The 72,089-nt window shown below is 41.1% G+C and overlaps 4 protein-coding genes across 4 annotated transcripts; 1 reads left to right on the forward strand and 3 right to left on the reverse strand.

The window, feature by feature from the left end:
* Positions 1 to 10,357: 10,357 nt before the first annotated feature.
* On the reverse strand, positions 10,358 to 12,687 carry c10h3orf38 (chromosome 10 C3orf38 homolog). Its single transcript, XM_070838480.1, has 4 exons — positions 12,519 to 12,687; positions 12,078 to 12,253; positions 11,355 to 11,572; positions 10,358 to 11,027 (listed from the first exon to the last, which is right to left on the reverse strand). Exons 1-4 carry the CDS (start codon positions 12,643 to 12,645, stop codon positions 10,661 to 10,663), a joined length of 888 nt encoding a protein of 295 aa, XP_070694581.1. The 5' UTR covers positions 12,646 to 12,687; the 3' UTR covers positions 10,358 to 10,660.
* Positions 12,688 to 13,302: 615 nt separating this feature from the next.
* On the forward strand, positions 13,303 to 20,918 carry LOC139208512 (uncharacterized). The gene is made up of 12 exons (XM_070838216.1): positions 13,303 to 13,361; positions 13,440 to 13,488; positions 15,103 to 15,342; positions 15,499 to 15,616; positions 16,786 to 16,938; positions 17,104 to 17,298; positions 18,620 to 18,693; positions 18,829 to 19,026; positions 19,184 to 19,321; positions 19,427 to 19,516; positions 19,779 to 19,922; positions 20,075 to 20,918. Exons 3-12 carry the CDS (start codon positions 15,103 to 15,105, stop codon positions 20,201 to 20,203), a joined length of 1,479 nt encoding a protein of 492 aa, XP_070694317.1. The 5' UTR covers positions 13,303 to 13,361; positions 13,440 to 13,488; the 3' UTR covers positions 20,204 to 20,918.
* Positions 20,919 to 25,796: 4,878 nt separating this feature from the next.
* On the reverse strand, positions 25,797 to 34,811 carry LOC139208410 (zinc finger protein 654-like). The gene is made up of 12 exons (XM_070838082.1): positions 34,686 to 34,811; positions 33,007 to 33,152; positions 32,756 to 32,837; positions 32,343 to 32,478; positions 31,738 to 31,940; positions 31,192 to 31,328; positions 30,769 to 30,910; positions 30,119 to 30,403; positions 28,846 to 30,021; positions 27,702 to 28,492; positions 26,128 to 27,203; positions 25,797 to 26,023 (listed from the first exon to the last, which is right to left on the reverse strand). The coding sequence occupies exons 1-12, from the start codon at positions 34,809 to 34,811 to the stop codon at positions 26,019 to 26,021; spliced, it is 4,305 nt and encodes a 1,434-aa protein (XP_070694183.1). The 3' UTR covers positions 25,797 to 26,018.
* Positions 34,812 to 38,171: 3,360 nt separating this feature from the next.
* On the reverse strand, positions 38,172 to 39,487 carry htr1fa (5-hydroxytryptamine (serotonin) receptor 1Fa). The gene has a single exon (XM_070838445.1). It carries the CDS (start codon positions 39,485 to 39,487, stop codon positions 38,291 to 38,293), a length of 1,197 nt encoding a protein of 398 aa, XP_070694546.1. The 3' UTR covers positions 38,172 to 38,290.
* Between the last annotated feature and the right edge of the window lie 32,602 nt (positions 39,488 to 72,089).

The raw sequence follows: 72,089 nt of genomic DNA on the forward strand, positions 1-72,089 counted from the left end.
CTTCAATGTTTTTAGGCCTGAAACTGAAGGGAAAAAGGTCATGAAGCACGAGAAAGAGGAAAAAGTAAATACTTGAAGGCCAAGCAGAGCATCACCAGGGACGATACCATGTGTCTGGTGATGTCTGTTGGTTCCAGGCGTTAGCCAGGACTTTCTTGTTTGAAATGGATGTACATCAGCTATCTTTCAGTTAGGTAAATTATATCAATTTCATCTGACACAGATACAGCCTCCTCAAATACAGTACACACTTTAACCTCCTAGTCATTGTTTCTTCACACATCTAATATCCTGGAGTACAGAGCCAAATAATAAAAATGTGTCACTGTCTGAATACAGTGTTTACTCAGCCTAGCCAAAAAAAAGGCAGGATCTTAAAATAATTGCTTTAGAGAAAGCACACCACTTAATTCTGACCTTCTTTGTGCCTCCCTCCCCTTCTCTGCAACTCACTGTCTCTTAAAGAGCACTTTGAAAGCACCAGGCATCTGGCAGCACCCTTATTAAAAGAATATACAGTTAAATTGAGTGCCATCAATACCACTAAACTGCAGGCGCTGTATAAAATGTCAATCAGCGTCCTTGAGAGGATGGCAATCGACTGCTGCTGGAACGAGCTGATTTGAATGCTCCTTCACTTTGTTAGTGTCTCAGGATTTATAGAGGCTGGTGGGAGAGTTGACTTGATATCAGGCAAAATGAAAGAAAAAAACACAGCAAACAATGGCTCGCTCCTTCTACCGACAGAGTTCCATTTATACAGGTGTCATTTTTCCAAAAACCCAGTGCAGGTCGGAGATCTTTTCATTTAATAACTGCCAGCGCAATTCACAACGTCGTGTTTGTTATTCGTAGCTGGCCTTGCTAATGCAGACGGCAAAATCACTCATGAAATTATAGCTGTAAAATGAAACTTTTAGAAAAGATAGATCATTTCTCAGCTAGCATGGCTGCTCTGTTCTCCTGTAAGTATATCAGAATGAAACTAAATGTTGTCCTGGGACTTTTTTGGCAATTGCATAATAAAAACAAGTGATTTATCCACCCTATTAGTTTGATTCCAGCCTCAAGGAAAGTCCCAGCAAGATTGCTTCAGTCAAATCGAAATTTCCTTCATGTACATGACAACTAAATTCCCTTTTTCGCTGAAGTATATTTCTCTGTTATGACTTTTAATCAAGAAAAAAAAGAACTTGAGTGTTTTCTATAATTGCTCCGGCATCATTCCTGAAAAGCCTTTTTCCATATTTTACGTAGCTGAAGAATGTGATCCCAGAGAGTTCAGTTACAGTAAGTGATAACATGAAGTTTAACCTGATCCTTTATTGAAACAAAGTTTGACTGATGGATGTCATTTCAGACAGTTTGGGTGTGTTTAGTCCAATGGAACGAGCTATCCAAACACCTCAAGCTGTTTAAATGAATGCTCTACAGCACAGTAACCACCAGCAGAAAATGAAGATGAATGACCCAGCTATGAAAAACATTCCTGGGTCAAAGTTCACACATCATCTCATATGCAGCCACTGACTCTCTCAGCCTGTAATCCACTGTGCTAGACTCAATACAAACACAATCCTATACGGGTCAAGTGTAGTTTTGAAGCAATAATACAGCACAGTATCGGCCACAAGGCAAACATGCACATATGCGATGCACTGTTAAAGCTTCCTGCTTGGCCCAAAGCCAGAGGAAAGCTTTATTTATTGACATCTGAGGCAGAGAAAACAAAATATCTCAAATGTTTTAAATCCAATTGGATGCAATGCAGTCATGATCATCATATCTGCCATTACCGCTGCTGCTCCAGAAATGAAATCTCAGACTCATCTTGTACCCTATTAGCTGAGCATTACATTACAGTCTAGGGAAGGTCAAGGTGACGTGTAGACTTGTTCTGCTCTCCTCCTTGACACGCAGAATTAATTCACAGCAATAGCTGCAAAGTTGCAATTTCCTTTAATTTGCTGGGAAGGCACATGCTGCCGGGGTCTCGGCGGGGAGAAGTCAGCCTTTCACTTGTTCTCCCTCTGCCTCCCCCGCTTCTTTATTTGTCCCCCTTTGTCCCCTGCCACTTTCTCTATGACCCTCACTAAATGCACCATAGACAACAAGCCTGACGATATGAAGCCTAGAAATGTTCCACTGAGAATGATTCTGTTTTCCAAATGGCCGTGGTATTGTTTTGATTTCCTGGCTTTTAGCAAAGTGCTTCATATTTACAGTGCACTTACTGGTCTCAATGAATAAATATTGGGCAATTCTGAATGATGTTACTGTTGTGGACTATTAGTGTAAATCGCGGTAGCTTGCTGGGCCGGATTGGATGCTGACATTAAAAAAGAAAAACAGCTATTGTATAGTAAGGAGCACTTGTTTTTGTGCTCGGTATGAGCTAAATATTACATCTAGACACGCTTTTCTTCAGGCTTTTTTTTTTTTTTTTTTATGAACACCATCTTTTATGTAGCAAAGAGGAGATTTATAAAGTAGCCTATTTTTTTGTAGTCGTAGCCTAACATTTCCCTTTGCAGCTCAATACACAAAAGATAAAACTAAATAATTCATATGCAAAACTTGTACTTAACGTGTATCATCCTATAAAATGGTTGGTTTGTTCTCCAAACCGGCTAAAATTGTGTTGTCAGCACAGGCAGGTTGGACCATAAGTGCTTACGTCTGCTTATACAGCTCCACCCGGCTAAGAGCTGCCCCCCAGCACCACCCTTACACAAAACAAACGCTCCCTCATGTGTCTGTTCATCATCACAAATACCTCTCCATCACAGGAATGGGAAGCACATCATGGGCTGCCTGAGTTATGACCCTTCCTGTGAATACAGAGAAGAAGGTTGTATCCCACAATGAATATATAGTGGGAAAAAAATAGAATAAAATGGAGACTGTTTTGCTGACACATCTGCAGCGGGTTAGTACGCTGCCAACTGGCAGCTATGACGATGATGACATATTGACAGAGGCTCCACGGGGATACTCCCAGCTCCATCGCTTTGCTGGGCTTGGAGCAGGAGATTTCTGCTTTGGGGTCTCGTCAGGGGAAATCTAGACGGGGTTGATGACGCCTGCGGGCCTCTTGGATGAGGATGGATGAGGACATTTGGCTGTCAGCGGTGAGAAGGCCTATCTGGCTCTGTCAGAAGTCCTCAAGGGAGAGAGAAGACACTTGGGGCCTGGTCTCAACTGGCAAATGTGGACTTCCTCACATGCATTCCTCATCATCTTCATCTTTCACAGGTTGGAATTTGAGATATTTTGTCTCTGAGTTGCTTTATAAATGTCAGAATGCCTTCATTTTGGAGAGAAATTGTCTTTTTTTCGATGATCGATTGCTGTATTAGTGCAGAATGCACTTGCTATTCTTCCCTGAGCTCTAGTGTCTAAAAATCATGCTATTTTCATGGAGGTAGGTGCACATAGTGTAGATGTGCCAAGGGAGCCACTTTAGGTGATTGGGAAGAACCTACAGTCATTGATTTCACTGTCTCTTTTCTGTCTGTGTTGTTAAGGGCCTTCAGGGCAGCAGTCTGGTATCACCACAACAAACACACTGTGGGGGGTGAGCAATCCACAGGCCAGTCTACAGGGTGCTTTATCAATCAATACGACCTTCTGCTACAGCACTGATTTTTGACTTCGTCTTTGCCTTCACCCTCCAGCATCTCTTCCCCACAGCTGCCCACTGGGTAATGTAGGCTTTTAACACCCACAGAGCTGAAGCAGTCTGTGCTCATTATATTATATTAGTGTGTGTCCTTTAAAAAAGATAGCAGTGGGTTAACATAATGATGTGAGGTACGATTCAGCGCAGCCAGCACAGTATATTTGCAACCTACTGGCATGACACTGAATTGTTGAGTCAGTCCTTGGTGAGCCATTAAAATCAGTCCTAGAAAATCTCAGGAAGACGCTGAAACAAGAAATGGGTTTAATAAACGACTACAGCCATCTTGGGAATTGGAGTCTGGAATGTTTTCATTTTCTAATTGGGTTACGTGGGCTCAGCGAGGAAGTTGTCAAGCTTCAGGGGTTTTTATTTGTGCCTGGCCGTCATATCACAACCCACAGCGGTGACCCTCGGCGTGACGCCCCCATGAGGCCCTTTAAGGTACAGCTGTCTGATGAGTCAGTCCAGAAGCCCGGTTTTCCCAGAAAATCCCAGGTTCTGAGGTGATAGGGTGACAGAAGGCAAGGGGCCACACAGTTTGGTATTATGGGAAGGTTTTACTGCTCCTGAGGTCGGCTTAGTGACTGCCGAGGAAAAGTAGCAGCCACACTCGGCACGTCACTCTCAACTGTGAAGGATAAAAATCACAAGCTGATGATTGTACTGTGGATGGTGCATCCTGTGGACGCCGACATATACAGAAACCCACCTGCGCACATTTTGAAACTGTATGTGACTGTAATGTTATCCTTAATCAAGTGTCCCAGTTTAAAATACTTTAACTGCCCAAAGTTTTCATGTGTTTTAGATAAACACACACACAGGTACTTCCATGTTTGTTCATTAGGGACAGGTTTTAAAATCTGATTATCTCATCAGTATTGCCACTAAGCTGCTGCACTTTAGCTGATTATGCTGCATTTGCTCTGAGAAAAGTGTTTGCGCATGAGCTTGAAAATTTAATGAGTCAAAGGTAATAATATGGTCTGACATTGAATTTTCCTATAGCAATCTTGTGTATAGTCCGCAACACTGCTATAATTACAAGGCCACCCTGTCGGCCCAGATGTTGGGATTTTACCAGATGTGCTCCACCTGCTGGGATAAGGACACTGACTTATGACCAGGAGGCCAGAACAACTTTCTTCTTGTCCCCTGCTTTACAGAGACAGAGAGAGCACACACAGCTCACAGCCGCTAATGACATACAAATGGCCAGCCGCTGATGACACAGAGTGTGTTTGCATCTGTGCATATGATCACAGGAAACTGGCTACATGGAACTAATGGTAGTCAACATTTGTACATAATGACTCTCCTGCACAGACTCACAGATGTAGTGTGTGTCTGAAAATCCCATCGTACATACAATGATGTAAATCAATAATCTATCAGTAATGCAGTTTTAGTTATTCAAAATACTACAGAATAATATGATGATGGATATGGAGTGTAATGTTTAGAGTGCTGCCAAAGCACACTTCACCCACCCTTTTGTAGTAATTCTATAGCTGCGCCCCTCCTTATTTTGAACCATAATTGCAGCATTGTGCCGATGTGTCAAATAAGAACACGGTGTGGCAAGCAAATCAATATGAAGAATGTTGAATATTTCACACCGTACACGAAATGAAAGGTTGCGTCCACACAAAAATGCCTGCCCATGCATGACTGCAGGAACGAGTGCGTGTCTGTGTGTATGTGTATGTGTGTGTGTTTGTGTGTGTGTGTGTGAGCCGGTCTAAAGGCAGCTTTGGTGGTGGTGGCTTCCTGGGGAATTGAAATTAATGAGTGTAATCAGAAGCAAACAGCGAGCCAGGCAAGGGCAATTAATACAAGCAAGGCGAGCAGAGCTGCTGGTTTGCTCGGCCAGGCATGGCTGGAGCCGAAGAGATGGAGGATTAAGATGCAACCACAGACGAACTCCACAGCTTTTCCACACGCAGCAGATGTCCACGGAGGGAAGGCGCTGGGAGCCTGGCATCGACACGCATCCACCAACCGGCCACTTGGTCAGCCCAGCCCAATACGAGCTGACAACCTCCTGGCAACATTCTGATAACACCATCTTCTCTGTTTAGTTCGAGGGCCAAGGGAAGGCCCTCACACTGAGGACCCTGCACTGCATACGAAAGGGACCCTGTGCGAAGCTGCACAGTGGAGCTACTATGTGTGAGAGAGGGTGAGAGACAGAGGAACACAAAGAGATAAAGAGAGAGAGAGAGAGAAGGGGGGGGGCACTGTGTGTAAGCTCAACTCAAGTACATCTCAATGTGAGGGACATTTTGGTTACCCCAGTGTCCCCTTCATGCTTTTCTGATTGAAACATCCTTGGCTGCACGCAGTCCTTCAATCATACATATTTGCTTCAGCATAAATAAACACATTGGACCCAGCTGCCTTCAGAAACAGCTCTGCTTGTTGTTCTCTTTAATTGACGTTAAACGAGAGCGTCACCGCCCAGGATCTTTTCACTCAGGCCTTGCTTTGTTGCCTCGAATGGCGTTCGTTCCCCCGGCGGTCTCGCATTTCCACTGTTTACGTGAGATAATGATGCATGTGTAAGGATACACCGCCAGGCCAAGAGAGGGGCTGATATGAACTGTGACGACTGCCTCGTCGGTCCAAACCAATTTGCGTTGAAACGGAACAATGATGTCAGCTCAGACATCGGGGAATGTAATGAAGAGAGACGCTGTAGGGGCAGTGTGGGATGCGCACAGAAAATAAAGGCTCGAACGCGCTCACAACAAGGGCTTAAAGGTCACGTAAGGTCAAACAAACACAAGGCCAAACCTGATTCAACAGATGCCGCAATGTTGTTGAACTCCTTCCCTCTTTGTGTAATGTCTTTAAAATGTAAATGTTATTACTTTGCTTGCATCTTGAGTCTGAGTGGACCTTTCCAGGAAATTACCACTGCTTTGTGGCAGGGAGTGACTGGACAAGATGTTGTGATGTAAGGTCTGTTTCTTTGGGTATTAACAAGAGAGATGTGGGGACTCTCCAAACATCACTATTACTGTTAAGATCAGCTTAAAATGGAAGGATCATATATCTGTGAGGGACAGCTGTATTAGAATTCAAATCTTAATTGAAATAAAAAACAAAATAGCAATATGCCACAGCTGTCTATCAGCTTCATAACCCAAACAAAAAGTAAACATGCAAACCCCTACTCTGCAACAGATAAAACATAAGTTTGTGGATGTGGATTTAACACCGGTGCCAAACACTGTTGACCTCATTCCTTCCTGCTCGAGTTATGTGGTTGATTCTGTGCAGTTTTAGTGTGTACCGGTTTATGAAACACTGCTGGGTTGGAGGGCAAGTCCAACAAAACGACAAAACAACTCCGTCAAACTTTAATTGAATTCTCCTCTAACATGTTTTGTCAGCAGGAGAAATATCATTGCCTATTGACTGATTCTCTTCCCATTCATAAATCCTGTTCTTTATTGTCCAGAGAGCACAGACTGCAGAGAGTATTGTGTCAAAGCCGTCTCTGACACCTTCACGGGTACCGATAAATTACTGACACTTCAATAACTTTTGAAATACGTGCTCTTGTGCCTATGAAAGGCAACAGTTTAACGTGTCGCTCCTTTAGAAGCCCATTACTTTAATGGAGGACAATTCAAACTTGAGAAATTTACAGTTTTCCTCGTGGCTGTGGCCAGATAGAAATTGCCCGGTAACATCAGCTCACTCAGCTTGCTCTCAGGAATTGATGAGAATCCACACGCAATAGTGTTAAAAGCATTTTTTCCCCCCCACGCTTGTGTTGGCCAGGGATCAAAGTCTTTCTTCTCTCTGGTGTAGCTTGTCTGCCCTCTTCTGGACTCACGTTGTCATGAGGTCAAGTCATACCGTCTTTAAACCAAAGGAAAAGAAATATTTATATGGTTTTTGTATAAATGTGTCATTCCAAATCACATTGTAAAATAATACATAAGGACACTACCTCCCTAAAACAAACCCCCATGGAGAAAATGAATAATGAATGAATTAATTAAATTAATAAACACTATTAAGATGAGGCTGATTCCTCATTCTGTATAAAATGCTCGGAAACACTTTAAGGACTCCTTGAACTCCCTGAGAAAACCCTGGTTGTCTCCAGGCCCCTCTTTCAAGAATTACTGCTTTAGGCACATTAAAAATATACACTTTGGCATTAATGGATCTGTAAAGCCATCAGAATGTCAGGGACTGAAAAATGGCTGTATGAAGCCTTTAATAAAGTAATCTTTGATAACTAATGAGGAACAAACCTAACATCCAATCAGAAACTAACAAAGTGAAAGGTGGAAAAAACTGGATTGACAATTAAAGCAGCAGTCTCCATGGTTCACCACCCATAAGCTATTTCAAAGGGCCATGGATCTAAGTTTTAGCATGTTCCTTTATGAGAAACACACTTCCCTATTAGAGGAGGAGGGAAAAAAAAAACTCTTAGAGTCAAAACCCTCACCAGACGCCACTGCAGCGGTATTTTTGAGCGTGTACGTCAGAGTTGCACCCGTGGCCAAACCGCTTATTAAAACGCAGAGAAAGCCAAGTGCCATAAAGACAGAAGGCGAGCAGCTTGTTATTATTCTTTCTGAGAGGTGAACAGGCTGAGATCAATGGCTGCAGTGGTTTCCCCTTACCACAACTATGGCCCAGTAAAGCACAAAGGGCCATGCGGCTCAGACCCATACAGTCACAGATATTAACTATTCCAGGGGCCTTTGAAAACAGCTGCCAAGAATAATTTCCCACATGTAACATTTCCCACCAAAGCCACAGAGTCATACTGGCATATTCTTTACCCCACCAGACATTATATGACTAGGATGACAGAGTAGAATCAATGGAAAACCAGATCCACTTCATAAATGAGAAGTCAATTTTGGAGCTTGTTAAATGTGCTGTAGATTAATCATTTAGTTTTGTCCAATTAATGGTGCATATACAGTACCGTATAGTAGAACAGTCAAAATGCTGTATTCTTCAGCTAAAATGTGGTTAAAAATGAAAAATAAATAAAACAATTATAAAATATGAGTCATCCAGCAATGAAAAGCTGCTATGGAGATAAATCATGTGGTTGCAAAGCCGATGGAGTCTCATCTGTTGCCGCTCAGATGTTTTATAGCACGCAGAGGTCTTGTGCTAATTTTGGAGACGCTGGACCCTCTGACCTTCACCACCCTGATCCCCCTGATGTTTGTCCCGTAGAGCAGGTGAGCCTGAGCCTCCAGTGCGCTGCGATTAGAGACCTGTTGTTTGGCTGAATTTTAACTGTTTTGAGGGGGGGGGGGCTGGACCAGTACATCTGCCTTCCATGTGCCATTTTGGCCAGTACAAAATAAGTGTCAGAAATGATGGTGTTCTCTTCCTGACCACAGCTGGCGAATTTATTTATTTTTACACCCACAGGAACCAGTGTGCAGTGTGAGTCTGAATTGACAGCAGCAATCTAACCTGTGGAAAGGGCATGGCTGTGGCACACTTACACCAAATATTAACACTGCCAACCCAAAAATTAATTAATTGAATTGTTGTTCATTTATTCAATAATTAATTTCAGTTTGGGAAACTATGTCTTCATACATTTTGAGAGCCACCGACAGATCTGCCAGCTACATTTACTGGTGAATGAAGATTGGAAGTCCCAAAAATTAAACAAGAAACCGACGTAAATAAATTACTCTCATCCTTTCTGTTAATGATATAAAACTACATTTCTCTTTGCAGTGAAATACCATGGCAAACATAGAGCTTCACATCTGTGAGAAAAGCTTGTGAGAAATCTCTTTGTGAGAGAGAAAAAAAAGCTTCCGTTCCTCTTTCCAATACTTGAAGCGACTGTACAGGTTTTTCCATGGCCGTCACGACTGTGAGCCATGGGACTGCACAGCATGTGGATTCTGCATCAACAGGTAACAGTAATTCAGGTAAAGCGAGTGTCTGTTCTGTTTTTAACTGAGGCCGAATGAGACTTACATCCATCACACATATTTTGTGCCAAATTACACTGCGCCCCCGGATAAATACATCACACAGAAAACAAACACTAACAGCTTCTCCCTCGAGCTTGTGTGCTGCGCTGTCAAAATGTAAATTATAAGACCGAAACTTCACTTTGAAGCAGCTATTCCACACTACTGCTGGCTATTACAAGATAACTCGCTAAGCATTTATGTCATGACGCTGGCGGACGCCCAGATGGGCTCCGTCTCTGTGGATGGTCCCAGCTACCAGGCCACGGGGCTCGGGGGCGAGGCTGAGCAGGGGGCGCTCTTCCCTGTTCAAGGTCAAGAGACGAAGGCTAACCATAGCAGCACCCAGAAACTCCTCCATCTGTTCACTGCCAGAATATCAGGCATTTACAGACCTTTACATGATGACACTCACTTTGCTGGCTTGTTTGACTTAATACTAATAGGATACATCTGTAAACATAATGGACTGACCTTTATATGAAAGCACAGTGATCTTATGCTCAAAATCAAGTTTAGTTGACTTTGTGTTGTCATATGAACACAGACAATATTTCTTTTCTGCACGAAAGTAATTTGACTGACTTGTGGTGACTGACTTGTCATTATAGATCACAGAAGTGCACACAAATGTTAATATAACCTTTATATTTGATATGATACATATTTACAAAGGCAAACCCATGTCTGTATTCATATTTCATCTTACATAAGGCACAGGATACTATAGCATAACTTGCTTATAGCAAAACAACACAGACATTTTCTGGAAAGCAGAAGGCAATAAAGGAACCTTTTCTCAAATTTTGTCACTCTTAGATGTTACCTCAATGATGTGTCCACCTACCTGTACTCCTGACATGACTGCTGAACCTAAGCTAAGAGAAGGGATTGTGCCAAGTGTTTGGGCGAGTCAGATGAGTGACGAGTAAAGACAGAGCATGCTCAGTCAAATCATCACCGGGTAAAAATGCAGCGAGAAAGTGCGTCATCGACCGCAGAGAAGCTGCAGTTCAACTAAGTTGTAAGTCAAGGCGGGCGCTGCCATCTCTGCCCCGCCCAAAGCTTCCTGTCCTCTGATCTTCAGGTTGACAAACTTGATCTTCCAGCTGTTGTTCTCCAGCGGGGAGCGGATGAGGCCAAATGTTTGCTCAAAGATGCCCAGACAGGCTGCGTCTCTGTGGATGGTCCCAGCTACGGCCACCAGTACCAGGCCATGGGGGGAGGCCAGGCCCCTGAGGCCAGGAGGCTCCAGATTGGGGCTGAGGAGGAGGCGCTCTTCCTTGGTTAAGGCCAGGAGACGAAGGCTGACCAGTTCAGCACCCAGGAACTCCTCCGTCTGTTCGCTGCTGGTTCTGAGAAAGTGAGACACAACTCCATCAGTTTAGATTGAGGTTATTTTGGGCTACTGATGTATGCCACTGTTTTTCTTTGTTCTACTCTAATATTAATGTCAGAAAAAAATCTGTTTTTACTTGAGCTGTAATGACACTGAGAATGGAAAGTGATATTCCTAAATTAAACTTTTTTTTATAGAAATTCTTAACACACTTTCCAAGGAGAGGCCAAACATGACAAACGTGCTGCCTCTGTGTTGTCCTGGCAAAAATACGTAACTGCTGCAAACACTAAGGAGCTAACAAACCACACGTCAATTCCCTCATTGTTAGTGCCGTTCTTACCTAGAGAGGAGGCATAGCTTCACATCTGGCCAGAAGTGTTGTGGTCCCCAGTCCTGAGGCTGCTGGCCCAGCGAGGGGTTCTGACTGTTTAAGAGTTGGAAGAACCACTGGCAGAACTGCTGGCCAAGCACCAGCGGGTCAAAGCCCACCTCAGCCTTCGTGCTTGTGGAATCCGTGGTCTCACTCGTCTCGTCCAGATGGCTGTTGTCATCCACAGCCTTAAAAGGAGATGAGATGTTAATGGTACTCACTTAGAGGACATGTTCCAGTAACACAACAACTGCTAATAACAACAACATTACGGCACATCTGAAACACTTCTGTGACTTGTCCTTATTATGCCAAATGGCGACAGACTTCAGAGAAAGTAAAGCAGGAAAAATCACTTTATGGTAAACAAAACAAAAAGGCCCTGCACACTGTCTGAAGCTTACAACTAGAACACTTTATTCCTCAGACAAATGCTGCCAACGAGGATTTTTAGTGGTTCACAAAGTCAAAAGGGTCTCTCCTCCTTATACAGAGGGCCGGTAATCGTGCATGTCCGTCCATTCTGATTCAGTTTTTTTTTAATTATTCAAACACTAAAAACATCTTAGCATTGGTATTGAGTCATTTAAATCCTCTGAATGGTTGCCATCAGCGATCAGACCTTCATATTATGCCACCTAAAGCGCATCACAGCTGATTTTAGGACTTGTTGACCTGACCTCCTCTCCCTACCTTCCCAGACGACCAAAGCTCCAGAGTCCTTTTCACCAGCTGGTGTTTCTCGGTGCTCGGGAGCATCGCCACACCCTCTTTGGTCAGGTACTTGAATATGAGGTCGCGATGTACTTTCTTCCTTCTCAGGAGCTCCTCGGCATTTTTAGTGAAGGAGATGATCGTTTCCATGGCCTCTGTGTGAACAGATGAACATAAGCTGACATGTGAAAACATTATCAACTAACGTTAAATATCTTAACGTAGTTTATGACTAAGGAGAGAAGACCAGAGCGCATTAACAAGCTAATTATTTTCGGCGGTGGGTATTTTAACAACCGCTCACGCAAACTTTAAATGTATGTAATACTGAATTGATGCGTTTTATATGCTGTGCGTAACTAATGATATCCTAGCTAACGTCCTCTTTGCTATCCGGTGACTCACAGTTTGAAAACATACCAGTAACATTTTCCACAACAATCATCTTGCTCGTGACTGTGTCACTAAGTGACAGTAAGTCGTCTTTTGACATGAACTTCAGTATCTTTGTACATCCTGCGCGCTCCGTTTCTGACAGCCCGGACATTTTCGACACCGCAAAACAATAATTCAAGCTCCTCTTCGTCCATTCGTGTCCTATTGCTAAACTGTCCGTGTAGGAACAAGTTTCAGTCGGAAATTCGTTCCGCACATTGCGCGGCCAGGAAAGACAGGAAGTATCTGTGCTGCATTCAGGACTGTAGGAGTTATTGGCGTCTCAGGCATTGATTACAAAGTAAGTCTCAAGTTGAAACATGTCCAACTGTCTGACTAAACTATCATTATAGCAGATAACAATTTTAAATTAATTCAAGTTCTTTGATTTTCTACATCTGTTTAACAAACCTGATGCGGGGGGGGGGGGGGGGGGGGATTCAATTCATTTCATTTCAATTCAATTCAATTCAACTGTTTTATTGTCATATGTACAGATAAAAACAAGTTTCACCACAATGAAATTCTTGCTTTGCCCTTTCGCCTTCCGTGCTGCTTCAGGATAAAAAAAAATAGATCGTTAAATAGGCCCTCACACTCAAGTACCTCCTGCCAGAGGGCAGAAGAGGTGTGTGCTGGGGGTGGGAGGGGTCCTTGATGATGCTGCAGGCTCTCCTGTGGACTCAGCGGTGGTGGATGATAGTTGACCCTCAACCTGCTCTAGAAGCGTTAGTTTACGAGGACCCCCTGAAGGCACCATAAGACTAGATAGCTAGCTAATATGAGCTGGCCTGCGCAGTGATGATGTGCTACTGTCAGTGCAGCTGGGTAATTTACCTGCCAGACAAGCGACCTCTCAGCTGGCCTTACCCACAAATATATTAACGAATGTGTTTTAATTAACAGGACTAAGGGGATCAGCTGAAGCGATTTAAAACGGAACTCCCGAGCGAAGGTAAAGTGACGTACTGTTATTATATTCGCTAATATGTCCACATTAGCTTGTTAACGCCATTTCAATATTTAGCTAGAGTACGATTAATGCTACATCCAGCCGTAAATAGAGTTACTTATGTCCAGAAAGAAACTGTGTTATGACTTATTTAACCATTGTTGCTAGTTTTGTCTGTTACAATGCCGTTCTGTTATAGAAATAAACATGTGTGTCTCTATACCGAACTCCATTTAAAAGTTGGAGAAATTAATATAGCCCTGCTTGTTTGAAAACATTCACTCCCCTTAAAATTAGACTAGACATTTTTTTCTAAAACAATAAATGCCATTCTACAATTCGGGATTCTCATGCAACCTTACATTGGCTTTTAACTTCTAAATCTAAAATCTAACTACTACTACTACTACTACTTACTAATTGGTTTATCTGCAATCATCTTCCAACAAAACGTGGAAGAAATTGTTATTTCTATCAAATATAACCAACTTACAAGGATTGGGGTAATATAATTTCATGGGGAAAACCTACACAAATTTTAAAATGAGAAAGTTTTGTTGAAAAGTCACTGGTCCGGGGCTATTTAAATGCATATTTTAAGTCTCAATTCCATATTTGATATGTAAATGCTGGTACAACTGGTATCTTCAATAAAGAAGGCAAACCTGTTGAGAAATCAGGACAAAACTTTGACCTATTCTTATGATCTGATATAAACATGGTCATGGTTTCATCCAGCACTTGATAAGCCAAGACTAATATTGACAGACTGCTGACCAAAACTTGTGCCAGGATGAATGAGGAACTCTGCCATTGGCCAACCTCATGTTAAATCTGTAACTAACATTTCACAAAGCTGAAATACACGTCACACTGGCCTGTTTTCATCACAAGAGGAAAGAGGAAATTGCAACAAAAGTTTCACAAATAAAGAGTTTCTTATCTCCTCATAATCACCTCACTAGAAGTTAGTTACAGCAAGATAGCTGATTCAAATGACTAACCAGGAGATACCACTGAAACTGAGGAGTTGATTCCTTCAATATTAAGCTGTTATAAGTATTATAATTACAATTAGAAAGAGAAAACACTTCCTGGTACACACTTCCTAGGACATAGAGGCAGACCGGTTTTGTAAACATCAGCATTCGTCAGATCTCGTAAAACAAGGGGGTTGAAAGTCAAAAACAATCTTGCGTGTTTAACCGTAAATGTAGATATGCATGCTTAAATAGGCAATACAATGTATGCACCTCCACATCTATACACATGCACATGAAGAATAAAGCTTTATAATGCTCTCTCTTAGAGATCAACATATCACACGTAGAACCACCTGCTAACCCAAAAAACGACGATAGTTTCAGGCTTCATTTAGGCCAAAGGGTGTATCTAATATGCTCCACATTTAAATAGAGACTTAACATAGTTATTAGATGCTAGAAAAAGCAATCGTTGTGTAATCCCCACTTACTCAGTAGCCCAGAGGCAAAGATTTGGAAATTTGTACACATGTAAAACAGAATATTATTGGAAAAGCATGGAGCTCAGCCTATTTTCTCTGGACAGCCAAAACTTTAAGCTATTCGCTCTCTTGTCTTTCTATTATTGCTGCAGATGGGGGAGTTTGACAGCAATGCTCTGGGCCGGGTGACGGTGTACTCCATCCAGGGCTGCCCACACTGTGTGCAGGCTAAGGCCACCCTGGGGCGTCTGGGAGTACCAGTATGTGACGTGGACGTGGGGAGGCATCCAGAGCTAAGAGCCCGGGTGAAGGAGCTGACAGGACGCAGCTCAGTCCCTCAGATCTTCTTTAACAGCGTTCATGTTGGGGGCAACGATGACCTACAGAAACTGGTGAGGAGCAGTGGAAACGCCTAAAGACACTATTTCCCCATTTGACTAATGAACATGTGTTATCTACAGTGTCAGGAAATCCATATTGCATCTATTATTAATCAGAATTGTGTGTTTAAACTTATGTTTGTGTTTGTATCCGTTTCGCTTCCTCAGGCTCCTGAGGAGCTTCAGAGGTTGGTGAATCTGGTGAAGGAAGAGCCTCTTCCAGCAGATGCTCCACCGCTGCCAGAAGAGAATCAAACAGAGGAGACGACTGCAGAGACTGATGAGGGTGAGGGATTTACTGCTCCGACAAAAAGTACAGAGTTTTAGTTTTTTTTCCCAGAACGCTGTGTTGCCTCTACATGTGAGAACTGCCAATTATACCACATGAGGAATTAGGTGCAGGAAAAGACTTAATCCTGCAGCCCTTAATGCCTTAACCTGTCCTTAATGAACAGTTCATGGTGTGTTGAACTATTGTTGTACAGGGTTTTCTGTCATGTGGGTGGATTAATTGCTTAATGTTGAAGGCTTTGTTTCAGACTGGTTTGGTCTGCTCGATGGTGTAATCAACCACACTGAGGGGAAAACTTCCTTAATGTGACGTATTGACTCTGATGAACCATGATTAGAGCCATAGGTGACAGTTAGTGCTGGCATATATCGACATGGTGTTATGTTTGGGTAACAGCAGGTGTGTGTGTGTGTGTGTGTGTGTGTGTGTGTGTGTGTGTGTATGCATGCGCTCATCTTGTGTCACTCATGCCAACACAGACAGTTGATACAGGAAACATGACACTGTGGATGAGCTCAGCAGCACCAGGCTGCCTCACAGCACCTCGTTATATGTGATTATTACTCTCCCCACACCATGTAAACAAAGTCTTTCCAAAGGGACGCTCACGCAACCTTTTGCGACGAAATATTTGAATTCAGTCAGTGTTTGCTTTGATGCAGTGGTCGCTGCAGTGAGCAGCATGCTAGCAGCTATGTTTTGGTAGAGAGGTGCCTAGACAGTGTTAACCTCTGCACCACGGCTGCTTTCGTCCTCGTTTCTGGAAAAAAAAGTACAACATGCTAGATTAGGAGAAGCTACGACCTGTTGTGACCTAAATTATATGCGTCCTTTCACACAAAGCATGTTTTTTTTGCTGTTTTTTGCACACATGCTGGATTGTGTAATTGCACCTATGCTTTAATACAATGTTTCCCAACCCTTGTCCTGGGGGCTCATTGCCCTTCATGCTTTGGTTGTTTCCCTGCTCCAACCTGATTCAAATGAATGGGTCATTATCAGGCTCCTGCAGAGCTTGATGATGAGCCCGTCATTTGAATCTGGAGGGCAGTGGGCCTACACATCTAGGATTGGAAAACACTGCTTTAATGCATATGGGTGTGCACATGTGTATTTTGTGTGTGTTTATACATTTGTGGCTTGGCATATTCCTGCTCTCACAGAGTTTAAGTGTGAGAGAGATGAGTTGGCGGACCTGGTAGAGGACTTCAAACATGGCAGTGTGATTGCCAATCATAGGAGGGGACTGACATTATACAAAAAGAGCTTCACGGGTGATCAACTGGTTGACTGGCTGCAGAAAGAGAAGGGCATGGGTAAGTAACACTGCAGACGTGCAGTAAAACGGGCTTTCAGTGTTGTGTCAGTTTGGTTTTGTGGAAGTGATCAGAACAATATGGAAACTATCTCAAATTGCCCTGAGTCATGCATAGTCAAATCCAGACGCGCCAACCCTGTGACTGTGGCCATGTGTGTGCTAGTCAGGGCTCAGGCCTGTAATGCTGGCCAAGAAATGTTGCAGAAGAAGTACATGGTCAGTGTGCGCAGCTGTGGGAAGCAAGATGGCAGTTTTGGAGAAGGGAAAGACACCATGGACACACTGTACAGGCTGCTGGAGGATGACCCTCATTCAGCCCTCAACGCAGGACAGACGGCAGCCTGCAGTCCCATCCAGGGTAGGTGGGGACTGGAGCAGGCTTTGGGGGTTTACACACATCGCATCCCAGGTTCACGCTTACCGGCGTCCTCCACTGCTGCCTAACTCCTGTTATTTCTTTGCTGCTGGCTTGATATGTGATCCTTTTGGGTTCGCTTGGGTTTGTGTATGATGTCAGTGAGCTTCGTGGTGGTGAGAGCTGAAGTAAGGGTTAATGATATATCTGGTAATGGCTTCATTCCATCAGTGACTTCGACCTCCTGTATGAAGGCTACGGTGTAGTACGAGTACTTCCAGTAGATAAAAGAAAAACCAAATAACGTTATAGCACAACTCAAGGTCCACTTGCTACCTATTTGCAGAGCTTTCAACTGCAATTCCCAGCCCTCATCAGTAGATGGAGCTGAGTCGTCATCACTCGCTGATGGCAGAGAGATACAGTTGAAAGCTCCAGAAAAAGCAAATAAGTTGAACTTACGTTTTTTTGTTTTTTGGTCAGAAATGTTGCTGTATGTGTGATAATATATCGTATAAGAAATGTTTTGGTAAGTTCAGTTTTTTTTTAGTTTGAGAATAGATTCCGACAGAACTGGGCAACTGAAAAATGTCCTGAAAATATATATCACAAATATATCATTAAAGCCTTATTTCAAAACTATGTTCTGCTTCTCTGTGGGGTTGGTGTCAGCTTTTGACGGAATAATACAAAAGTTTTCTGTTCTGTGGTGGTGGTGGTGGTGAGACACAGTGCCTGGCTCTGACCTGTCGTACTTATAACTGAATGTTGCACACCTCCAGAGGCTAACTAACAAGCTAACCTGTGCTGCACAACACACAGGTGACTGTAATCACTGCTTTTCCAAGTGTTAAGTGTTATTATGCTTGGCTGTCTTCTTTCCTTGAATTTATCTGCAATGCACTCTTTTCTCACAGGTAATGTTTCCTAATAATCCTTTATTTTGTACAACGTCGAGGCCTGATCTGTCTGCAGTTTGTTCATTTCACAGTTCTAATGTGACGTCCACTTATGTTACAGCGCCCCGTAACACCCTCCAAATTCCGTCAGTTCTGTTCAGTTGGCTTTCTTGGCATGAAAGTTTCAGAAGCCAAACTAATCCCAGGTCTTTGTTAATGCTTTGAAATGTATTGTTAATATTGTGAAATGCATTTTTTTTTTACATCACCGCAAAACACACAAACCATGTCTTTTTAAAATTGTCAAGGTTCTGGAGCTAGTTGCTCTTAGCGTAGCAACACTCTTATGCAGCATATTGTGTCCAACATTAACTCTCTCTTCCTCTCTCTTTCTCCCTCTCTTTCTCCGTCTCTCTCTCTCCCAGCTTCTGAGCTGTCTTTGCTTTTACGGGAGTTGATTCTGAAATTGTTCTCCGAGCATCTCTCTGCTGATGGCAAGGTAATGTCCTCATTAAGTCTGTGCTCCTGACACTCAGGGTAATCATCCGCACGCGTGATTATTATTCTGTAGTTACCCCCCCCTCCTGTGTTTATGTGGACAAAATGAATGTATTTGCTGTCCTCTCTCCCACAGTGTGTGGACTACAAAGCCATGTCGGTCAACCCTGCCTTCGAGCGTTACTGTGAGCTGGCCATTCAGCTGCAGAGGGTGGAGCTGCTTTCGTTGAATCGAGAGGAGAAGCTGGCCTTCTTCATTAACATCTACAATGCCTTGGTCATCCACGGCTCCCTACGCCTCGGGGCCCCCACCAACATGTGGCAAAGATACAGAGTAGGACCACACAGCTGCATTTAACAGCGTTTCCCCAAAAACACTCTTATTCCTTGTCCTTGTTACATTCCACTATTCATTTTGGGATTTAATCCGCATGTACTGAAGCAGGAATGGACAGTGTTGCATTAAAAATATTTATGTCCAATTTTTGCAGTTCTTCAACTACGTGAGCTACCTGATCGGAGGAGAAGTGTTCACGTTACAGGACATCGAGAATGGTGTTCTGAGAGGGAACAGAAAAGGCATCGCCCAGCTTCTGAAGCCCTTCTCCAAAACAGACCCACGACTACAAGTATTCAGAACGTCCCGTCCAAACTGCAGCTCGACATTTCACTGACTCGCCACGTGGGAGAACTGATCACTAATCTTGAGTTTGACTTGCCATGTTGTCCTCTAGGTGGCCCTACCAGACGCTGAGCCCCTCATTCACTTTGCCTTGAACTGTGGCGCAAAGGGCTGCCCGCCAATTAAAACGTACACTCCACAGGTAAGCAGAGTTCAGAAGTACTTCTCTATATTTGGTCGGTGTTTTTTGATAGTTATGTGTGCCAGTGCTGCTGTCTTTTTTTCACTGTGTCTCAGCTGTGTAGTGATCTTTCATTGATCCCACTGCTGAATCTATGGAACAATTGCATTTAACCACAAGAACTGATGTGTAAATGTTGCCTACGTCCATTGTACAACATGTGTGGCCAATACTAAGAGACTGAATTGTTTGAAATTAGTTCTGATCTGCTCAACCCTATCAGGACATTGACAGGCAGCTTCGCACAGCAGCGGAGGCCTTCCTGGAGAACGACGACGCCTGTGTGGTGGATTCTGGGAAAAAAGAAGTGCGACTGAGTCAGATATTCAAGTGGTACAAAGCTGACTTTGGAGGCACAGATGAGAAGGTAGATTTGACTCCAAACTGCAGTACATGTGCACATATCGAGACGCTGAATCAACATTTAAAAAAACCACTGATATCGTCCTGATAACCTTCCACACAGCCATGAACCTCACTGTGTGTTTACCCCCCCCCCCGTCCTTGTCTCTCATGTAGCTGCTGAAGTGGGTGGTGGAGCACATGGGCGACTCTCCGAAGAAGACCAGCCTGCAGGGCGTCCTCTCCGCTGGGAAGACCAAAGTCAGCTTCCTCCCTTACGACTGGAGCACCAACAGTACCCACTGAGCACGCGCACACAAATGCATACATGTCCAGCTCGTAGGCTGTTAATAAAGATGGACGACGCGTCACCGCTCACAAAAACGAAGCCAAAGTATCCCGAATACGGTAGGCTGCCATTTTGCACTGGCGAGATCATTTGGAGCCAGAGTGATGGAGCAGTATTGACAAGGGCTTGAACACACTGACTGTGGCTCCAAATACACCAGTCCGATCCAATCACAGGTTAGAGTTGGTTGTCAATCAAGACATTACACCCTTTTTTTTTTGTAGCATCAAATAACTAATTAAAACCAAACTGATCAGAAAATAAACACTTCACAGAAACCACCTTTTGGAAAAAATTCTTTGAGGAGTACTTTGAATTTAAATTTGGCCCATGTCCCATCCGCCAACATGGAGGGGGGGGCAGGCTTTATGACCTGTGCAGGGGGAGAGCAGGATATTTTTGCTTCACTTTTGGGGAGCTGGCATGTCGTCCATCTTTATACGCAATCTATGGTCCAGCTATGTGCTGTCTACTGTCCACTATTGAGCTGCACCTACTTAAAAACCAGAGGGTTGGTGACGACCTGTCTGCAGTCCACTGGTCCTCAACCATGCAGATGTTTTTATGCAAAACGAACTGTACATCTAAGTGGTCAGAGGGGCGCGTTTGCATACTCTTCTTGTAGGCGTATCTTCGCTTTAAGGTCTCATTGTTAGCTCCTATGTTTGGAAGTCATGTACGGTATATATGAGTTGTACATTCAAGCTTTATTGGCTTTAAGGAAGAGCCACAGAGAGCCTATTTAATTTGAAAATAGATTTGCATGTAGAAACTTACTGCAGCAGCATAATTAATAGGATGAAATGCACATTAAGGGTTTCCCAAATTAGTTTACAGTCAATTATTGGAGAGAAAACTAAGCAAAATCATACTGTATGCTAATAACAACACTGATCAATATGGCCTCCGTGCTCTGCAGTACTAGTCTTTAAACACCTTGTCAGCAACTCAGGAGTAAAGGATTATTACGACCTTCCCAGTTTAATGAAGCACTCATCGGGCTATTTATGTAGAGTGTTAAATCAGCAGATGGGGATGATAACTGATCCAAACACACTGCCTCGACAAGCCATATCGAAACCCCTTCGAACTTACAGTACAAACATGCTAATTCATGTTTAGCAGGCTGCAGGTTCCCCCCCGTAAAGCTGGTCCATCATTTCTTCTTGAACTCGCAGATGTAAACAAGTGGATGTGTTTCTACAGGGAGAGGAAGCAGAGACTGTTGCAGTTTTAACACTTAAGGGGACATTAGTGTCATCCCACACCGGGTGGATTTATTTTATAATATAATAGTAAAATATAAATGCAACTGCGCTTGAGGTTATACAACACTAGCTGTGAGCCTTTGAAGATTTTGTAAAGAAACGTACGAGCATTTCGTTTTCTAAATGTCTATGAGCCAGGTATCGATCGGTTTTTCACTTCCCAATCGATTGGCACAGGTTTGACTGGAACTGTGGTGAGGTGCGGGGGCTGTGAAGGGGCTGTATCCTTGTGGACCGCGTCCTGTTGTAGGGTTCAGTCCCTGAATATTAAAAAAAAAAAAAAAAAAAAAGTCTTAGTCTGTTCTTGTTTGGTGAGCACAGACGGATGCAGCACTCAGACTTTTTCGCAGGTCTTGATCAGTTTTGATTTCGAACCCCCAGTGGTTTTGTTTCTCGTTCACCTCTTTTGGACCCAGGTCTTCCATTTGAAATTGGAGAAGTGCTACTGCTTTTTCTTTTTTTTAGCAGTTATTTGGTAACAGATATTGTGAATTCTATCAACACCAGACCCATTTGGGACGCACTCTGACACTTTGCATGATCATCACTAACGCTGAATGCTGTTGAGAGATATTTGTACTTTTTTCACGAAAGAAAAATGTTCAATGGGCTGGGTTTATCCCGCTGTTTCTATTCATCCCAGGATGTCTGCAGAGGGGTGTAGTACAAAGCAAGTTCAACGTAAGCCAGGCTTTGTTTGTGTGAGCCGGCTCCACAAAACCTTAACTCGCAGTCAGAGATATCATAAAGCTGGTTATCAACTGCCTTTGCTGACCGAGGCTTCCTGCTCCAGGCTCTGTGCACGCTCACATATAAGGAGGCGTCGGACGCGTCATTTGACTCATCTTCCACACAAACTCACTGACTGTTTCCTCAATAAAGAAATAGGGAACACCTCCACATGTTGGCATCACGATTTGCACAAACAGTATAAAGCTTTCTCTCAGCGGAGAATCTTAGAGAGCATCGTCTGGGAAAAGGAGGCGGCCAACACTCAGAACATAGCCTGGTCCGGACCAGATTAGGTTTGCAGAAGAAGTAACCATAGTGATGTAACCAGGTTATAGAGAGCCACCTTTGTGACACTGAAAACTCCGGCTTTAGGATGAACGTACCTTGCCAACCCACTGGTCTCGCTTTGTAGCACACCCCTCATGAACAGTTTTGATAATATTTCTCATTACCCAAATCATTAATAGTCATTAATTCAATTTCATGTTGCAGTTTCAGTCTTGATTAGAGTTTGCAGGTTTTTGGCGTGTTGAGTTTCTGCCTCTACAGATTTAACAACATTGAAATTTAACTTCATTGATTTTTTTTTTCTTCTCCATTTTACCTGGCCTTAAAGTTTGTAAAACTTTTTTACTTTGTAAAACTTTATTTTCTGCGTGACGGTCACATATTAAGGTAATATCATTTCTCTAAACAAGTTCAAAGAGTGTATGTCTTACAAAAACTTCTATTTATGGGGTTTTCTCTGTTTCCATAATTCAAAGATTTTCTTATCTCAGGTTAAAGGAAAATGTGAGAGGAAACAATATTACGTTGTTTGATGTCATCAGTTTACTGTCATGCTGCATGTTGTGTATAATCTTTCAGCTCATTCTGCCCAGTCCATAGTTCATCGCACATGAATACGACTGTCTGTTTTTGTCTCGAAGCTATGAGCAGCACCAAAGCATAATAGGTTAAATTAGCATGTGTTAAAACTGGAATGCATTTGCTGCATGAGATACTAGAAACCCCTCCAATCTTTACTGCTGGTCTGCGGCAGGACTGTCGCTCAGTCACTGCTTTGTCTCTAGCCTGTAACCTCAGCCATAAGAAATAGCTGGACCTCAACACTTACTCAATTACGTAAACAAAGTGTCATTTAGACTCTAATATCAGAACGCAACCAAGGTAAAGCCAGCCATAATTTAAGACTGCAACAGACTTAAAACATCTAATTTAAAAAACAGATTTTCTGAAAATACGTGGCTTCAGGTGCAAGTGCACCCTTGGCTTTATAACACTTACCTACATTAATTGAGCGCCTGAGAGCAAAACAAATGGGGGACACATGTAGTCAGCTAAAATAAACAGAACAAAAGGGTTTTATTTACTTATATTGATTATCCTTGTCCTTTTGTCAAAATTACCTCATTTATCAGGAAAATGTGATGCAAAAACTTTTTTAAACAAGCAATTCTAATATAATCATTATATTTTCCTCTTTCCTGGGGTCAACAATGAAGCAATATGTCTATGAATAGTAAATATGCAATGCCGAACTTAAAAAATAAACTGTATTACAAATATGTCTGTCTCTTTTACTCTTTACTCGTCTCTTATTGCATGCGACATATCTGCACTGAAGCAGATGACACTAAAAGACGTGAATATGTGCAACAAGAAGTAAAATGATTGCATAATGGTCATCCATTACAACAGACGTATAGTTTCATTTGTTTATTCAAACAAATTAATCACTTTCTTTAAGAAAAATAGATGGGGAATCATTACCTTTACAAATCAAATCTATTAACATTTGTACATATAAATAAGCAGGTTTAACTGCACAGTTCCATAAAAATGTTACATCAAAAAGTTATTAAACAGATCAACCATCTCAAAAGTATATACATAGCAAACCACCAATCTGAAATATTGTACACAATGAAATGGTTGGTCATGGAGTTGAAAACTTTAGATTGAAAGCAAAGGTGTATTGTATTACTGATTTTCATGTTTATCTTCACCTACAGTCTAACACTGACTCGGTCTTGGCACTAATAAAAGTGTGAATAATTCATATACTGTACAGAAGAATTGTGTGACAGTATGAAGGCGGATTTACGTGGTTTCAAACATTTTGGTCACATGACTCCTGTTGTCATACCATGACCAGAAGACTAGTTAACAAAGGCAAACCCAATCTTGGCACTCCTGCTTACCTAGCAGCCCAAACAAATCATGCTGAAAACACATCTTAACAGTATAGAGGTGTGGAAAGGAGACACAGTCACCACATGTCCACTGTTGTTGTAATGACACTTTTCTCTCTATAAAGACCGGTGGTGCAGAACTCATTTGGAAGACGACAATAATTAAACGTGAGCTCATCCCTCCACCAATTAACATTTTCACAATACTTCATACAGTTGCAAACACTGATACGCTGCATGTGTCATAGTCTCAGGATAAAACAGGGACAGGACTTTGTAATCATAAGCTGAAGCCATTCATGATGTTTCTCAACACCATTTTGAACACCACAGGTGAGGGAGTCAGAGGTGCAGGAAGTCACTCAGAGCATCATGGGACACCGAGCTCTGCCAGAGAGGCATGTGGAAAAAAACTACCCAAAGCCAGATCCTTAATGCAAACCAATTTCTTTCCAAATATCGTATTAAGAGTGACAAAATATTGTCCTTTAAAAATGCTTTTATTTGTCTATATTTGTACAAATGATGAGCCTTAAAACGGGTGTAAAATAAAAATACATCCATTCAAGTTCACCTAACCTGACTTTTAAAGGCTTCAATTTATGACCCAAATGGACCTGTACTTCATAGTGTAAGAATGGCTGCTACACAAGTCGTTCATTGTTGTAGTTATACCACGTTTTAACAGGGATACCAGTTTGCCAAAAGGGCTGCGGGGGGGCTCCATGGCTTTGTGTGTCTGATAGATTAAAGTTGTGACTCACTGAATGGTGCCAAATACACCCATTTAAATGTAGTGAAAACTATAATGACATTTTAGAAATGCAACCGTTTTCCTGAAAGTAACATTTAGCACTGTGTTACTAGAATATAAGCACAGCGCCAAAGCTTTGTCATTAAAACACTGGTATTCTGTGGCCTAAAACAGGAAAAGTATTTGTAAGTGTTTGTTTTTTGTTGTTTTGATTCCAGGGAGGTTGTCTTGGGCCATATTTGGTTTCTCAGTTCCCGGTCCTTTTTCAACATTTCTTTTAGATTTACTGAAAAAACTAAATTTGTTTTTAAAGGTTATTCTTTCAGCAGTTTGTGCTTTACGTGATATGACTATAGATTCAGTGGAGGAAGAGAGAAGGGACGGCATGCAGCAAAGGGCCCAGGCTGGATTCAAACCTGGGCCACTGCGGTAAGGTGGGACACCCCCACCCAAATTTGTCTTTTTCTAACCAATGTGAATAAATATCACCATATCATATAAGAAGAAAATGAACAAATTTATCACAATTTGGTTTAGTATATCCGAGACTTGACGATGTGCAAGCTGATGATCTTTGAGGGGGAAAAAATTGTTGCTAGTTTTACCTGTCAAAATTATTGCTTCAAAATGTTCTATCAATTAAGAGACAAAAAATCCTCCAAAGAACAATTTTGGCACATACTTCCCCTTTGTTTACAAACTGGTATCCAAACTTTAAATAGTGCTGTATCCGAGTATGAAGAGAGGGTTCCAGTGTTCCTTTATCTTGAGCGCTTGCCCTGAGTCAACGGACACTCCAGTCACAGCTCCTCATCACCTACCACTAACCTAAAAATGATTTAAAAAAAAAAAAAGACAAATAGATTATCCAGTGGTTCAAGTGGTTAGAAATACTCTTTACTTTAGAATCAGTAACGCAAGCATATACTTACTTTCATCGTCAGAGTCGAAGCCAAAGAGTGCTGAGCAGGTGTTAAGGGCTTTGTGTTTGCTTAATTCTTCTAAGCTGCTGAAGGAGGAAAGACAACGGTCACAGCGATGCCTGACCTTCTCCTCGGGGCCGTTCTTCATATGCTGCTCCTTTTCTGGGACAGGGTCCTTCTTCTTCTTGCTGCTCGAGTAAACATTTTTCCGCGGAGAAGCCTCTTCAGTCGACCTCCTCTTGCGCATTGAAAGCAGAGATTCATCCAGGTAGGTGGAGGGTGGCGGTCGGATGAAGGGGGCTTTGACAAAAGTCGCATAGGAAGGATCCTCTGGTTTGAAGGTTTTGTGCTCCGTGATGTGCGGCTCTCCCAGTTTCTGCTGGACTCCCTCAGACATAGTGGACAAATCCTCAAGGTCTCGGACATTCAAGGGGTCCCACTCGACGGGCGTTCTCTTTCGACTGCTCTTACTTGGGGTTGCTGCAGCAGCACCGGTTTGAGAGGTGGAGATCGGAATTTGGTTACTTGTCTCATCCTCGTATCCATTGATGGCAGATTTGCTGTCGTCAGTGGACTCATTACTGACCGTTTTCTCTGAGCAGTTATCAGATTTAGACAGGTCTTGACTGCTGTCTGAGACATTTACTTCACAAGGCAGATCTCCAGTTTTGTTCATTTTGTTGACATTGTCAAGATTAGGGGCCTCAACATGATCAGGGGCGAGGCTCTCCCTCTGCCCCTTTTTACTCTGCAGCCATATCTCCTCAACTTTCACTCTCTGCTTCCATGGAGCTTCATCATTTTGCTTCTTCTGTCTGCTGGGTCCCAACTCCAGCTCCTCTCTCTGAGGTGCTGGAATGTAGTGTCTCCATTCGTGGTCATAGAGACCTTGGAGGCTCGAGAATAGCTTCTCACAGTCTGTGAATGGGCATTGAGGTCTGAATGGCTGGTGTGTTTTGATGTGGTCCTTTAATTCCTGCTGTGTCAAAAAGCGCTGGTTACACTCCAGATGGTAGCAGAAGTGCTGGAGAGGAGTATCGTGACGCTTCATGTGGTCCTTGTAATGCTGGAGAAACTGTATCTGCCTGTTGGGAGCAAAGCACAATAAGTTCTTCAGAACTTCGTTTGCAGTAAAGAATCTTGAGCAAGAATAATAACAGCCTTCTTTGAAACCCTCAGACACATGTTGGTCATGATCCTGTATTTGCATTGTGCGAGTTTGAATTTGCCAATTTACAAATGTCAACCACTGGTTAAACTGGCCTTTAAAACTCAAGAATCCAATAAAACACCAAAACCTTTATTTATCATCCTCATCACCCTCCTTCCGACATGCATTTGCTCATAAGGAAAGTTATGCATTGTTGATGTATTTACAGCTGTTCTGTGCATTAGATGTAGAAATGGGAAACGGGCACTAATGTGGCGAGCTGTACCACATGTTAATACAATGGAAGCTGTCATGTCCAACTTTTCAATAGTCAAATACTTTTTTACATAGTAGAGTGTTTAAACGTGCGAAGATGATCACATGAAACTCTACATTAAGAAGTCTGTGATAGCAGATGTACTGGGTGCGTTACCTGAGGCAGAGGGTGCACTTGTGCTTGGCCCAGACAAAAGTCTTCTCTAGCACCTTGTCTTCGTTAATATGGCATTTGATGGCGTGCTTTGTTAGTGTGGTGCTGATCCTCAGGAACACTCTATCACAGGAGTCCGAGGGGCACAAGTGATACGTGATGTCCACGCCGTAGCCATTTTGTCCTGCTGGCCTCTCCTCCCCCCCTTCGTCTGCCTCCTTCTCCATCACAGATGGATCTCTTACAACTACCAGGCCATCTTTAATGACCACCTGCTCGTCCTTGAAGTCTGCCTGCTTGAAAATATTTGCGTCAGGGTTCTTGCACTTTTTGTGAAGCACAGATGTCTTTTTGATGAGAGTGCGGAGGTTCCTGATGATTCGATCTTCCCTCCTGAGGCTTGACACTTTAGTTTTGCCTCCTTGTCTCTGTTCGGCAGTTTCCTCGTCGGAAATCAAAGTCTGATTCTCAACCTGAGGCTGGCTCTGATTTTTTGCATCATCTACTATTCCATTAGCAGCTACAGTGTCCTCAACGATTGCCTCCTTTTCAGGGGGTTTCTGCTTGCACATCTCATCAATGTGGTCCAGAATGTGCTTTTTGGCAAAGGGGAGCTGTTTAAAGCGTTTTCCACAGAGTACACATCTTAGTTTCCTACTCTTCAGATGTGAGAGAGCATGCCTCATAACATTCAAGCCTTTATAGTCTTTGCGACAGAAGTTGCAGTGGTATGTCAAGTGGGCATATTGCTGAGTACGGAGTACTCTATCCTTCCACGTTCTCTTGGCCGTCACCTGCAGAGATGACATTAAAAACAGTGAAGTCAGTGCTACGAGTTCAACAGAAACATTAAGCACAATATCAAATAAAATTCCAAACAAAAAGCACTTGAACCCCCTCATGTCTACTTTCTTTATCAACATGCTGTATCTGAGCATGTCAGTATAGACTATGCAGTGAGTGTAGTAGTAGTAGTGCTATGAGTAAAGCATGTGTAAACATTCCACTGCAGTATAATTTATTCAAAGCAAGATCCTGCTAATGCATCATCTTACAAGACAAGATAAAGATAAAGATAAATGTACCCATGAATTATGAGGCTACATGATGACATTCCTGAGAGGGTAATTACAGACAAGCAACTGACCTCTGTGCTTGACACTCCTGTTTCCACTGTGGGTTGGGGCTCCTGCTCTGTGTTGCCATTAAGCTCATCTGATGCTGAGGATTCTGGAGGCTGAAGTTTCTCACTGTCTGGCTTTTTGGATTTAAGAGAGTAGCTGTGTAACAGTTCTATTGGACAATCCAGTAACTCTAGGGGGGGACCGTCAAGCTCAGGATCAGCTTCAACAGCAGGAACAGCAGCTTGAGGCTCCCAGGGAGGACCTTCGCAGAGCTTGGAGCCAGAATGTGTTTGAGATTCCTCTTGGTTCTGTTCACTGAGACCGCTGCTACAGACCAAGTCTGCATGTTTCTCAAGTCCATTTTCCTTCTCAAGATCATCCATCTGCTCATATTGATTCTCTTTCCGTTCACCGTTCTGTTCAAGTTCATTCTCCAGGTGAGGCATGTCCTGCTCTTTGTCTTCTGTGTCAGTTATCTCCTCAAATCCAGACTCCTCGTCTGTGAGGGATATTTCATTCTCAGGGTAGGAGAGTTCCACTTTCGATAAAGGCTTCCATCCCTTTTTTTTGCCTTTAACTTTGACCTTCTTCTCTTTAACTGTCTGCACCTGCTCTGTCCTTGGAAGACCCTGCAACCATCGTTTCTTCCGACCTTTCCTTTTCAAAATTTGGCTCTTCACACATCTAGACAAATATTCTCTCTTGCGGTTTAGAGGCAGTTTTGCAGAAGCAGAATTGTCCATGTTAGTGTGATTGCGCCTTAGTGAGTACACAGGCTTATTGCCTAAAGAGGTCGATTTGAGATTGTATTTGATCTCCGGATCATCACCAATGTCTGCCTCATCATCAGATTTGGATTGTTTTCTCCTGCGCAACCTTGTCCCCCATTTTCTCCTCTTCACAAGAGCATTATTTGATGGGGCAGCACGAACTTCTCCCTTTCCATCCTTAGTCTCCTCTCCTCCATGATTCACAAATGGAGCTTCAGTGCACTGGCAGGAGCTTAAACCTTGAGTGCACGAGTCATTCGTGCAATTACTTATTAGCAGTTCTTCACTGGATTCCTTCTCCTCTTCCTCCTTCATCTCACTGAGAACCGCAGCCTTCATGACCTTGTCGCTCATCAACTCCAAGCAATAGGTCCTGAGGGTCAGGAGGTTCCAAAACTCAGGGTCAAAACACAGGCGATCCTTGAGCATCTGGGAAACAAAGATGACAAAACGTTAGGAATAATTAATAATATATCCAGTATATTATTATATTACATAATGTATTTCCCTCTTCACCCTCACCGACCTGTAGAATATGGAAGCGAACACTGGTCCGCACAGGGCTGTTGTGGGGATGTGGCTCCTGGTCTGGATGCATGTAAAGCAGGCAGACAGTTCTGTAAGCTTCCAGGCTGCGTTCCTGGCAGAAGACCAGCAGGGCGCACGCTCGACAGATCTCTAGGTCATGAGGCAGCAGGAAGGCAATGGTCTTGCAGACAAGGGAGCAGGTTTCACTGTCAGCCTGCATGTAACTCAGCTGCAAGGCCCTGGCGCAAAGCTCCACACAGACCTGAACTCCTTCACCCCCCAGCTGTCAGAAAACACACACACTAGTGATTAAAACAAGATAAAATGTTAAGTAGGATAATCAAATGACAAGGGCTAAGATGAAAAACTCTGTATCTGCACTGTATACTTTTTATCTGCTTAACATGGGGGAGTGACATATTTAGTAATATTTAAAAAGAAGATAGTCATTTTTGTCTACATTCTGTCTTCTACACTCTCTGTGTCATCTGGAGGCTCATCAGAGGGTGATGAGTGATGAGTGAAGGATATTTTTATCTGACATAAATCTTCCTCAGGTGTGCTTCAGATTATGTGCACAACATTTTCTTGTCTTTTGGCCTCAGGAATGCAACACGGACAGAGATGATGATGTGGTGTCAGTCGAACCTCTGTGTTGGCGAGTTTGATGAAGGGGAAGATGGCTCTGACGTTAGTAGCAGAGGAAGCCAACTGCAAGCACTCAGCCAAGAAGCCCTGTCTGGACGGATGTGCCCTCAGATGCAACCTGCTCCAGATGAACACCAGGTCCCTGAAGGAGAAAGCGGATGACAATTCAGGACATTTAGCTCAGTTATATGTTAATCAAGCAACAACTGTTCTACTTCCCTGAGTTAGTAAACAGGGTGCTGAATGAATATAGAAAATCAAACTGTGTATCCTGCCAACAAGTCCCCTTACTACACGATCATCACACACATAGTGAGCAAACATTGGGTGATTTACAGAATCTGAAAGCAACATCAACAGCGTTAACACCAAGGAGGACAGTGTGGTGTAAAATGAGTGTGATGTACATGTCTGATATCTTACCAGATATAGTACATGTCTCCATTGTGTAGCTGTTGTGTAAGGAAAGCTTTGCACAGCGACAACAGGAGCTCATCTTTTTCAACACTCTCTGTGTTGCAGATGATTTCCACTGCATCGCGGCCATCTATTTCTGCCATCTGACAAAGAAGACATGAAGCACACAAACAAAGAAAGTCAAAATGCATTACAATCAACTGGGGACACCTGAATACGAGAATCATCGGTTCAAACGGCTGCTCCAATTACAGTGTCCACTCTCCATAATTTAATACAGCATTTTAATAATGAGTTTTGGTGAGTTTCACTTTGGTTGATTAATGTATTTGACTATTAATTTATCATAGTCATAACAACTCTTCAGAGAAAGCATGGAATGCATTTTTTCTGTTTCTCATTTTGAAACTATGTCTGTTTTTTGTTTTTTAGTATCATTCTTTCCATTGACTCCATCTCTGCTATATGAAGCAGCAAACTTATTCATCTACACATCCCCACAATGCCTCCTATCCTCACTTCCCACTTATCTTTCCACTTTTTGCCTCTTACCTCCTTGTGAAGGTGTTCATGCAGTGAGGCCTTGTAAAGGCAGGTCAGGTAGGCCTGATGGAAGTACAGATGCTTTCCCGTCTCATGATTTTCCAGGCAGCTTTTAGCCAGGGCCTTGGCCTCTTGTATTCGTTCACAGGCCTGAAGATAGCGAACCCGCAGCTCAAAGAATACTGCCAACTCTGAGCTCAAGTAGTCATCAACTGCATAGGAGGGAATTACATGAGTTAATGTATATAATATGGGAGCTAAGAGAGGTCACCACTCAGCGGTTGTGTGCAAAACAAACAAGAACAAATAAAAGAAACAGTAAAACAGCAAAAAAAACAACCACATCATCCTGAAACTGCTGAAAGTGCAGCAACCAGAGCCTAAAGTATATCCTATCACCCTGCACTTGGGGCTCCAATGCTGGAGTCATGTTTGTGTACTTTAGGTCAGTGTATGCCATAAAAAACTCTCACTGCTCCTCTCATTATATCTCTCATTATACTAATTACATTTGTAGACGACACAACATCAGAGTTGGGTCACCCACTTGGCAATGTTGTGCTTTCTGTACGTACGTATGCCTTAACAGTTATTAAATATGGTCATGAGCCCACCCTCTTTTGGAGGCAAGTCTGCCTCCTTCAGGATTCGTTGCAGCCGTGGATTCTCCCATGGGCCTCCTGCTTTGATGATCTGCTTAACATGCTGAAGGTAGATGTTCCTGTGCCTCAGGAGCTGAGAGTGGCACTCCTACAAAGAGTGGAGAAAAACTGGTTCATTTCATATTCACAACATAATGACATTTCTACTGCAACAACTGAAATGACAAAGGGTAGAGTAGGAGTAGCAAACACTGAAGAAGTTTTTACTTTGATCATAGAAAGGTGGAGTAAAACTTGCTGTGCTGTACTGGTTTCGGCTTGGTGCTGATAACTTTTACTTTACATTCATAGTTAACTAATAGCAGTCTTGTGTGTTGTGCGAATAGGAACACTAATGATTGAGACAGTGAGTCAGTTTTTGTCACCTGAAAGGAATCCAGGATGTCTTTTAAAGGCTCTTCCACAAATTCTTCTTTGCTGAAAAACAGCATCAGTTCAAAGAAGCTCCTGCAAGACATTGAAAAGAACATTTAGTTACAAAGAAAAACCAGTGCAGTATGGCTGTAAGACAATGAGAGATGGGACATTAAAGTTAGTTATTTAAATGCATTTCCACTAAATCATTTCCACACATTCATCAACAACATTTTTTAGTTCAAAGTTACAAGCTGCTTACAAGGCCAGACTGCTGAGAACAAAGTGGATGTGCTGACAGTCATCAGGGAAGGCAACAGTGGCTTTGGTGAAACTGCAGAGTGCCGTCCGCAGCACCTTCAGCTGAGGGAGAGGAACCTGCCATTGCCCCGTGTACTCCTCAACCAACTGTGCAGGAAGAAGACAGAAACATACAACACCACAAAAACATTCAAATATTTGGTAACTTCAATACAATAATAGTTACTCTTACAGGGACTCACAACCAATTACTTCATTTACTTCAAAAAATTAGCTTATTGTTTTTAATTATTATTTGCCAGCTTAGCATTTGATTTCAAAAATTCGGCCCATACAGACATGGTTTGTTTCTTGAGCATGCCACCTGTAAGTACAGAGAGGAAGGCGTTTTTCTGTAGAGACAAATTTGTAGTTATTAACTTACTTAACTTAGATCGCACTGGAACTTCGATAGCATTTAATCACATTAACAACATCATGTGCCTGCAATGCATCCTGCTCTACTGTAGATTAATCCGCTAACGACATCAATGCTTGGACAGCATGATAAATTGAGGGGCGACCTACCATACGATAAAGGGAAATTATATCTTATTACAGATGATTATTAAGATTATAACCAAATGGCTCTGCTTGGGGAAATAAATTTCCATTACACATCATTGCAATGATTTTTTTTTTTTTAGCACAACATTTTTACTACACCTATTTCCATAGGTACTAAATGTCTTAAACGCTACTATATTGATGATATCTGTCATGTCAGCCAATATCCAATATAAGTCATTTTTTTAATCCTACTGCACGCTGACTGCAGTTAGTTTTCCATCTTAAATTATTAAAACTTTATGAATTGGTAATGGACATTAGTTCTGATTGGTCAGACCACACACACACACACAGTCTGTGATGACTGAGTGTCCATACTGCGGTGTGCTGCAGTATACTGTGATGTTTACAGTTTATCATGCTAGTCCTCTGACTGACATCTCCATGGAAACAGAGACTTCTCCAAAAGGTGGGGTGAGCTATAAATGATGGAATTCATGTTTATCATTTTATTTCATGAGCAAGGCTGAAAACAAACTAATGCGTGACTTCAACAGTGGTACAAACAATGATTGCGCAGTCTTGTAGCTTAAAGTATATTAACCCTCAAGTGAAGCTAAACTTAAGTTCCTGCTGATAACGATGCATGATTGCGAAAATCAGCTTTCCCATTGGTGACTACAGTTAAATCTTTACCTGTTTACCAAACCTGGCCTTTCTTCTCATACTGGCATTTGAAAACAGGCTATGTAGTGTTTTCCTTAATTCTTAAAATCAATAGTTGAGCGAAACACAAGTCACCGGAGGACCAAACGTTATGTTACACCGCTGACGTTAGCTTAGCTTAGCGTTAAGTGACTAGCTATAAAGCTAAGCATTGTTATATGATAGGTAGATATCTCGAAAAACACAGCTAATACATTAAGTTACCCAGGTGGCAGCAGAGTTTGTATCAATCTAAATTTTGTTCACCATTCCTGCTGTGTTTCAGACGGGCTATGCCAGTCTCAGCTGCACGACTGCATAAATAGAGCTAGTCTGGAGGCTAATGTTAGCTAGCCAGACTAGTAGCGTTTGCAATAAACAGACACCGACAAGAAAGACAATGTGACAAAATGGAGTCTGACATACCTCACAAAACTCAGAGCAATAGGCTTTGCTCTTCAGAGACGACTGGTCGCTACAGTGTCTACTACACAAGGTATCCAGGGCTAATTCAAGCCCGTCTGTTTCCAAATCACTCTCGCTGTCCGCCATACTGTCTGCTGTATCCAGCGCATAGTCAGAGTTGCCAGGTTTGTCAGGGAGCATCCTCTTATCCCCCACAATAAAACATTACCAACCTGGCAACCGCTTAATTACAACCGTACTAATAATGTTTTTAAGATTATTAACTCTGCCTTAAATCTGTCTTGGTTAATCAAAATAAAACCAATTGACAAATGAACTTGTTGACAGTCACTGCGCAGACTTGGTTCATATTTATTCATGAGGTCACAGTTCAAATTTCAGAACAAATGGTTGACATTTGTTTTGTCATTTCACCAATTTTCTGTCTGTGAAATTAATTTCACATTGATTAGATGAGTATTGCCTGTTACTGGATTTTTGATATGACACATTTTCAACTATAAGTTGTGTACCGATTTTGATCTGAGAATGAAGGATAGGTCCACGTTTCATGGGTCTAAAAAGGCTGGAGTGTTGACTGACGTTTTGTCACAAGAAGCAGATTTAGAGAGAGAAAAGGGGCAGAAACAACAACACACACACAGACCATGTGCACAGACAGGTCTCATTTTGCAGATGTTAATATTTGAATTCATATTGACTTTTTTTTTTTCACAACAGACTTGTCATAGTAGGAAAAGCACAGGTGCAATACCATTAACAACGGCTCTGTTCTCTTCAAGTGTCAGCAGAATATGACTAAGAAACTTAGACAGCTAAATGGAAGTCAGTCATTGTTAATTTTAATATGTACACCACTGCTTTTCCCTCTGTGACAGATCTGTGAAAGAGGCGTTTTATCTTTAGTTTGTAAAGCCCTCTCCAAAGAGTCACTGTAACCTAAAAGGCAAATTTCAAATGTTGTCACTTAGAATATTACTGGTAATATTAGCATCAGAAAAGAGCATTTGTGCTCTGTGCACATTGTACCTTGTAGCTGTTTGGTGAGAAGGGCAAAAATGTTTTACCCTAACATCATCAATAGTTCTTTAGCAGCATGGACAACTGAGCTAGCGGTGTCCTGTTCTCCTCAGCATGCTGGAGAAAGAGAGCAGACTTTGCCTTTGTGTCTGGTGTCTGTGCTGATGCTCCCTGGGGCGTATGCATCCAGCTATGCTGCTGCAGTTGTTTGTGCATATGGAGACAGACAGGGCAGCAAGCCCCTTACATAACAGCTTTGGGCCCACTGGGTCTGTGAATGCATTTCAGAAACCTGCGTGTGCATGGACATAGACCCTTTGCTATCATAGGCTATAAGTTTTATAGTTTCAAAAATGTTTTGCGTACTTTAGTTTTGGCCATCATTAGTGGTGTACCGGGCAAAATGCAAATGCAAAACACTGCTGAGACACAGACTCTATTCCAGGTAGTGGTCTGTCTCTCTGTGGTTGTCATTTGTCCAGTGAACATGGCTGAAAAGAGTGGGGAGCCCCGGTTTTCTTTCTTGTTCCTTGTTTTCTTCCTCCGATTGTACGGTTTTCCTGAATGGGCTGCCTTAATGGAGGGATAGCATGAACTTCCACTTATATACACTTCCTTGGTGAAAAACCTGACCGACTGATAAAACTGAAGTGACTGGTCACAACATGTGTATCAAAGTAAGGAACCTGCTTAGTCTAGGAATTACAGACTGACGGAAAAAACAGAAAGCAGCATTTGAACATGATCCTCATAACAATAAGTTTGATGACGGAGAGGAAAAAGAACTGTCTTAATGAAGGCTACAAGATTTGAAGGCATCAGAAAAGCTTCGCTGTCACATATGGGCTTGAGTAAATTAAGCATTTAGATATGATTTGATGTTTACTTGTGTGTGTGTGCGTTTTTTGTTACAAGCAAACTGTATTGTGTAGTTGCCATGAAGTAGCCTATGTTCTTTTTAGTCTTTTTATTTATTAGTCATTTATTTGTTTGTTTATTTATTTATTTATTGTATCTGTAACAGGGAGTGATGCAGTTTATCACAGCCAACTCTGGAAACTCTGCAGTCTTTTTATTAGCCACAAGGGGGCGTCATCACATCAGAATATGAAAAATATCTTGTCTATTCATATTTCACAGTCAGCAGACTGAAGTGGCTGTAGTATAATATATCAAATCAACATTCTTTCACACATAGAAATTATCAGGAAGTTTTATTTCCTGTCATTCATGCTGCCATTCATTTCACACACGTGGATGTACATAGAGTTACTGCACTCATATCGCTCACTTACCAAATCTTCACTCAGAAAACTATCATGAACTCAGAGAAGAACAGGAACAGGAACATCAGTCATGTTGACCGTTTATTATTGATTATCAAGACAGTGAGAGATAAAGAAAGAAACAGTGCACAAATACTGGTCATACTGTCAGAGATGTATGTAAGTATATGACGCACCTCGTATTATCTCTTGAGCAAACAGTACACCCTCACACTTGACTCATCCACATATTTCCATCAACGTATCATGTTCCCTCTCGGGGGCAGTAAAGAAATAGTAGTTCTATTCCAAGTGCTGTACTTATTTAGATTAATGTAATGAGTGTTCTCATATTCATTAAACTGATGCTAACTATGGCATGGGACTGAGATGGGACAGGGTGCCAGGATAAATACATAAATAAATACTGTAAGAAATAACTGGAAGGAACATGAAAGGTTGTGCAAAAACATCAATTAAAGTGGCAGTGTCTTACAGAACCTGTAACTCCAAGCCTTCTCCAAACATCAACTATTTCTGGTGAAAGTTCAAACAAGCCCAGTTTTTATATTGGTCCTCAATATCTAATTCAGAATGAGTTATTAATGGTTGGCTATGATTTGGTCCTAGATCATAGAATATATCCTACTGTTAATCATTAAAAATGGTATGTGAGGTTCAGCGTTATTAAAAAAAATATGTAAGGCGGACAATAACTTCCCCCTTTCAGATTGTCAAATGAATTAAACCAATATCTGTATCAGGTTGTTGGAATGTGACTGAATACATGTTCAACAATCACTGAGACAGTCAATCAGATAAAAGTCACCCTTCAAAACATTATGGCCACAGACACAACTTGACATGTTGTGGTATTTTACACATGTTCTATACTTCAGCCAGAAGTTTGGGCTAGATAAGGTGAAGATGGAACAGACATAATGGTCAGCTATTTCAAGACCTTTAAATTGGGCTGATCACTAACGCTCAGAACCCAGACCTTCGAAAGGTCAGCGATGGCCCATGTCGGTGTACTTTCAACTGCACCAATTAAAGGAAATCTCAGACTGTTCTGTTAATGGCAGGACTTGGATTTCAATGTGTACCTTTGCTGCAAAGTTCATCTCTGAGCTGATGCCATTTAGGCTGTTGGTGTGCCTGCTGGGTGTGTCAGGAAATGGGTGTCAATCCCTCTCCTTTAAAGTACATTGACATATGATTAAGTCAGTATTCTCTGACCTCAAGCCTTTAGTATGTCCCCTCCTGGTTACATGCGTATGTGTGGTGGTGTATCTGTATGATGATGCACAATTGTAACCATCAGAGGTAATGACTACACCTAATAAGTCTTTGAAAAGCTTTTTTAAAATCTTCATTAAAGATGGTGTAAATAAGGGGGTTGATCAGCGAGTTGAGGTAGCCCAACCACGTCAGAAAGTCAGCCATCTCCATCGAAGTGCTGCAAGAACTGCAGGTGTTGACGATCACCTCCTTAACAAAAAATGGCAGCCAACAGATGACAAAGGCCCCTATTATCAACCCCAGCGTGGATGCCGCTTTGCGCTCCCGTGAGCCTGAGATCCGTGGTCCTTGGTAAAGCTGGCTTCGGCGTGATTCACTTCGTGACTCATGCCGGCGCGACTTGCACTTTAAAGCTTTCACAGATGCGCGCACCCGTTCACGTGGAGGCTCCTCAGTTGAGGGTTCAGACACAGACTTTTCTGGTGGGCTTATGGGCTCAGGACTTCGAGGTCCCCCATCTGCGTCGCCATCTCCAGCAGGGTAGGATGATGGGATCATGCTCCCATTGGTCATACATGAGTGACGGCTAGCACGGCTGGCCTCCCTGCGCATATAGAGGGTCTGAGCTGCCCGGTATATTTTGTAGTAGAGGATGAGGATGAGCAGCAGGGGGATGTAAAATGCACCGAGGGTTGAGTACAAGGTGAAGGCCATGTGATGGTGCATAATGATGCACTGGTCTTTGTGCTCTGCATCCCCGCTGTAGTGCCGCCACAGTAGAGGAGGAAGTGAGATGAGGATAGACAAGAGCCACACCATCGCCACCATTGCCCCAGCCCTTGCCCCCGTGCGTTTACGAGAATACTCCACTGCATCGGTGATGGCTCTGTAACGATCGATAGCAATTGCCGCAAGGTGCAGGATGGAGCATGTGCAACAGGTGATATCCACACTTAACCAGATGGTGCACACCACCTGACCCATGACCCAGCTCTCTTTCTGGATGTACATGATACTGAAGGGCATGACCAGCACAGCCACCAGCAGGTCGGTTGCCGCTAATGAGCAGATGAGGTAGTTGGCTGGGTGGTGCAACTTGCGGGTTACTGCGATAGCTGTGATCACCAGGCAGTTGAAGAATGTAGTCAGAATAGCCATGACAGACAGGGTCACCGTGAGCAGGATCTTACTGGAAGGGAGTTTAGTGGTCTCCAGTGAGTCATTACCACTGCTGTTTGTGGCAAACACCCCTTCAGTGCAATTGGGGAAATCCATTCTGCAAGTGGAACGTAAAGAGAGTTGTGCATTAGACAAAAAGGGGAGCTTAGGGAAACCAGTACTTCTTTTCAGAAGAAGACAAATAATGTAGAGTAGAGTCAGTATTGTTTGTGACTGCTGTGTATATTACTTGTTACTTATTCTGGTCATAATCTGGCAGTGCTATTAAATTCACTTGTTGCAAGAATCCTACTAATCTTCCCCCTCTACTTTTCCTTTCAAGCATCCATGGCCAATGATTTTTCTTCCTGCACTTCATACATAAAACAGTGGATGAATTTATTCAAAAATGTGCTTTTAAAGATAATGGACTTTAAAGACTGGGTTCAAGGTCTTGAAATATTAAATGGTTGGCAATGCTTTGAAAATCTTTATTTCAACAGGCCCACATGAATGAATGAAAACTACAAAAGCAAAAATCTGGTCCTACCTGTCTAGGGTCTAACGTGTTGCATCCAGGTGGTTCAGTGTGCGGCAGACACTCTGTTCTGATCTGTCCTACCTGCTGGCTCTGCCATCACATCACCTGTGTCACTTGTCAACAGCTGGGAGAGAGAGAGAGAGAGAGAGAAAGAGAGGGAGCAGGAGAGAGAAATAGTGATAAAGAGAGAGAGAGAGCGAGGGAGAGACAGAAGATTGAAGAGAGACAAAAGACTTACTTAAAGCATTGAAGTACAGCCAAGGCCGAGTACACCTACACAACATTAAAAATCACTGCAGATGTAGCAAATGGGTTTTTCAGAAGCGAATTGAGCAGCTGTTTGAAATCAAATTCACTTAACTCATGTAGATCGCGCCACGACCTGTGGCTCTTATTTTAAGATGATTAGTTAAGTATTCACCAATGTGACCTCTGCCCTTCAAATTAGGGTCTCATTTGCTTGGTTCGTGGTCTGGTTATGTCTTTCTATCATAACTCGGCAGACTAAATGTGGCTGGAGAGGCTTTTCAAAGTCAATGAGATTAAAATCTAGTGGACAACTTTTTGGAAATTACTAAACTTACGTTCAAAGTCATACAACATCAGGCAGAAATATTCAGTGTGGGCTGCTCCAATCCAGAAATGTCACTCTTAGTCTTTGTATGTTGGGCATACACTGTATGTATATTGGTCAGCCATTAATTTACCAACAGCCATTGCAGCTCTTGTTCACTCTCCGCATTGCACAGTATCCTGAAGACATGAGTGAGAACTGTTGCTATAGAAACACAAGAAGTACAGCACTTTTACTTAATGTGGCGATGGAGCAGAAGCAGCCAAAGTCTGACTGTCAGGGCTCTACCGAGACCGCTCCATTCCCAGGTGGAAGTTCGGGGTTAGGTGGGTGGGTGAGCGTGGGGCAAGGCTGCGTAACAACTGAATGAGATAAGAGATTTCAGTTTACTTAACCCTAACACATGGCAAAGTGCCCGCTAATATAATTCACCATGAAAACTTCTGAAGCCAATTCTTAACAAAAATGTGTTAATTTGTTACACTGCCAATCCATGCAGGTACAATACAGAGCACCTTTAGTATGCAGTATAAATGCAATTCACCAAGAAGAGTGCGGAGGCATACGATGAGTGTTGTTTCACTACTTCATTCAGGGTGTGGGCACTGGCCATCTTAGCCAGACTGAGTCATTTGGGTGCTCTTTGCTTAGTGTGATGGTGTTATAAAGAAAAGCATATTTCTACTATTCATAAGGCATGATAACAGATAGAACCCTTTGGATTATTAAAGAACCACAGCAGTGTGTTTTTTAGATTTAATTAGTTAAATAAAATTATTTTTAATTCATATTTTTTCTGTACACGCAGTTTGCAGGGGATAAAAGGCTTGTTTTCTTTTCCAGCTCACTGGGGACAGTGTGAGACCTGGTGTTGAAAACAGCAGTTCTGGCCTGTTAGCAAAGGTTAAAACCTTTGAAATTGATTTTCAGGCTTGGTGCAAGGAAATTACTTCATACAGTGAAGTTCCCCCAAGCACTTTAACAAAGCTTTTTAATGAGAAGAGTTGGGTATAGTTCATTATGCTACATCGGCTGCAAAATAAACAAAAAAAACCATAAGAATTCTGCCACAGCTATTCTAGAACAAATTGTTTTGCTAGTGTGAAATGGACCAATGAGGAGTATATGCTCCTTTATACCTGTGATTAAGTATAAACCAGTATTTAAAGACAAGAAAATTGCCTTTGTCTGTGTTATAATGCAATTATACCCTCCTTCCCATTTTACCCTTGAATGAACTTGAAAAACAAACTGTACTTGATATGTAGATTACTTTTTGTGCATAAATGTATATTTAGACATAGTGGGGCATGTTTTCAGGAAAGTGTTTCTGTGCATACATGCATGTTCATGCCATGTCAGCCAGTCATTATGTTCGACAAAGTAATCATCTGCTTTTGTCTTGAAATGTTCAAAAACACAGGCTTTCTGTTCAAGGCCATCTGAAGATAAACTGCAGAGAGCCAGCATCACTCTGCTATCAGCTTTATTCAGAACAAAACCCAGTGCCCTTGCATGAATTCAGCGAACGGGGGAAAACAGCTTCATTCACTGACTGATAGCCACATTGTTTTAAAATTATACAGTAACTTTCCAGTTTGTCTCCTTTTTTATTGTTGCTGCATTATTTTCTTCATTAATTATCTGCTCATTATGGATGGGGCGATAAGATATAAGAACCAGCACATTCTGATACTGTTCAGTAATTTTAATAGGCTCCATGATCTGCAATTTTAGCAGATTTATTCAGCTCTGGAAAGAAATACTGCATGACGATGCTTCGACAGCCCGCAAGTAGCAGATTCAGGTTGAGCAGATAAGAAGGAGGCTGACAAAACAGAAAACATGTTAAAAATGTTTCTCCGACATTCAGAGATGGAGATTTAGAGATTAGTTTAATCCATGCTCAAGCAATGCCTCTCACTCTCAGCTCAAATGCAAACATGACAGCACGCACGCATACATATACTCTATATGCACAGATAAAAAACGCCAACTTCACTCACACTTCACAGTCTCTCTATCCCTCCCTCATCTTAGGAGAACAGGGAGGCTGCATCTGTCACGTGGAGTACAATGTCTGAAACACAAACAGTTTGGCCCAGGCAGGACATGAAGCCGCCAAGTGTTGCTGTGAAGGAGGAGAGTTGTGAAAAAGCTGGTTGTGTGACTGACAGCTCTGGAAAGATGCAAAATAGATGACTAACTGTGGCACCATAAGAGGACAAAGCAACTCTCATTCACTTGCCGGTCTATCTTTCCATTTATCTATTTTCATCTGCTGTGTCCATTTAATTTCTTGGTGGTGGTAAATGAAAAAGTTGGCTTGAAGAAAAACCGCAGAGGGCTCCCTCTATAATGTGATGAGATACATGGAAACAAATATCAGGAATATAAAAATGAATTCTACTATCCTGGGAAAGACAAGCAGCCCAACAGTACACTAACAGTATAGTAACATAATAAACTGTCTTTTTATGGAAAGGTAATGGCATGGGATGCTATGAATTGGTAAAGGGCTCAGTTTAAAGCTGAGATGTACTAAACACCTCCCTAATATTCTAATGTTCACACACTGTGACACCACTAGAATAAAAATGTAGCTCCAGTTCAAGGATTAATTTAAAAAAAAGTGACTAGTATGTTGGATTATAATGACAAACATAAGGTAAGGATACCAAACTCTATGTTTTTATGGTGCAGACCGAATTGCTTCAATACTAGAGGGTGTCAAAAACGGTACCAAATTCCAACACCAAAGGAGCAAATCATTAGTGAGCCAATAAGCATGCAGCATGCAAGCAGCTGTCTAATGCTACGTGTCGTAGAGGCAAGCAGAAAAAAACATAGGTTACTCATATAATTTTGTTCTGCGTGTAAAAATGGCAAGCCATATAATATAATTCGTAATTTTCTTTTTGTTAAAATAGATTTTATAAAATTGATATTGAGTGTCGTTCAGGACCAGTAACATTACCAGACTCAAAGATGTTATGGGCTAAATACTAATGTGTGTCTCACTCACTTTAATGACTCATACTCACTGACCTGCATGGCACAACAGGCTGCTATCATTCCCGTTACCCCGTGTGGGCTAAACTACTGCCATGTACACTTTGCAGCAGACTCATTCATTGACCTGTGTCCTTGTTTCAAGCTTGACTGGATCACCTCATGCGTGTCACAGCTGGGGTTTCACCACACCAGCGAATGCACACCATGTCACTGTCAACTCTCTCGACCTGCTTCATGCAGATAGAAGAATTAGCTGTGAGATGATTCATGAGGACTGAATTTTAATGGCACTGGTTCAAGCACTCGCTAGACCCGAATGGGGCAGCTGTGGTACATGTATTGTTTGTGTTTGTCATTCTACACGCTTAACTCCAGCTGTTATAGTTTTAGGTACGGTGTACACAGGTGTAGGTGATAATAGGTAAAGTAGCCCGCAAAAATGGACAAGGCTAAGTGTTTTGCTGCTGTCAGTGTTGTGTTTGAGTGATGTTAAGCTGCTTTAATTTCCCTTTAGATGATTTGCACGTTTGGATGTTTTCATATTTACCTCTTCTGTCAACAGCATCTGTTTCAGGGAGATCCAGTGTTGAATGATGGAGTTTTCAACGCATCAGACAAACAGTTTGTGGTGTGTAAATGTTTGGTATTTGATTTTAAAGATTGTTATAAATACTTAAAACTACATTTACTTCTCTACGCTTAACTAATTATTTTGAGCTTATGTCACATGAAAACACAACATTAAATGTAAATTGAGTACAACACGCCAAAGCACTTTGTAAATGCAAAACATAATTGCGAAATTGAGTCTTGTCATGTTGCAGATGATGGTGGGAATGCTTCAATCTCTGCTGAACAGGCAGAGATTAGGTTTAGCTCCAATGTGCAGCATTAACACAGAAAGAACTGGAAAGGCTTGTGTAAGGGAGGCAGTAAAGAGGAGGTAATGTCCATGGTATAAGGGCCATTAGACAGTTTATATATATGGTATCCGACTTTATAGTAGTTCGTACATAAAGCTCATACATTCCTGGCTTCACCAGCAACAAGAAATTCTGTACAGCAGATATATGATGTGAATAAAACACTCTGATTAGACATTCTCCATAATTACAGGAAAAACATCTGCTCAAGCTTTTTTAGTGAGCAGTGAATCACACAGATTCTCCAACCAGTGTGTGCATTTACATGCACATCGCCACTATAGGTTCAATGCAAACATGGGAATAAAAACCAAAAACAATCTGTATTGAATTCATAATTAATGGTTATTTGTTTCTTGTGTCTGTCATCAACAGTTTCTTTCAGTCTCCATAAAGGCACACCCTGCCTTCATTGATTGAGTCCTGTTGCAGGCTGCATGACTGGTCGTACATTTGATCTGCAGTCTTTAATTTGAATACACTGCATCAAAGCATGTTGCCATTGAACACACTGGTCCACTGTTTTCCTTGATTACCAACAACATTTTTTACTTTGAGGCAGAGAGCCATATATATATATATATATATATATGTATATATATATATATATATATATATATATAGAGAGAGAGAGAGAGAGAGAGATAGATAGATATACAGAGAGATAAATTCTGTATATATATTAATTCTGTATGTCTATATATAATTAATACAGCAAGATAAGGACATAGTAAGTAGTCAGTTAATACTGTATCCATCTAGTTTCTATATTGCAACCCATCATTTTGGAGATGGTGACATTGTGGGGAGGCACTGGACACACACAGAGTGTGAAAAATTACTCCTCTCACTACATCACTGAACATCCCAACAACAAAGCTGCCCACCAATCATCTCTGCGTCCTCATCCAACTTATCAGGTTACTGTGGGAAACAGCTTCTCATTAACAGCTTTCTATTGACTTCTGTTGCCCTCCAGATATAATGTAGGTGACCTATTTTAAAGACCTCACCTCATATAGACCTTATAATTACACAACCCCTCAGTCAAGTCAGTTTTATTTATATATTCCAAAAACTCAAGTCACAAATTTAGACTTCTTTGGGTCTGAAGTGGTCTAGATCCCCTACAACATGAAAAGTCTTGCTTTTTTCTTTTCTCTTTAGACTTGCCCTTTAGTAATCTGTTCAAACTTTTATTTTATTTTTTTGTGAGTTCAACAGAAAAATTGCTATTTTAGCAGTCTTTTCAGTGTTGTAATTTATTGTTTTATTATGTAAATGCACGCTTGCCTCATGAATGATGGGGCTTCATTTACAGTGACATCACATCACCCAACTCTTTTGTGCATTGCATGTTTTCTTGTTCCTCTTGGACTGGATCATAACAGAAGCAGCTGAAGTAAAAAGAAATGAGACTCACTGGACAATGTGAGAGCAGCTAGAAAGACCTTGAATTTGCAGATGACACAGCTCTCCTTTCACACACACAGATACAAACGTATTATAAAATGGAAAGACTCCCACAAGCTTGAGAGACAAAACTTGGTTGTACACTGAATACAGCAATGATACAGGTGATGCACACCACTGCCCTGGAGAAGGTGGAGGCCACCACATATGTATGTTATGGACACCACCGGAGGGATGGGCTCTGACATAAGAAGCAGGATGAGTGAGACCAAGATGGTGTTTAACAGTCTCAGGAAAATCTGGATGAAGAATATGCATCTATAACTCCAACGTGAAAGAGGTGATGTCGTATGGATAAGAGACATGGCGAGGAACAAAACACACGACATACACCTGCCTCAGGAGAATACTAAACATGTGGTGGAAAAACAAAGTAAGCCATGTGGACCTGCGGAAACGAAAAAGCAGTTTTTCCTCAGAAAACCTGCCACAAACATCCCCTAACAAGCCCTAAAATGGATCCCCTGAGGAGCAAGGAAAGGAATTCGCCCCAAGAACAGCTGGAGAAAGGTATCCTCAAAAGACACCACAAAGGAGATCTCGAAAGAATCCCAAACAATCGAGTGAGATGGAAGACATTTGTCAATAGCCTGTGCCTCCTACAGGAGCAAAGGGCTTAAGAAGAAGGGACATTTTGATACCATATTCTGCTGTATTTCTATTAGTGTTTAAGATCATTGAGAGAAACTAAAAGCAGAGACGAATTCATTGCATGTGTTCTCTGTGCTTCGCCAATAAGGCTGATTCTGATGGGAAACAAAGGTGTAGCCACGACAGAATGCAATGCTTCAACTTTGGATGTTGCTGCAAAGAAGCTACAAATATCTAAACTGTTAATGCCTCATCTTCAATCCAGAAGATCACAGCACAGCACAGTAGAAGTATGGCCGCTATCTCCCCTTCTGTTCCTTATGGAGTTATGGGGGTGTTAAAAGAGTGTTTGCTGAACAATTTGATGTCACAGTGAAACTGACCTTGGACCTTTTGGATAGAAAATGTCATGACTTCATTATTTTATCCTATTTAACATTTGTATGTAATGTTGTCAAAATTACCATATGAATTCTGAATTCTGGCCAAAAATCAGTCCATCCTTGAGTCCAAGTGGGCGTTTGAAACTATTTCCTCAAGGTGTTTCTGAGATATTGTGTTCATAAGAAAACGCGAAAACATAATTCCTTTGGCCACAACTGTCAACATAAAGATATGTAAAATATGATTGAAAAAGCTGTGCAGTTTTGCACAGGGATGTGCAAAGTATCGGCTAGGGAGGCTTCTCACACATTTCACATTCGTCTAATCATAATTTAACCTAAACCTGTAAAACCTATGACCACTGTAAGCTTTACAAGATATTTACTTTTTTTTGTTTGACCTTTTTTTATTACACACCCCTGGTGTGTTTGTAATTGTAGACTCAAGCTGTATACACAACATGTCTTAAACCTATTGTATTACTGTTTCAATAAAGTTAATAAAAAATAAACTTACAATAAAGATGGCGGCAAATATAATTTTGTCCGTAACTTTAGTTGATAATTACGTTATTAATTATGCTTTAAAAAAAAACTACACCAAACTATGGATATATGGTTTGTGAGCCACGTTTAAGTGGCCTGCAGCAGACGAAGTAAGGCTTGTTTTTAGCCACGCTGAATGCCCTTTGCTGTGAGATTTCAAACTGAAGCAGATGTTGATGACATTTTACGGGCAGGTAAGGGATAAGAATATTCGGCTGATGAGTTTGAGAGACAGATAGAAACACGTAGCACATAACTAAATGCATGATCCCCTCAAGGCTCGTGTCTGGCGGAGATAAATATGGTAAATCATATAGGCACGACAGGAGAGAGTACATGGGAATAGTTTATTATTGATGTGTTATTACTTACAGCCTCTAAATTGAATACATTTTGGAGATCACACATAAATTCGCACACATAATTACATGGACATACTACATACCACTTATGCATTGAAACTGCAGTTTTGAGTATCATTAGTAAACTTTTTGCTTTGCCTAAAAATACCTTATGGATTATGTGACAATGGTTGATCAGACACATAATAAGCCTAAATACTGGCATAATCAACGAAGTTTCATTGAAATGCACCTCATGCATAGTTCCTCGAACCAGTGGGAGCTAATACCCTCTGCCAGGGTTCACTTATTTCCACACGAGTTATCCTGTAACGACAGCATCTTAGTGTAAATGGACTGGGTGGAAGCAATGAAGTAATTGACTACGCTGATAGGAGGTCCATGTGAAAAACGTTGGTTATGCGGAAATGCGTTTTTCCTTAAACAAAATGTGCTCTTTTATCCCACCACTTCAGTCTTGTTCAGTTCCTTAGCAACATTAAGCACACGTCAGCACTGTAAGAAGGATAATGTGAATTTTGATTTTTCTTGAATTAAAAAGATTGCTGTTCAAATCTGAACTCCGAAGGCAGGTTGTCCTTAAATGTCAATGTAAACATAACCGGGTCAGATAACTATGGCTGGGGCAGTGTTCACTATACAGCATCAGAGTTTGTTTGGAAATGGACCCAGCTGTTTAGTAAGTCTCCTTGCAGTTGTTTGGTGCATATCAAGGTTATACTGGCAGATGTCACACCCTCATTCTGGTAAGAAATGATTCAGTTAGAGTAATGTTACAAAATGTACTGATGCAGTATAAGAACTGGGCTATAAAAGCAGTTTCTTGGCACAAAGTCTGTATATGATTCTTCTGAGTGTGAGAGCGAAGTGATATGGGGGACTTGATGAAAACGGATTGTTACTTTGCATGTATTAGTAACATGTTCATAGAACAAAAACGATAAAAGCTAAAAAAAGCAATTACTGAATTTTTCTTGCAATATAATGCTCACTCACGGTGCATGTTCTCCACTGATGGAAAGAGGAGTTATTAAAACCTGCAAGGTGAGAAATAAGGCTTTGAGTGCAGCAGCATGCAGCTTTACAATTGAAATATGCTTGAGAAAGACATAGCTACAGGGGTTGAATACATTACAAATTGCCAATTGAATTACATTATCAGATGTTGACATTACCAGCTTTCAAATCTCATTAATGAGCCCAGAAACAAACCCCCAACCGTTTGCCTTTGCTCAGCTCACCACTGGCTGTGCCTAATGGCACCTACGCACCTTAAGACTTTCAAAATCTTCAATTTGCTGTGCTGATCACATTACGCATCTGTCTGTCTTGTAAGGGTATCTTGAGGCTCTTGTGGTTAGCACATTGCACAAGTAATGAGTGACGGGGTCGCACATTACAAGACATTTCACCAGGAGGAATCCCCAATAAGCCAATCTCATCTTCAAACTATGTTAAGTCGACAAAACATGTGAGAAGTGATACAGCGAAAGACATCAGACAGGAATCCAAAAATGGATCTAAGTTGTTTGTGCGCTAATCTAATTGAATGTATACAGAATATGTATGTACACATGTGCATGTGTATTGAATATGTAGTGATGCAGACGTGCAGCGCATCTTGCAGGCTCATCAGCTTCGTCGCTGCAGTCACTGCTGGTCAAAACAAATTTCACATAACTAGCAGACAGGTCCACTAATTTGACCTGCTCGATGCCTCTCTGCCATCTGCAGCGCACCAGCGTCAATTTCAGATCATGTCTTTGAAAATTCCCATGTACTGATCGTCACTCACGGGAGCTTTCGATCAGGAGCTTTCGTCAGCAATTTCCAAAAAACTGTTGGCGATTGGGGGATCAGGGCTGCAACAGCGTAGTCTAAATGCAGCATAGACCCTGCAGGTACGTGCTCTCAGCTGATAATGTACAATGACAACATTCGTGACATGAAAAGCCATGGTCTGGCAGGGGGAGCCCATTCATTCATGCTAGAGTGCACACACACAGCATACAGATACAGATATCACAGATATGTGTTTTTCTTTTCTTTTCTAAATGTAAAGTTAGGAATAGCTATCAATTTAACGATTTAACTTATTTTCACAAATAAAAACCTCCCCTCCCAAAAAACAACCTGTGGTTATGACAGGCTTAAAACAGGGGAATGTTTCCTTTTGTGAGATTAAATAAACAACTTTACATCCCATCCTGACTTTTGAGCTTTTATGTAAACTGTTTGTAAGAAGTCGTCTTCAATCAGCCAGATTGTTTCATTTTTCCCTTTAAGTTCCTGATCTCAGAGTGGTGAATTTGGTAGTTACTGTTTTGCAAGGAAGTGGTTAGATTCTGAAGACCTTTGATCCTCCCATCTTGGATGAAATATCAGTGTTAGTAAAGATTATGGAAATATAAACAGCATGATGCAATGATACTGTATGCATCGCTTGATTATTTTTTTTCTTCAAATTCATCTCTTCCAGCACCATGAATACATGTATTTAATGCATTGAACGCATTTCAGTTCTCTTTTAAAAAATTTCACCGGATAAATATTCAATAAATTTAGTTTATATTGAAAGTTTAAAAGAACCACTTGCTGAATTAATCAATATTGCATTGACATTAACATTAATACTATATATGAGATGCAGTAAGGAAATGCAGTTAGGTAAATTAACATTACTGCAATGCAAGACACACGTGGATATTTGCTTGTGTGTGAAGCAGCTCTTTCCAGTAGTGCAGTTCTGTAAAATTAGTAATTAAGGCAGCAGTGTGCTGAATTAGTAACCATTAGTAACATTTGTAGTAACCTGATGTGGGGTTACTACACCTTATAGCAACTTGTAATATTAAGGCAAGGCAGTGAATGACTAAGTACAGGCATAGTGTACTCTGCAAAGACACCAAAAATGATTTAGTTTTGTCAGTTATGTGAAAAATCTGCCTGTTTGCTAAAATTAGTTTTACGTAGACTAACATTTGCATTAATGTCCTCTTATCCTCCATGCATTTTTTATTTTGTTTGTTATGATAGTGACAGTGTTGCGTCTGAAATGCCTCTCAGCTGTATCTGACATCACTGGATTATCACAACTTTAGTAAGGAAAGAAGCTGCTAATGTATCAGATATAATGCAGCAATATATTTTATTGGCCCATGTTGTGTCATTAAAATTTGGAGAGAGCGGAAAAATAGAAAGCTTGTTATATTCCATATCATCACTCTATTGTTTATATGTTTTCAATTCTACTTTGGACTTTAGTGTTAGTTACTTATGGGCATCACATTTAAAACAATATTGAAATGTGAAAACTTGGGAGTTGACAAAGTCCACAACAAAATGATGTCACAAGACCTCACTCTACACTCACGATTTCAACCAATTACAGAAAATGACTGTGGTTATGCCATTAGATTAGTTTCAGTGTAAATAAGAACAGGAAGTCAGTTAATGGATGCTTCTTGCTAACCCAATCTTGACCAACCCACCCCTTTCTGTTCAGAAGTTGAGTTTCCTGATTTCTGAATGATGTCAGACTCATAAAACATTAGGCTAAATATGTGGAAGTGTTAGTAGTAACAAAAACAGACATTTAGGATTTTCTATTGAGCCAATGGATTTCCACACCTCATACTGAAATCAAACTGAGGATGTACTGTGTGAATGTCAATGTCCTTTCCTGCATAAATAAAGAGCAATAAAATCAAGCCTGTTAAGCTCAGGGGACAAATTTACAGGAGGTAGTAGAGAAGATGGAGTGAACTCTTCAGGGAACAAAACAGCGTAGCTGGATGGAGGTGCTAAATTCTCTTTATCTTTGTGTGTCTTACAATCACACACACCAAAAAAACACACAACTTATAAACTTAATTTGCTTTTCATTCATACTTCTATCAATTGGAGGTAGAAAGGGAGTGATGCGGTGCACGTTGTAATAAGCTGATAACATTTACAGTTAACACTAAGACAAAGATTAAGTCACATACTGTACAAATACTCATGCAGATAATATCCTTACTGCATCTACAAGCCTCCCACACATGCAAAGTTAACAGCTTTGAAGGTAACCAGAATGAGTCGTTAAGGGTCACTGCAAATTCTCATGGGATGAGTAATGGACAAGTGCTGCACAACTGAATATATTTTTCGAAACACTCTTACACGTGTGAATCAGTTGAGGCTCTGAAACTGGGCTCGTCGCTTTTGCAAAATCAGCTCAAGTGTTGCTTATTTATCAAGTACTCTACATTTATTCAACAGTTTTATCCTCAATGGTCGATAAAGAACTTCCAAATTGACGAATGACTTGTGTGCCAGTCTCCAGCTGAAACTGAGCAGAAATGGAATTACAACCACCGAGAATTGATAATTGAAAGTTCTTCCGTCTCCAAACTGGAGAGAGCCACCGGGGAAAATCCTCTGTGAAATGTGTATTTAAACCTGTTGGCATTTTCATAGAAGAGCACTGAACGCCCTTTTGGAAATCACTGCTTATAGTATCTACCATTCAACGCTAGACATGCTACATCGCGCCCCTGAGTCCTGTCTGGATCCCAAATTCATCGTATTAGCTTTGATCTTTGACTTCTGCCACACACTCAGAAAATACCCTGAAACTTAACATAAGTGTGATTGAAGTTGCACAAAGACAGAAAAATCTACTTTTTGTCTTTCTTTTGCAGCACATTGTTCGGTTCTGGTCTAAAGTATTATTAATAAATATATCAGAACTTGACAGATGGGAAAGTAATTGCAGGATATAAATATAGAAGGCAGACATAAGCTCTGATGTTTGGACTTGGTAGCAGCTTGGGCATGTTGTTAATCACATGGTGTTACATGGGACACATCAATGGACTGCTATGGCACATGAGTAGTATCAGGCTGTGGCGGCACAGAAAGTCCTGCTTAGTGGGTTTTGTTAACGTCACAGGATTTGTTGATAATAATAAAGAGACAAAAATGACCTTATCTTAAAGACAATCATCCTGCTGCTAAACCTGAAACAGATTTTCTTCCCAAGAAGATGTTTAAGTGGTGAAGCCGTCTAGTGGCCGGGTGATGTTACTATAAAACAACAAAGTCTGCACTGGAAAGAGGTCGGGGTGGTGGACGGGTCAGCAAAACATTGTACACTTCAAAATGGGGGACTATTGTTTGTTTCCCATTTCCAACCAAAAGTCAACGTTGTTTATAATCATTACATCACAACAATGAAGGTCCTTTTATGTATACTGTGTATATTGTTATATTCCTTTTATTATATTTTTATTGTTATTCTATACTTATTTTATTTTTGTAAACATTTTCTTGCACCAAAGCGGAGCAGCGCCCCTAATTTCATTGTACCGCAATGACAATAAAAGGCTATTCCTATTCTTTAACCTTTAACAAAGTAGTTATTTTAACTCAAACCATGATCTTTCCCTAAACTTAACCAAGTTATTAGTGTCTAAATCTAACCAAAACTACAACATGGTCACATCATAGAACAGATTTCAATAATTCAAAGGTCTCCAAAGGATTCAACTATGATCTGGGACACACATGGTCAGATGGATGGATGGATATAAATAACCATATGGTGTTGCTTCCATTCCACCTTCAAGACTTTGCCCCACTGCTGGTAAAACTTTAAGACAAGCAAAAATGAAAAGTACAATATATTGCTCGTTCCATTCGATGATCTTGTTTGGGGAAATGTGATGGACACTGCAGCCTCTAGGCGCTGCTGGTGGGGCTTTAAGCTTTTACTCTTGCTCAATTAGGAGTCTCCTATAACAATAGGTTTCCTGTAAGGAGCCAAAGGGAGAGACTATCTCCGAGACAAGGGCCACTCTTTTAAATGAGCCAGGTGAATAATAGTCTCTTAAGGTCTACTTCAGCCCCTAAAGATTACTTAGAAGAAGGTGGTGGTTCAAACTTACAAAGTCAGTTACTGTGCAATCCCAGAATTAATTTCAGCTAACAAGACAACAAGGCAAATAGGTTCTCCCTCCATCTGTCTCCTTTTTCTGTTGCTGTGTGTTGTCTCGCAGGCACACAAACAAACGCAAATCCCGATGGTAGCGCTGGTATGTTTGGTATATGCTGCTTTGGTTCTGAAGACCACTCAAATGGCTTCAAAGATCCATGAAAAAACAATGAGAGCTGCCAAGGATTTGCATACTTTTGGCAGCCAATGTCAGCATAAGAACCTCTAATTTTAATTCTCATCTGTCATGGATTGGTGACAATTAATTAAACATTGATTCCTGAAGGCTATGGGCCTTTTAAAGTAGTTCTAAAGCATTTATGCATTTACTTTCACAAAAGGCAGTGCTAGCAGACACAAAAGAAGAACAGAGCTCAAAAAGACCTATTTTCATTGTCTGACGTGAATAAGTAAGCTGTATCCAGACAGATTTTGATTGAGGTGACATGCCAGTGAAAAGCTGTACATCAGATGTCTGTCTGGGCTTTGTTAGTAGCCTGAGAAAATAGGAAGAGCAAATTCAGATAAAAGGTTTTTCTTAAAAGCCAAAGATTTTTATGAGAGATGTACTTGTGTCATCAATCTAATTTACACTGTGGATTATAAGAGGAGAACACGTCAGCCTCACAAACTGCTTTTGTCCTGATTAAATGATGTTGTGAGGTTAAGACAGCTCTGTTATAGGTAAAGCCAAACTGAAATTAAAGAGTAAACACCAGCAAACAAACACAAGCATACGACCCCCTACTTTAAGGGTGGTATTATTTGATATCATTGATAGTGCAAATAGCAAAGAGCGATCTGAGCAAAAGCAGCAGTATAAACAGAAAGAGTGGGCCTAAATAAAAATATTGAGCTGTGTAGGTTGTCCACGTACCAGCCATTATAAACCTTTTAACATTTAAACACAGAGTTAAGTTGGATTAAAAAACTGCCAGGCTGAAAAACAGAACAAATTTAGGGAAGCAAACCGCTCCTGCACAAAATAAACACTAGAAGCACTGCAAAAATGAGCGACGATGTCTTCTACACCTTCAAACTGGCTCATCTGCAGTATTCTGCAGGTTTTACCAGCTGACTATAACAGGTTATGATTCACCAGTCAACATTTGTGAAATACTCGTACGATGATGCCACAACACCCAGTAAACAGGTGGTTCAGTAAAGGCACAGAGCTTTTCCCTCCCTCTTATCGCTTTGCCGTATACTGGTAAAAAGTCGACTGTGTAAAGTTCACTGGAATCACCTCTCAGGATTTCTCAAACTCATTTCCAGCCACATCTGAGCACCTCTCACTTTGGGGTCATCCATGTGCAAAGACTGATGTCATATGCAGATTTACATTAAGTTGTCGAGATGCTTTTATCTTTTCTCGCCTTCTCACCATAATGCATTCTGGGAGAATTAGTCGAGTGGAGAGCCTTTTTGAATGCACGACACGTGTACCTTTATTTTACTGTTGTATCCTTGCTATTTTATGTTTCCCATTGCTGTTGCTAAATGGTCCTTTATCCTTGTGTTTCATGTTTTGATTGTTGTCATCGCCTCTCTTTGCTTTTCTCTCTATTTTGACGGATTGTATTGTTCTGTTCTTCCTTCTTCAGCACTGTCTAACCTTTTCGAGTAATATGCAAATGAAGATATACGATCTAAGACTACTATAAAATGGCCACCAAAACTGCTTCTCTACAAGTGACTTGCATCAAATGTGTCAGTTAAGGAGATATTAAGTTTTAATGATCCCCTAAAGCAAATATGGTGCTTGCAGAAGCAAATAAGAGCACAAGGAGGGAGGGAATACAAAGGAATTTGAATACAAACAAGAATATGGAAAACAGGGTGTATTTACCATTATACAACCATCAGTTACACATATAAAATCTACTGCTGTCTGCAAATGCGTCTTGAATATAAATGTTGGATTGGTGTTGGCACCAATACTGATGTCTCTACTTATAGTTATGAGGTCATGTTTCATTTTAAACATAAAGACTGATCCTAAACAGTTTCGCTCACATGAAATAAAAAGAGCAATGGTCTTTTTATTGATCAGATCAGTACTCTGTGTCGGGCATTAGCCTGAGTTCCAGTATTAGCATCAGAAGGGAAAAAAGTGGGATTGGTGCATCCCCATATAAAAGCCCACTTGGCAGGGTCCTACAGGATGAGCTACACTGAATGCTCTCTTCTCGATGGCCTCATATCATCAGCAGCCACATGTCCTTGATTTGACTCTGCTACTCATCACTGGTGTCCATTATTTTTCTTTCGAAGATAACCCCCCCACACACACACACTGTAATTAAGTACCATAAGTAAATGTGTCTCCTCTGCTAAAATGAGCCAAGAGTGGAGGCCCTCTTCAATATTTCAAATCATTAAATGAAAGAGTCCTCAATACGGGCCTCCACTGTAAGGAAATTGTTGGATTTATTATACATAAATTAAAAACCACCCTTTAGCTGTTGGGCCACTGCAGTGTGGCCTGTAGCCTGAGAGTTATGACCATGCTACCATTCAATACCAGTGTTCAGTGGCACTGCAGGAATTGGTGTGTCCTTTATGGTGGAGGGTGATCGTGTATCGTGTCCAACTTTCATGCAGAAGACCAGACTTTGCACGCTGTCACAGACCTGCAATTTCTATCTGTGACCTTTCCCTTACCTTAACCAAGTATCTTTATTGCATAACCATAACCGTAACTATAGTGTATTAACCATACCCAGGGTTTTTCTCTAACCTCAACCACACAATTGCGGCTATGAATAGATACTTAAGAACACAAGAATTCTTAAAACATTGCCGTGAGACTTAATCTGGGATTTTGCAGAATAGTCCAGTCTTGATGTTCTTGTTTGGCAGTAGCGTTCCACAGATACACAAATGCACAGTCAGATGTGTGCTAATGCACAAATGTGGAAATGTACATAAAAAAAAGCCTGCAAGTCACTCACCCCTGTGATTACCTCACTGTCTCTTTATCGCACCAACCCAGTCCGACAGTAAATGAACTCTACACAAATGCTGCAACACACACACTCCCCTCACATGAAATGCTCTCCCTATTTTCAGCACACACACACACTCATACATGCTTGATCTTTCAAGGGTTGGTCCTGGAAAGCTCCCTAACTATAGACCTGCTGCTGTTCAAAGAGCCATTTCATTGCAGAGAAATAGATTCACAGGTGAATTCCAGCAGGTCATTGTGGGGCATGTTGCTTGCTTTAAATGAAGACTCCAACAGATATGAAGTTTATTTTGAGCAGATACAGTATGCGGACATACTGGACACATGTAAAACAGGAGAGATCAGATCAGCCCTCCAGAGGAGGAGGAGGAGTCTCCTCATCATTGCTCCCTCTTGATGAGCCAGGCTTCATAAAGATCCGGGCAATAGTCACTCAATACAAATCACTCTGTATCACTGAGGGCTACACATATATATTTTATGTTGTTGTTTGTTGTCTCTGGTACATAATTAAAATCACCCTCTGCTTACCATGTGCAGTACTCACTGTCTCACATCTGAGAGAAAAAAAAACAGTGATTGGATCCAACTCCACAGACAGCTTAATAAATATTAGAAAGATGCAGATGCTATAGTCTGAAATGTATGGGATCATTCAGTCCTGACTATAACATGCATTAAAATAGTTCTCCTCTGCACAAAGGTGAAGGCATAACGTGCGCCCTGCTTGTAAACGCAAATGTGCAGAAACAAGGCTGATGAGTGCAATATCTAAAAACCCAATTAACAGCATATTTATCACTTAAACCCAGTGTGCATACATCACATAAAGCGCCCGTCTATAAACTACTTCCCACGAATTCAGAAACTGCATGCCAGCCTGTCTCGCAATAAATGTACAACCTGCACAATATAAACTCACCCGGCTTCCGTTGCGGAGATTAAATGACAGAAGAAACCAGGCAGTGGCAGAACAATATTACATTCCCTGATAGTGTCCATTCAAAGCGCAGCGACGCTCACGCCGACACCCGTTGACTGTGTCGACGGACACACGAAGCGCGCACACGGGAGCGCGCCTCTCGGCCAAAGACAGAGCTGGAAGAGGTGCGTCAGTAAGGAGGAGGTGTGAAGACAAGATAAGAGTAATAACAGCCCTCCAGTAACCGCGGCTAATAAGGAGACAAACGTTGTCTTTAGCAAGTCAGTGTGACATTTTGCGCAAGTTGACATCCTCAGATACACCACAAAGGTCGCATATGTGTGTGTGTGTGTGTGTGTGTGGTTAATTGTGACCTTCTTCCTATCTCACTATATATTATTCATGAAGCCTAATTAAGAATCCCATATGGTGGAAATTTGCTATAAAGAGGATATTTAGCACATTTTCATATCTGTGCAGCCACACACAACTATCAGACGCTTGTGTCACACCATCCTCTTCGAGTAATTTCCTTCTTTTTCATGTTTTCATGATTCCCGATGTCAGTTAATAGTTCCCTGTCGTGAATCTATTGGGTATTTAGATATGAAAGTCATAAGACGTGAGTATAAAACGTGTTAGTGTAGGCTGTTTAAGTAGTGCAGTGTCTTTCTACGGGGGTTGTGACTTGCCAAAAAAGTAAGTAGTAGTGAAGCATTCCTGAGGATACATTAAGCCACTTTTTCCTAATGTGTTACAGTGGAGTGGGGGATTAAATACTTCAAACCCTCAGCAAGTGCTCCACTCAGTCCAACAAGATCTATTGATAAACCCCTGAACGTCCTTGTTTGATGTAAATGTGTGACCGACCGGGAGGGATGCTTGGTTTTTACTGTGGAGATTTGAACCTACATTTGTGTCGAACAGAGGAGGAGCGCATGGTACACTTTATAGAGGAGGCTGTGTGAATTTATAGCATTTTGTGCACTTTGTCTAAAATGTGCACCTTGCTCACATTAGCAAGTTAGTTCACAGTATCACAGCAACACATTCACTTATTTTACAGAGAAAGTGTGAAATCTGTGCAGGAGACGATGAAAAGGTTGGAGCAAGAATGAAGGTACTAGAAAATCCTTTATGTAGGATGAAGATATGATTTTGGTTCTATTATTATCATATGGGTTTGGATGGAGGTCATAATTAGGGACTTGGGGAAACACTGGTTATAAAATGAGCCGGCTCCTGATCTTGAGTTGGAGGTGTTGCATTTTCCATCAATCTCTCAACTCACCTCCCTCTGAGCATGGCTGCTCTCTGCTGTTTATTTCGCTGGGTGTTATGTAATTGTGGCATCACTGTAAGAATTCACTGATTGATGTTCAATCTCCCTTGACTGACTGTTCGGATGTAGATTGGTTTTAGCGTGCGGTGGAGATAAAAAAATGCGGACAGTCAGATGCGATGTGTGGGCTGATGCGTGCACTGGGGATTGACAAGAGAGAGGCCAAAACAGATCCAACAGACAATGACTAATTCATAGTGTGTTTGATAAATGGATGGTGAATCTCCATTTGTGCATTTCCCATCAGTCCTTGATGGTAAATGTTGGATTTTCTCTCCCTGAGAGATTTTTCTCTGTTTAACTTAATTAAAAAACAAATAAAAAAAAACACCTGAAGGCTAAAAACAAAAATAAATGGGTGATTATGCCGGACATTTTCTGCATTGCAGTCACTTGTCTTGGCTGCAGTGATGAAGCAGTCCGATGGCTGCTGCCTACAACAACACTTCAGTGAAGCTCAAACCCATATTAGTCACCGAGAACAAAATGTCTGCTGCCAAGTGATAAAAAACCTCCATCTAATCAAGTTTTGACAGTGTAGAAGATCAAGCCAGGATATGTGACTCTTGGACAGCTGTTTAATTTCCTCAGGGGCGAGTCTTGAAGTGAAACTGTGAAGTGTGAGTGGCTCTGTGGTCATACGACATTCAAAACAAAGTTACCAGTCATTAGAAAAGTCTTAAAACCGGCTTTATGGATCGACGGGGGCTGTCTGTCAAAACAAATGCCTGCAGCCATAAAGCAGCATTACAAAAGTACACCAGCTTCCAACAACCCTCAGAAAAACAGTGGAGTCCTCCTTCCTGAAATACATCTGCTACTGTTGCTCTCGGGCTCCTTGTCTAGTAGCTGTACAGTGGGCGGTAAGAGCCCTTGTGTTCCCTGGGCTTGAGCTGCTCTGTGAAGTCACAACACAATCATAAGGGAAATATCTTTTTTTTATTAAATAACAAGAGCCCACCAGAAATTAATTTAACCATTTTTTTTTTTTATAAGATCACAGAGAAATGTAACCTAAATCATTCATTCTGTGGGAGAAACCATTCGTTAGATGCGTTTTTTCTAATGTTGGCCTGCTACAGGACTAGCTGTGAGCAAATGCTGTGTTTTGTTTGTGCTTTTAATGTACGATTCTATTGTTTTTTTGTAGTAAATTACTTACTACTAGAATGCATTTGTAACATTGCACGGTTAGAAAATCTGAACATTTCATCTTTATTTAGGATTTAGAATCTCTGCCAGGAAATAATCTCTCAAAACTGTGTGGTCTCACAAACCTTGTTGTCGCATCTGTGTCGTCTTATTGGAAACATTTTCGTTTGCTGGGGAAGCAATTATTTAAAGCAAGGCACCACTAAAGTGGCATTTCAAACATGGCAAAAAGAAAGTAAATGCTAAAAATGGCGATTACAATAATACGTACAGCAATCAATGCATATAAGATGTAATTAGTTATTCAGATAAGACCTAAACTTTGCATTGTGCGTCATATTTGATGTTCGTATAAATAAACACATCATCTTTATATGCATCAACGTGAAATAGCAGGTCAGTCTTATATGCAGCTAGTCTGCATAAGCAATTTACATTTGAAAGGTTAGTGCACGCGGGGGGTACTACTGTGTTCATTAAACTCAGAGGACAGTAAAGGTAGGGAGTGGAAGAGCATATAACTATTTTTAACCCACCGTGTTTGGCAAACTTAAACCAAATGGTTTTAGATGGCTGCTTTTATTCATTAAAACAAGCTGCAAACCGTAACAACGTAAATCTTAAGGATTTCTGTCTTAACTTGTGTTCGGCTGCAATGGAGTTATTATGGGAATATGGTGGGTCTGTTATGAAAACGTTCAGTACAATAATGAGATGGATTCAAATTGAAGGAAGCCTTGAATTTACATACTTTTATGAAGTTGGAGAAAATTCAGATGTGTGCAATGTGCAGATTAACTAGTCGCTTTCCAGTATGTTATGTTACAAACTCAGAAATTCACAGTTGGTAGGAAAATGTGCAGTAAAAGACTGAACAGTATGAAAGATTTGAGTAATGTCAGGATTTTGGGATATAGGATGTATATATGTCAAACTGTTTTATGAATGCTTCAATAACTAATAATCAAATGTGCGAATGAGTGTGGTGATTCCTCTTTGTGCACTTTCTTCTGGACATACAGAGGAGTTTTGGGCAGCTCAGGGAGCGCTGGAGAGCAGTATGAGGGCCCTGCCAGAGTTTAACCCACTTTGCAGAGAGATCTTGGTCCACCACATTAATATTCATGTCATATTCCTGACAGGTCTTGAAGAAACAGATTTTCTTGTCACTTCAAAAATGATCAAAAACTAATTATAAAAGGCCTTTGCCTGATATCTATAATTGTTTCTAATCATCTTCCCATGTTTAAAGTGCCACATTGTTTTGAAATATTAAAGCCTTATATTCACACCAAGATTTCATCTCCATTCTGTGATACAAAGAAACAGTTGGATTTCTTCAACCTTGTTGTTGCTGATTAGCAATATTTTTTTTCTCTCTTATCGTGTCACTTTTGAAGATAAAACCCCTAAATGAATGAGCTATGATCACAGTTTAGTCTGACGTGTTTGTCACTGTCTTGAGCTCCTCAAAATCAGCCAGTTTGATTACTTTTTTATAATTATACATCGCATGTGAAACATTTGAACATTTCTGATGATTAATGCTCAGACATTCACACAAACAGTGATTCAACAATCATCATTTGTCCATGTGTTTGCTTCAAAATAATTTGCATTGTATTATGTTGGAAAGCAGCCGATACCGGTTTTAAAAGACCAGATTTTTCACTAATTTTAAATCTGCAACAGTAAAATAAAAATACAGCAGTTGCTTGACGACTCCTACTACTGTACATCCTGTTTTACTCACTCCTCTACTTCGTCATGCAAGTTATGTAACAGGGTCAGCACACAAGTTGCCACACAAACTCTGCAGGTATTCTGCAAGAACATGGAACTGCTGTGTTGTGTGCGTTTCATTTAGCTATGATAGGATTTCTGAATAGCTCGGAATAACAGGGTACATCAGCATGGCCTTCTCACTGAGTACCTTATGTTTTATTCAGTGTTATTTTTTGTTTGTCCTATTGCAAAGATTGAAAACAAAGATTGAAGCAAGGGCAGACAAAAAAACAAACAAGCCGAGCTGCACACGTTTTAGAGCTATTTAGTACCATAGACATTACTGAGAACGTTTCAGGTAATTAGACTGGAATCACAAAATACCTACTTTATAAAGATAGCAAAAACTACGGGCCAGCATTACTGCATGTACTTATCCTGAGATACTTTCCTCCAACTAAGGCAACATGCTCAGTGAACATTTGGACTCAGGCACTTGTTGCTGTGAAGCAAAAATTTTTCTTCTAAGTCACAATGTCGTACTTGTCACACGTGCACATTTTAAGCAACCTCTAATAAAACATGAGAGACTTGAATGAGGATGCTCTGCAGTTTGGCATCACTTTCATCACAGTCTTGAGATCTCTTTCATTCCTCTGGCTTTCAAGGTATTTAACGCAAAGTTGGAGTCGGGTGGATACATAGTATCAGATCAGTAAAAGATGCTTAAGTTGTGATGACACTCCCGCAGAGATGCCAGCCTCTCGCGTGTCACAGCACAGCTCTGGTGGTGATTATTGCTTATTTGAATCATCAGAGTGTGTCTACGAACGTGTGCCTCGTGTCAAATCTGATCTGCATGCTGATTTGAAAACAAAAAAAAGCCTGAGGGACATCCATTCTCTGAAATTACAATCATTGCAAGTCTTTCTTTCGTTTGAACGCACTCTTAAACTCCTACTATGCGGGAGGCTTCACTGACTTGAACTGCGGTTTCTTTAGAAGAGCAATAATTTTGAGGCTTGACCAAGAAGGATCACTCGGTAGAAGAGTTTTCCATTAAAAATTTTTTCTGTTTCACTAAACTGCAGTCCATTATTTCCAAAACAAATCAGCTGCTCCACCACCCACACAATTTAATATCAAGAGCAACACAAATAATTTGAACCAAATGTTCCATCCACAACGTGGGAACAGCAGTGAAGGTAGACAGCGCAGAACAACCTCATGTCGCACTTGTATAACATGACGGTACTGTGTTCTCCATCATCGGCTATTTGTCATTAAGGGACAGATGGAAGGCACGCCTTCTTTAATGTCATCATGACATAATCATTACGTAATGATTACCAGCCCTCTGGTTTGCGGTAAACTGGTCCTTGTCAGAACTCGTCATGGCAACGACGGCACAGGTCGCATTCTCAAGGCCGAGCAACAAGAAGACAAAAGAAGACCTTTTTTTTGTTGAAGCTTTGAAAGCAGAAATACCTGCACCACTAGTATGTAGTTATTATCTACCACAAGTAAAGTTAACATCATTTGGACACCTGCTAATCCTTCAAGAGATCAAAGAATAACAAGGACACAGACTTTGTGTTTGTGCATTGAATATTTATGGCGTATGTGAAAATACAGTGCCAAATACAAACTACAGTGCCGATGCTGATGAATGGAAATGCTACCCAGTGTGGCTCATTGATGTTTTTTTAATAGACCTCTTAGGAAAATGACAGCTTGGCTTCATCTGAGGACCAAAGCATAAATGCTTGTGATGTTTTTTTAGCACAGTAAAAAGCTGTAAGGAGGAGTTCATGCTATGGGTGGATATATGAGGTGTTTGACTCCAGGCCACAAGACCGAGGTTGACTGTATCGTCTCTTACTAAGAATCAGCTCTTATTTGTTATTATCAATGAAGTATTTTTAGCTGCCTTAAAGGTAACCGTTCTGTATCCATTGGCTCAGTGGAACAGAAAATGTTGATATTATTCTTATTATATCATTAATTACTTTTTTCATTTATTTGTGTAACTAAAATGTGACATAAGACAAGAGGGCATACAGACAAGGCAAATCTCGGCACTTACAGGACACTGAAACACATCTTTTTCCTACAGCATATGCAGATTATGAGACAATCTGACCCTCATCTGTAACTGTGGAACACGGGACCTTCAAGTCGAGATGTATGTACGCGCACCTTCTGGAGATTAATTGCTGGTCTGTGTTCAAAACAAGTCTCATCTGGACTCATAATTATCATCGCTGGAAAGCTGATGTTTTGGAAGGCAAACATCTTGTTAGTCACTTAGTTTTAAATGACGTGTTGGTGGTTCCAGTCCAGTCTGTGCCGCGCATTAGCAAAAATAAACATGTGCCGTCTACAGGTAATGAGTGTCAACACTGCATTCTTAATTCTTCACTTTTATGAAGCGGTTTCTGTAGCTGAAACATACAATCTTACCAGTTTTGCTGTACAAATAACTGAAATCACTTAAATACTGGCGTGACAAGGTTTTAACACGAGAGCAGCATTTCATGAAAAAAATCCCTTTTTTGTATGGAAGTAACTTTTGTCATAATTAGGGTTAAATTGAGGTCTTGGTTAGAAAAGGGGAGTTGCTGAGGTTGGTTTCTATGGTGTGAGTTGTTTTCAGTTGCTTGCCTTTTTAATCAGAAATAATTGGACTGTGGAAATATTTAGATATCCCCACACACACACAAAGAGAGAGAGAGAAAACGAGAGAGAGAGAGAGAGGTGTTTATATGAGGTGTGTGTGTAGATGTAGAATGTACACAGAAATGCACGTAAATGCCCCTTCAAGCGATTTTTTTTACATTCTTAATTAAGTCAGTCCTCTGGTGTGGCTTTTGATAGAATTGGCAGATTCACACACAAATAAATCATCATTTCGAAAACAAATACAGCACTTGTTTTGATCACAGCTTTGAATCTCGTTCACAAATGGTGGTGAATTGTAACTATTACAGCTCCAAGGATTGCAGATCTGAAATGAAATATTCGACACAAGTATGTTCTTGCATGAGCAGCCGGTATTCGCACGGACACTTTAAAACTCCAGCCGCAGCACAACCAGAGTGGCAGACCGATCAGCTAGCATGGCTAAAAACCTTTTTTATACAATGTGTTGTTAAAACCCCATTACATAACGAAACACCTTGCATGGCCATAAATAGAGGACACGCACCGAGCTAAGCCGACATCTCACTGGCAGTGGAAGGTAAGAAAAGCTGTGCGGAGCGTTTTGTCCAGTGACAAAACCAAGACTCGCTTTCTATTTTTCACACATGTTGGCGGTCTGTCCAGTTCCTTAAGTGCAACCTTGCTACTTGAAATAATTTATCCTCTAAATAACAGTTTGCATTTTGCTCTTAGTAACTCCAACTGTGTGGGAGGTTTTGATAAGACCTGTGTCACTGTGCCTTATGGAGCTGCAAAACCCATATAAGTGTCTGCCTTCATTTGCCTGGCTTCCACTGGCTCGTCTAAGTGTCCTTTGATCGTCCAAAGGCTGCTTGTTTTTTTTCACACTGCCCTTCTATCCTTGTGTTTCTTGGCTTTTTAAATATAAAAAGTAGTTTGCGTGTGAGTGCCAAAATCCTGGCACCATCAGTCTAAAAATTGACATCGGTATCAGCCATGCAAAAGCACTTATCAGTCAGACCCTATGAAGATCTGCGCCAGTCGACACATTAGTGCAGATTGCAGTGGGTTTGGCTTCCGCTCAGTGCTCCTTCAGTCCAAACAACGCGTTGGCAGCGACGGAAAGTGTCACAACCGAGGGTGGGTTCGCAAACAGGGTAATAGAGGTTGCTGCCTCAGACTTAAAGACCACACACATGCAAACACATACGCTGAAAAGCCCACTTGTACGCAACTGCAAATATGCTTCTAGTTCAGTTGAGAGGAGATGAGTCACTCTTTGAATAGCAGTCACTCTCACTCACGACTGAGGCAGTGCTAAAAAACAGGCAGACGCAGATAATACCGGTCCAATCTGATGAACGGCAGTGACAATGACACGCTGTCGGCGAACACATTCACATACTCGCTGAATGGGGAAATGAGGGAATCTTCCACCATTGATACTTAATAATGGGCAAGAGAACACACAGCATTGATCTGACAAGATAGTCCCTGAAAGAGGTGTGTGTGTGTGTGTGTGTCTGTGTTTTTTTTTCTTCTTTTCTGCAGGAGAAATAATTATTTTTAAGCCTGTTAAAACCATGTTGTCCACCTGGCACTCTTTGTCTCTAAATCTGCTCGAGTGTTTTCATTCCCACTAGCTCCTTGTCCTTAGGGTCTTTGCCAAATTTCATTTTGCTTTTGGGCACAGTCTCTCTCTGTAGCAAATAGATCAAATTGTTCATCGGAGCATGTCGTTGAATTATGAAAAGTGAATCTCCTTTTCCTTCTAACTCAATACACAGTGCTAAAACAATATCAACACACTGACTGGTAGGCCTTTTGTATTAATTTTACCTCTGTGTTCCTTTGAGTATCTCCACTCACTCTTTACCTTTGGTCATATTTGAACTGATACTCTCAAGCAAGGGGTGTCAACTATCCCAGTATCAACAAAATGGTGTTTTAGAGAGCAGAAGCAAAGCAGCGAGGAGCACTTTAAAGCAGCATTTTTGGCTTGCTGGAGTGTTTTTTTTCCTGTCTTTGTCTTTTGGCCAAAAGCAGTCAATAGAAGATTTCCCTGACTGGCGTCTATTGTGGCAACAAGCAGCAGCTCTGTGTGACAGCTGAGACAGACTGATTTCCAAAGTTGCCAGCAACTCCAGTTTCTCTTACTTTCCTCCAGAAAGTTTCTGCTCCTGTTTTCAACAGATGTGATCTGGCTGCAGAGTCCAAAATGGAGAAGCACACGTTAGCCGACCTTCAGCTTAAAACCTTTTTTTTTTTACATAGCACCATGATAACAGATGTACCCAATACCCTCATCTTCACCACACTAACTCACCTCCTCATATAAGGGGGTCTGCACTAACTATTGGTCGGCACAAACCATTTACTTCCCACCATGAATACACATAAATGCACAATAAATATCTAACAAAAATATTAATAACCTTAATGAATATTTACACATCCAATCATATCCCAATAAATATCAACAAATATCTTAATTACATTTAAACAGCACAACTAATCTTCCCTTTACCACTCCTCACTGGTTGTTTACTGTTTCCTGAATTAATCAAAGGTTTGTACACCTCTGGGGAATTATTTTGCCCGAACAGCTTGGAAGGAGGGCAGCGTGTGGAGGTAAGTTTGCGCATTAATTTACAAATTTCAATGTACCATTGCACTTTGCCTCACAAGTCTTACTTCACTTAACAAATGTACAGCAACTACTGAGTCATAAATCAATAATTATTTGCTTGTTCACAGTTGAACAATGTGGCAGGAAATCCCAGCGTGAAACACTTCACTTCCAGCAAACTGCATCACAATCAATCCATCATTAAACCAATAAATATTTTCATTAAAATGCCATTTTTGTGTGTACTTAACCAATATATTAATATCTCAATCAATAATTTTCATACCATGCTGCTATTTAATATTGATCTATACGCTATAACCACCACTGACTGGATATTACAAAGAGAAGTAACAAAAAATAAACTCACTACTTGTCCTTAAGTTTCTGCATAACTAATCTGTGACCGTGGAAAAATTGTGAAGGGATAGCGTTTCTTACATCTGCACTATTCTGCATCCGTGTTTTTTTGGCTGACATAAAGGAGTAACCTGCTTCACAATGATGTGTGATGTGGAAGGGCAGCAAAGCCTTGACTGCTTGCTGATGGACAGGCGGGATAGACAGCTTTATTTCTGCACGACAGAAATGACAAGAAAGAAGCTGCTGAACTGAGTTAGCTTTCAGGAGCAGCGTTCCAGTCACCAATCAGTCCGTTTTGGAATTTGTACCCCCTCGGCCCACATGGCTCAAAAACTGGTTTAAAGTAAAAGTTGGACATTTTGGGGAAATGTGCTTGTTTGCTTTCTCGCTGAGAATTGGCCACAACTCTCATATTTGTCTGTTGAATATGAAGCTGTGGTCAGTAAACAGGTTTGTTTGGCACAAAGACTGGAAACAGAGGAAACAGCTAGCTTGTCCAAAGGTAAAATCTGCCTTCCAGCATCATTAAAGCTCACTAATTAACATGCTGTTGATAATCATTGCAAAAATCAAAGTATTTTACACAGAATTATGTGCCCGACTATTTCTTGGCCACGTGCGATGTCTTCCAGGAGTTTTGTCAGGCAGTTCCATCCAACTTTTGCCAAATGAGCCAAGAAGTGTATTTCCCAAACTATCCCTTCAAGGTTCAGCTATGATTAAACAAGTTAATGCTTGAAGAACATCTAAATTAGCTTTGCTCTTTAGTGAGCTTTTGTGTCACTCATTGTAATGCTTTGTTTACAGATGGGATGAAATGGCATCATCACAGCATGGTTTTGATTCTCTTAGGTTTCTGCTTGTCAGGTACGCCTGTCCTCTGTCTGCGCTGATCTGTAAACAGAGGCTGCGTCATTACTAAATTGCACCAAAATCATTTTCTCTGTCTACTTTCATTTAGATCATATGCTATCAAATAATGGAGGCAGAGATAATGCCTGGCGAGGAGCAGACCCGGGGGCTGGCAGGTAATTTGTTTGCTTTGTTCATTTGATGCTAGCCATCGTTTCTCATGCAGAATATACTCTTTACTGAAATGGATCATTTCACTTGTAGTAGGACTGTTTTCTAATGCCATGAGCAAGGTAATGCCACATTTTTATTTATGATTTGGGTATGGATTTCATACTGGATAGCAGAATGGGAAACATGGGATTATTTATCCTTTTTTTCCTTGTAGTCAAATTTGTCTGAGCCTACTGTACATTAAAGATGACTGTGAAGGTCATTGCCTTTACACGGAGTATTTTAAGTCTGTTGTTACGGTTGTTTTTATAATTAAAGCACAAGTTCATCAAAAGTTCAATTGAGGTGCCTTGCCCTACCCAAAGGACCCTTCTACATGATGAGCCACCCATTCAGCTCTGGTGGTTTCCAGTAAGTGGACATTCAGTAACATTGCTCCAATTCCCCTGATCGGCCAAATCAGGAGTAGCAGCTGCACTGGGCTCTTATCACATGCATAATTATTGCTGCTAGGTTTGTGAAATGATTGGTTTTTGAAGAACACAAGTACAGCCTAAGGCCACGAGAGAGAATGACTCAAGTTCTGAATGCAAAAATTTGAAAACCTTCTTTGCAATCCGCTGGCAAGTAACCAATGGATAGAAGAAATAGAATAATTTAATTGTATATTGTTATTATCAGACTCTCTCTCATCTGTTTCCAAGCAATGTTGTGCAATAAAATTCATGCATTTATACTGTAGAAGAACACAGCCATTACTTTGTTGTAATGTCTGTTAATCAACAACCAGTTGATCCAATCACAATCAAACATAATACAAAAATCTGCATTTTCTTTTGAGTTATATCTGTTTATTGGTGGTTGTCTGTTGACAGCTCATCTTGGTATTTCTCACTGCTATTGTGTAACTGTTTAAGTTTCCCCGCTAGTGTCTAATAAAGCTCACTTCAAATGTGGTGGACAAGAGAACACAACTTACAGAGTTACAAGTCATTGTCTTTTTTGGTGGGACAGAATGCTTGTGGACCCCATTTGAAACTGTTTCACATCTATCATCACAACCATCTCTGTTTTTCTTAGAAATAAAATGCCAGGCCAAGACACATCACGACTATGTGTAGCACCAAGCACATAATCTTTCTTTCAGGAAACTTAAGTTCCAAGGATTTGCATTGTACAGCTGCAGAGTGGGTGGTCAAGCCCTCTTCCATTGTTCATAACTAACTAACTGTGGTTAAGAAAATTGCAGTAATTTTGTATCTCACGTCACATTGTCTCAGCACAAATAATGGTGATTGAAGGTTGAAGATGCATGTAGGTGTATGTGTTTGTGTGGGGTGTGTGAGAGTGAGACCCAGTTAGAGACCCAGTCTCATTCAGCAGTTAAAACTATTTCCTCTGATTATTTCTGCAGCATTTTGCTCTGATGAACGTGTTTTATTTTGCTTTGCTTCCTGTTGCCTCTTTTTGTGATGTTCCGTTTGGTTAATTACTGTAAGTCTCTCTTCATTTCTGTTCAATTACACTGCATGTCCTCTCTCAAAAAAAGAATTTCCAATCACGAAACATAGACACAAACAAGAGAGAGAGCATGACAAATGCATGCTGTATATTTACAACATAATGCTTATTTGTATAGATAACATGCAATAAGGAAAATATATTTTTCTATTGAAGGACAAAATAGTTATTTATTACAAATTACGTAGTAGATACCAAGTAGTATATCACCATCTCTGATTTTCCATGGTTGAAAACACTCTTTTGGTAATATGTGGCAGGTGCATATAGTATAATATCTGAGACTGATTTAACTCTGGATAACTAACTTGAATTTGATTTAAGGCAGAAAAATAAGGATGGATACAAGTGTCTTTACATTTTTAGCCCATTTACTACAAAACATACTGTATGTACACACTATTACATTAAGATCAATATGTTTGTGCCACTTTTCAAGCAGCAATTAATCCCAATTCACTCACAGATTTTTCCTTAAGGCAGAAAATAATGAGCAACCTGTCTACTTTTATATTCGTCGCTTTACATAACTGTTTTGTGGTAATGCACTGCAATGTTTCTGCAAGTTTGATTTCGTACAATAATGAAATTGATACACAACTAACCCATCCATTATGTATACTGCTTATCCATCAAAGTCGCGGGGGAGCTGGAGCCAATCCCAGCTGACTGTGGGTGAGAGGTGGGGTACACCCTGGACTGGTCGCCAGCCAATCACAGGGCCAACACACAGAGACAGACAACCACTCACACTCACACCTACTGGCAATATAGAGTCACCAATTAACCTAACCTGCATGTCTTTGGACTGTGGGAGGAAGAAAACCCGTCTGTAGCAAACTTCCAGAAAATCCCTTGAAAAGTTGTATTTTTATAAAAAAACAACAATCTCAACCTCCTTGTGGGCCTAGAGGAAACGTTAGGGTATCACTTTCTGGGAACCATGAATGTCTTTTTGGTACCAATCCATCAATATGATGATGAGATATTTCATAAAATAACACAAAACTTTATCCTCATGATAAGTAAAATGTTGGAGGATCATCAAAACATAATGATGTATCCTCTATGGACCACGAATGGGTGCACCAGACTTTCATGGCAATCCATCCAGTATTTGTTGAGATACTGTATTTCAGTGTGTGGTGAACCAGCCGACATTTCCACCCCTAGAGCAGTAGGTCATGTTTGTGTCTGGTTAATATGTTTTATTTCATCCACTGGATTTCTGAGTGAGCAGCCTGCATGACACATGAGTCAGAACCTCCTGCTAAGGCAGCTGGAGGGTGTGAAAGAATACCTGAAGATGTGAATAAAATGTCACGCTTCATCCCACTGCAAAAGCCACCAAGTGGCTGAATCAGCAAGTAAAATAAATCCATTCTGGATAAATTTAGGTTGTGAAGATGTCCTGAAGAGAAAACACATAATATTCCAAGAAGAGGTCCGTTATAAAATTGTTGGCTGAAGTTCCTCTCTGCCCTGTTTATGAATGCTCATTCGTAATCTTCAAGACTCTCTGTTTTTTTTCTTACTTGATTCCTCTGTTTTCGGTCTAAATCTTTGCCAAACACTAATTTGTTGGGGTGTTTCTACACTACACTCATTCAAGATGTCTCAGTCAGTATGTATTGTGACATCTTTTGTGTCTGACTCGCTCTTTTCTCTGTCTATTCTTCCATGATGACTATCACAGCTCAAGCTGAGCACCCAGCTCTCAAACTATAGGGTACACAGGGGTGAGTGACTCTGTCAGAATTTACTGTCATGTAGGATGCTGTCTATCCTGCCTCAGCAAGAGATGACTTCTCAATCACTGTCATACTGCGTCCTGCGAGTGAAAACCACGTTGGCAGATTAACCTCAAAAGAAACGGCCTCTTTATGGGAGGGTGGAAAAACGCCAATGTGGAAAGGGATCACAATGTCAAAAGCAGCACGTACACAGACGTGAAAACTGTTTTAATAAAAGACGATTTGCTAACACAAACATTCCCTTGAAAACGTTTTCATTGTTGGA

This window comes from Pempheris klunzingeri, chromosome 10, assembly GCF_042242105.1.
Source record: "Pempheris klunzingeri isolate RE-2024b chromosome 10, fPemKlu1.hap1, whole genome shotgun sequence".
NCBI lineage: Eukaryota > Metazoa > Chordata > Actinopteri > Acropomatiformes > Pempheridae > Pempheris > Pempheris klunzingeri.

Bases quoted from the DNA above. Each gene is read 5' to 3' on its own strand.
- c10h3orf38 (XM_070838480.1), bottom strand. From the start codon at position 12,645: ATGTCCGGGCTGTCAGAAACGGAGCGCGCAGGATGTACAAAGATACTG. The intron at 11,573-12,077 runs GTAGGGAGAGGA...TCTCCTTTTAAG, and splicing joins AGCTTTGGTCGTCTGGGAAG to GCTGTGGATGACAACAGCCA. The intron at 11,028-11,354 runs GTAAGAACGGCA...TCACTTTCTCAG, and splicing joins AAGCTATGCCTCCTCTCTAG to AACCAGCAGCGAACAGACGG.
- LOC139208512 (XM_070838216.1), top strand. From the start codon at position 15,103: ATGGGGGAGTTTGACAGCAATGCTCTGGGCCGGGTGACGGTGTACTCC. The intron at 15,617-16,785 runs GTGAGGGATTTA...CTGCTCTCACAG, and splicing joins GACTGCAGAGACTGATGAGG to AGTTTAAGTGTGAGAGAGAT. The intron at 19,322-19,426 runs GTATTCAGAACG...GTTGTCCTCTAG, and splicing joins AAACAGACCCACGACTACAA to GTGGCCCTACCAGACGCTGA.
- LOC139208410 (XM_070838082.1), bottom strand. From the start codon at position 34,811: ATGGCGGACAGCGAGAGTGATTTGGAAACAGACGGGCTTGAATTAGCC. The intron at 33,153-34,685 runs GTATGTCAGACT...CTTCCTGCACAG, and splicing joins ATTGCTCTGAGTTTTGTGAG to TTGGTTGAGGAGTACACGGG. The intron at 28,493-28,845 runs GTCAGTTGCTTG...TCATCTCTGCAG, and splicing joins CAGGAGTGTCAAGCACAGAG to GTGACGGCCAAGAGAACGTG.
- htr1fa (XM_070838445.1), bottom strand. From the start codon at position 39,487: ATGGATTTCCCCAATTGCACTGAAGGGGTGTTTGCCACAAACAGCAGT.